Source organism: Papio anubis, chromosome 20, assembly GCF_008728515.1.
Source record: "Papio anubis isolate 15944 chromosome 20, Panubis1.0, whole genome shotgun sequence".
NCBI lineage: Eukaryota > Metazoa > Chordata > Mammalia > Primates > Cercopithecidae > Papio > Papio anubis.
The window spans coordinates 24,331,672-24,403,760 of record NC_044995.1 but is presented as its reverse complement, the minus strand read 5'-3'; the positions used below and the strand labels follow the sequence as shown (position 1 = coordinate 24,403,760).

The window sequence follows — 72,089 nt, the reverse complement described above, 5'->3', positions numbered from 1 at the left end:
ATGCCAACACATGTAAAGTGGGAGTTCTAGAACTTGAGAAGAGAGAGAAGGGTATATAAATTGAATATTCAAAGGAATAGTAGCCAAAACTTCCCAAACTGGATGAAAACAATTTACAGATACAAGAAGCTCAAACCAAATGTAGGATAAATATAGTATAATCAGCCTGCTGAGAGCTAACAAAAACAATCAGAAAATCTTGCAAGTAGCAAGAGTAAAACAACTCATTGTGTAGAGGGGAGTAACAACAATGATTAACAGCAGACTCTGCATCAGAAACAATGGAGTCCAGAAGGCATAGAATAACATACTCAATGTGCTGGGGGTGTGGTGGGTATAAAACTGTTAACCAAGAATTCTGTATCAAAAAAATGTATTCAAAAATGAAGGGAAAGATGCTCCTAGGTAAACACTGAGAAAGTCTGTTAGTAGCCAACCAATCTTACAAGAAATGCTTTAGGACATTTTTCAAGTTGAAAGGAAATGTCACCAGATAGTAACTTGAATCAACAGGAAGAAATGAAAAGCTTAAAATGATAAATAAATGATTAAATATAAAACAATGATTAAATATATATTCTGCTTTATTTTTTTCAAAAATACAAGATTTCAAAGAGGAATTAGAACACTGTATTTTTTAGCTTCTAACACACATAGCTAAAATATATAAGACAATAATGCCACAAAAGAGAGGAAAAAAATAGAGCTATATTATAGCAAAGTGGCCTATTTTGCTAGAATTAGGTCAGTACTAACCTGAAGTATATTGTGATACCTCAACAGATATATTTTAAACCTACAGAGCAAAAAGTATTTGAAAAAATTTTAAAAATACATCATTAGAAAAACAGAGGAATTAAAATGGTACATTAAAAATGTTTGTTTAATGCAGACAAGGACAAAAAAAAGAGGGAGAGACGAACTAAAAAAAAGTGAGACATATTGAAAACAAATAGCAAAATGGCAGATGTAACCATATCAATAATTACATTAAGTACTGAAGAACTAACCTCTCTAAACAAAAGGCAAAGATTATCTGAAGGATAAAAAAGCAAAATCCAATTCTATTTTATCAATAAGAGACACATTGTAGACTCAAAGACAAATAAATAGAAGTGAAAGGGCAAAACTAGACATAACATACAGGTATTAACAATAAGATAACTAGAGTGGCTACATAAAAATCAAGCAAAGTTGATTTTGAGACAAGAAATTTTTCTTGATATAAAGAGAAATATTTCATAATAATCAAGCTTTAATACATCAAGATGGAATGAGTGTGGTCAATGTGTATTATGAATCTAATAATATGTATAATAATACATGTATTATGAATTTAATAATAGACCTCAAAATTCAATAAGCAAAATCTGGCAGAATTAAAAGAGAAATAGGTAAGTCAATTATTATAGTTGAAGATTTCAATAAGCCACTGTAAACAACAGATAAAATTAGTAAAAATATAAATATATAAACTTTACACATATAAAGATATTAGTAAAGATATAAATATGTAGACCACTATCAACCCTACTGACCTAACTGACATGTATAGCATAGAACACTCCAACAGAGGAATATAGTGTTCTCAAGTGTATGAAGAGCCTTCTCCAGAATGAATGATATCTAGGCCATGAAAAACTCTTGATGAATTTAAAATGACCTGAATCCTTTAAAGTATATTCTCTGTCTCCAGTGGAATTAAATTAGAAATTAAAAACAAAGAATTTTGAAAATTTGGAAATTTGAAAGCAAACTTCTAAACAACCAATGGCGAAAAAAAGGAAATTACAAAAGTAATTAGAAAATATTTTGAACAGAATGAGAATGACAACAAAACATACGAATTATTAGTGCATCAGGGCAGGATTGCAGACGATTACATAGGGCACAAGGAAACCTTTGGAGAAGACAGATATGTATATTATTTTCATTGTAATTTCTTGCACATTACAATGTGCATATGTCAAAATCTATTAAATATTAATTTGTACATTTTAAATATGTGCAGCTTATTATATGACAATTATGCTTCAATAAAGTTAGTAAAATGTGCACCTTGTGGTAAATTTATAGCATTAAAAGCTCACATTAGAAATGAACAAAAATCTCAAGACTCTAAGCTTCCACCTTAAAAAAAAAAAAAAAGCTGAAAAGATGAGCAAATTAAACCCAAAACAAGTAGAAGAAAAAAGAGATATCAGAACAGAAATCAATGAATTTGAAAATAGGAAAACAATAGAGAAAATAAATAAAATTTAGTTTTTTGAAAAGATTAGCAAAATTGATAAACTTTTAGCTAGATGAGTGAGCCTAAAAAGAAAAAATATAAAAATTACCAAAATTAGGAATGAAGAAGGTGTCATCACTACCAAACCTACACAAATTAAAAAGATCATAAAGAGAGACTATAATTAACTTTAGGCCAACAAAGTTAGATGACTTAGATAAAATTAAAGACACAAATCACCAAAACTGACACAAAGAAATAGAAACATTAATAAAACTACAAGTAAATAAATATATTTAATAGTTAAAAATCTTCTCACAAGAAAAGCCCAGGCCCAGATGGCTACATTAATGAATTCTATCAATATTAAGAAAATAATATTAAGCCTACACAAACTCTTTCAGAAAAGAGAGGAGAAGGAAACATTTCCCAAGTCGTTCTATAAGGCCTGTATTACCCTGATGTCAAAGCCAGAAAAAGGCATCACAACAAAGGAAAACTAAAGATCAATATTCCTAATGAAGATAGAAAAAAAATTATTCTTAACAAAATATTTAAAAATTGAACACAGCTACAGTTTTTTTAAAGATTATTATACAACATGACAAGTGATATCTATCTCAGGAACACAGATTGGTTTCACATCTAAAAATCAATTTATGTAATACATAGTATTAATAAATAAAGGACCAAAAGCTCACATGATTTTCTCAATTTTCAAAAACCACACCTATTTAAAATAATAACTTTCTGCAAACCAGGACTAGAAGGGAACTTCCCCAATTTGATAAAGTTGGGGAAGCCTATGAAAAGCCTACAGCTATCAACATGACTGATTTTAAAGACTGTGTTATTTCCCCTTAAGATCAGGAAAAAGGCAAGGATATCTGCTCGTACCTTTTCCATTCACCATTGCAGTACAGGACCAAGCCAGTGCAATAAAGCAAGAAAAAAACAATCAAAGGCATACATAGTTGACCCTTGAACAACACAAGCTTGAACTGCGTAAGTCTACTTAATACATGTGTTTTCTTCCACATCTGCTACGCCTGAGAGGATCAACCTCTCCTCTTCCTTCTCCTCTTCTACCCACTCAGTGTGAAGACAACAAGAATAAAAACCTTCATGATGAATCTACTGCCATTTAATGAACAGTAAATATATTTTCTCTTTCTTATGATTTTCTCAATAACATTTTATTTTCTCTAGCTTATTTTCTTGTAAGAATGCAGTAAATAATACATATATAAAATATCTATTCATCAACTGTTTTTGTTATTGGTAAAGTTTCCAGTCAACAGTAGGGTATTAGTGTTAAGTTTTGGGGCAACCAAAAGTTCTATGGTATTTTCAACTATGCAAGGAAGTCAGTGCCCCTGATTCCCACATTGTTCAAGGGTCATACGCATATTGAAAAAGAAGTAAATTTCTATTCATTTCTATAGATCATGAAAAGGTACTACTACTGGGAGAATTCACCAAAGTCACAGATCAAAAGATCAATATGCAAAAACCAATTATATGTCTATAAACAACAAAATTAAGAAAAAAATTCACCTTAGTATCAAAACAAATACTTAGGAATAAACAAAAGATTTATATGCTGAAACTTCAAAATTACAACTAAAAACTTGTGTGCTGAAAACTATAAATCATTACATGGAATTACACAGATGAACCTCAACACATTATGCTAAGTGAAATAAAACTAGACACAAAAGATCACAGATTGTATGATTCCATTTACATGGACTTTCTAGAAAATGCCCATCTATACCAATAGATAGCAGATCAGTGGTTACCTGGGACTAAGTGCTGAGAATGGAAACCAACTACAAGTCATGAAGAAACCTTTAGGAGTGATGGAAATATTCTGAACTTTGATTGTGGCTCCTGTTGCATGACTCTATACATTTATACATAAAACTAAAACTCATTGAACTGTACACTTATAATCATTGAATGCTTTGGCTTATACATTATGTAAATTATATCTCCATAAAATGGCTAAAAAATTATTGTAGTACTTCCACTTTTGGTAAGGGTATGATAGATTATTTGAACTGTCATTTCCCCATGATAACTAGAAAAATTAGATAACACATTAAAAATAAAAAAAAATACTTTAAGGAAATACAGAACTAACAAAATATAGAAGAATTAACAATCCATGACCAATGGGAAATGGAGGCCCAGGAGGCCTAGAATTTGAGGTTACCTTTTTCACTTGGGGATATATACCAATTCCAGTTAGGAAGACTGAGAAGTGCTTTTAATAGACTCACCCAAAAAATGTATTGAAGATTGCTGCCCAAGTTTCAACAAGGTATGGTAGAGGAACTGGATCTCAATGATAAAATATTGGAATATTGCTTTTGAAATTAAGAATTAAGTCAAAAAATAAACAAAAGAGGATTTGGAAGTGAAGTAACAAGTTGTAGATATTTGTTTAAAAAAGAAAGTACAAATTAGTATAATAAGTGGGTTTAGCATGGTTGCTGGATATAAGAGCAATATATTTAAAATATGTATTTTTATATACCATCTACAAATATAATTAAAACCATTACAACAAACATCAAATAAAATTCTATATCAAAAGCCTAGTAATAGACCAAACAAAAAAGTGGAAGATCTCCACATCCAAGATTATAATACATCATTGAGAAAAATATAAAAGAATATAAACAGAGCGATATTTTATGTTCATGAACTGGAAGCTTGATTTTGTAAAATACTGTGTGTTCCCCAATATGATCTATTCAATACAATCACAATAGAAATTCCAACAGTATTTTTTTAGAAGTTGACAAGCTTATTGTATCAACGTTCTATTGCCACGAAACAGATTATCACAATATCAGTGGCTTTAGAAAACACACATTCCTTATCTTACATTTTCTGTGCGTCAAGAGTCTACGTGTGGCTTAGCTGGGTCTTTGCTCAGAGTCTCACAAGGTGGCACTCAAGGTGTTGGTCAAGCTGCGTTCTCATCTGGAGATCGGGGTCATCTTCCAAGCCCAGGTGGTTGTTGGTAGATTTTAGTCCCTTTGCAGTTGTAGGATTGAGACCTCAGCTCCTAGAGGCTGCACCCAATTCCCTGCCACGTGACCTTCTCCATAGTCAGTTTACATCATAGCAGCTTGCTTCTTCAAAGCCAGTAGAACTGAATGATAACAAGACTGAGTTTATATATATGTATGTACATATGTGTGTGTGTATATATATGTACATGTATATATGCATTTGCTCTACAGGAGAAAAATCATACTTGAGAGTTAGAAGGAAAGGACAATGGGACAACTAGATATCTATCAGGAAATAAAACTGACCCTACCTTACACAATACTCAACAATCAATACCTAGGGGATTTTAGACCTGAATATAAAAGGCAAATTAATAAAGCCACTGAAAAGTAATATACGGGAGTGTATTCATGACCTTAGGGTAGATTTTACTACATTAAAACTTCTGTTCATCAAAACACTCCAACAGAAGAGACAGATCATGGGAACGCATCTGTGACACATGAAACTAACAAAGGCTTTTCACCAAAACCACAAAGCTATTGGAAGAAAGACAGGTGAGCCAGAATAGACAGATGGCAAAAAGACATGAGCAGGCACTTACGAGCCAGGATCTCCAAATGGCAAATAAACAGACCAGAAGTGTTCCACCTCATTAGTCACTTAGGAAATGCTGGTTAAAGCCACAGTGAGATACCACAATCCACACACCTGAATGGTTGGAATTTAAAAATAAAAATAAAATAAAAAGCTAACAGCACTACGTTTTGGCAAGGATGTAGACCAACAGGAACAGTCAGACACTCCACGTGGGGTGTAAATTGTACAAGTACTTTGGAAAAATGTTTGTCAGTGTATGCCAAAGCTGAACTTATACACACTTTAACACAATTTTAGTCACATATGCAAAAGAAATACACATGTATGTGAACCAAGAGACACATACAAGAATATTCACGGCTGCGTTATCAATTGCCCCCAAAACTGAAATTACTTAAATGTCCATCAACAGAATAATGGAAAAATACATTGTGCTGTAGTCATACGATGGAAGACTGCAGGAATGAACTGCAAGAATGGCAAGGAAGGAACTACAGCTACAGGCAACAAACACATAAGAACACAGTGCATGTTCCCATTTATATAAAGTTCAGAAAATTAGTAAAACGATGCTATAGTATTTAGGGATGCATGCTTACATGGTAAACTATAAAGCAAAGCAAGGAATTGCATACCATGAAAGTCAGCAAGCTCTTTTGGTTTGGCATGGATGTTGCTGGGGACGAGAGAATAGTGATTGTGAAGTACAAGGAGATTTTGGATTGCTGGCTTGGATGGTAGTTACATGGGTGTTCAGAACATGATTATTATTGAGCTATATGCTTTTGTTTTGTGCACTTTTCTCTACATGGTATCTTTCATGAAAAAAGGTTTTAATACCATTAACTAAAAATTTATTGCAACATATATGATAAACATTTTGTATTTTTAATATGTAGTCAGCTTTTCCAAATCAAATGGGCAAACAAGTGTGAGATAGAAAAACAGAAAATTCAAAAACTACAAATACAAGTGCCCAATAAACACTTTTAAGTAGGCAATCTCAGCAATCAAAGAAAGGCAGTCTAATTATACAATAGAAACATACAACAATAAGGGAATTTCTACGCAATAGACAATGATTAGCCATGAAAAGTAATGCTATAAATAATATTGATGATATGAAATCATAGTCATTATATTATAAGTGAATAATATGGGTTATCAAACTATTGAATATGGAGGAGAGAGAACCTTGCTTACTATTTTTAAAAAGTCCATGTTGTAAAACTGAATATAATTGTGACCTATTTTTTAAAATTAATATATACGTAGATATGTATTCATGTATATATATAGGAAAAAACAGGATGATGTTGTTGTTGTTGTTGTTGTTGTTTTGAGAAGGAGTCTTGCTCTGTCACCCAGGCTGCAGTGCAATGGTACAATGTCTGCTCACGGCAACCTCTGCCTCCCAGGCTCAAGCAATTCTCATGCCTCAGCCTCCCAAGTAGCTGGGATTACAACACCTGCCACCATGCCCAGCTAATTTTTGTATTTTTAGTAAAGATGGGATTTTACCATGTTGGCCAGGCTGGTCTCAAACTCCTGACTTCAATGATCCGCCCGCCTCCTCCCAAAGTGCTGGGATTATAGGCATGAGTCACCACGCCCGGCCAGGATGATGTATTTCAAAAGGTTCAGTGACCATCTCTGAGTGCTGAGGTTACAGATTATTTTCATTTTATAATTTTCTTTATGCATGTTCTAAATTTTTCTCAGTGAGCGTATATTAGTTATGAATATGGAAAAAAGATTGTTCTTTTTTCATGATAAGCCGAGAATCATAGAATGTCATCAGCACAGGGAAGCTGTGGGGACGTGAAGGTGGAGAGAGAGTGGGTATTTTCTCCTGTCCCCCATCATCCACCACCCATTTGCCCTAAATGTCAGTAGGAAAGATTTTTTAAAAATAAAGAAAACAGATTAAGACCTAACTTGTCTGGCAGCAGAGAGACTATTCTTTGTCCAAATCAATGCCCAGGTAAATGGTAAACAGGAGAATCTCAGATGGAGCCATCATTAAAGCCAATCCGCAGGAAAGTGAAGATTTCCAAATAAAAAATACGGCAGCTAAGACTCAATAACAAAGATGGTGTGGAGGCACCTCATTTCAGAGATACGAAGTCTCCAGGTATTTCTTCGTCTTGTCGCTTTTTTGCCATTGATCAGATTTTTTTTTAATTTTAACTCTGTCACTATGAACACCAGGATGTGAATGAGGACTGTGCTTGAAGCCACCTAAAAGGTAGAAGAACACATCTAAAACCCCCAGCAAATGAGCACACCTCTCAGGTGTGGATAATAGCAGCTTTGCACACCCACCTGACCCTACCCTGTCTTGCAGGGTTAATAAAGGCACTTACTTAATTCCTTCACAAAGCCACGGTGCTCTTGTAGAGGGGCGCCTTGGTAATTATTACACCCATAAGGTGAGTCAAGATTACAGTTTATGTGCAGCTAATAACCACCTATCAGCAATTTTCTCACTCTCTCTTCCTCAGTCTCTTCCCTGATGGCAATATGAGCTACCCACCTGCACCCTGGGAGTCACTGAAAACAGAAGCCAGGAGTAAGAGAGAAGAGCAGGAGGGATGGGGGTGCTGTGAGTCTCGCCCAGTATCAGATTCATCCCAGAGAAGGCTGAGCCCCAGAAAGATGATCTGAAAGACTACAGGGCTCCCTGGTGCCCTCTGCAATAGTGCATAATTTAAAATCATAATAGTAGGCCAGGCGTGGTGGCTCACGCCTGTTATCCCAACACTTTGGGAGGCCAAGGTGGGTGGATCACTTGAGGTCAGGAGTTCTAGACCAGCCTGGCCAACATGGTGAAACCCTATCTCTACTAAAAATACAAAAATTAGCCTGGCGTGGTGGTGCATGCCTTTGATTCCAACTGCTCAGGAGGCGGAGGCAGAAAAATCGGTTGAACCCAGGAGGTGGAGGTTGCAGTGAGTCGAGATCGTGCCATTGCACCCCAACCTGGGCAACAGAGTGAGACCCTGTCTCAAAAACAACAACAACAACAACAACAAAACCCTAAAATCTTAATAGTAACCTAAGTGAAGTTCAAGAAAGTCCAAGATGTCTTGATTTATGCCCATGATGGCCACTCAGATTTGTTTTTTTTCTACGGTGCCCTGCTTTGCAGTGTCTTAGGCCCACTGCCCGTTACTGACACTGGGATGGTTTGATCTCCCACTACCTCCTTGGGACAACCTCTAGGTTGTGCTTTTCATCAAATTGCATTGATCATGCCCAAAACTCATTGCAAATTGCAGGCCAATTCCAAAACATCCTGGGTAGGGGAGCCCAGGCACCCACAGCCATGACCTTGTATCCCCATAGCATTCCCATTTCAAGCACGCTCAAGCAGGTGAATTCCCCTGCTGGAAGAATGCAAAGGACAGAAATCAAATTTTTTTTTTTGGCTGTTACTGTTTTCTCTTTGTTCTACACTTAGATCCCATACTTTTTGTTAAAAATGGAAAAGAGTTTTGGACCACTGGGCTTTTTCCAGAGTAAATGTTAGACTAGATGATTATGAAGCTTGTTTGGTCAGAATACATGACTTTTAAAGACAAAGGGGATCAAGACTCAGGGACAGCTGAGCCTCTGCAGAGGGAGAAGGTTCAGGACAATCACCCAGCCATTAATGAGACATCTGACCAAGATCACCGCATCAGCAGCCAGCTCTTTCTTACAAAACCAAAGGCCTGTCAATCTGAGGCATAGAGAAGCCCCGCCTGCAGCGTATTTCATCCAGTGTAGACACAGCCCTATGTCAGATAGTTATCCTTTTAATTCGACTGCAGTGAAGTGCTCTTGTGGCCCTGACAGTATTCTCTTGTGCACCAAAGGAAGTGAATAATAATTAAAGAGTCCTTTGGACAATATCCTTCTATCTGAGGAATCATATACTCAAATAATTTAATTTGTAAAACCTCTTCACCACCTTACTGCCTGGCTTTCATTTTCTTTTGCATATATTTTCACCACTCAACTAATGATGGATAGAGGGAATTAAGACATGGTTGATTGCATCTCATAAAGGCACTTGGACGCATTTAAGATCACTAGCCTCTTTTTCCTTCCCAGCACCTTCTAATGTAATGTGTTCTCTGAACACATGTGTAAGACACACACTGATATTAAAAGCTGTATTCTATACTGCCTAATAAAGAGGATGCCACATCAAAAGGCGGAGTTAACATCAAACATGCACGAGAATCATTTAAGAGATTAGAATAAAGGAGCTGGCGGAAGGTTGATGCCACTAAACTACCTTCACTCACTATCTCTATCCACAAGGGCAAAGTTAAACAGCCACAGAAAGATGGTGGGACCACAGTGCCCACAGCCCATCCAACAGCACATTACACTTTGTCACCACGTGCCCCTAGCTGTTTCCAAAAGTATGAACAAATGCGTGCAAGGATGAAGAGTCCTCAGTATATTTTGTGTGTCCTCTAGAAACAAAGGAAGAATGCTTCTGTTGGGAGCAAGTCATCTATTTTTTTCCTAAGTCAAGCATTCAGCCTCTGACTTGAGCCAGTTCAACAGAACTTCGAGTTGTTACTTATTAATGTAAAAAACAAGCAATTCTGAGGCTGAAAAAAACTGGTGGCCATGTGCTTGGTTCCTATTGCAGACTTACGGGGACTAAACCCCGGTTCTGCCACACCCTTGGTCTGTGACCTTGGGCAAGGTACTGAGTCTCTCCACATGCTACTTTCCTCACTGTGACATGGGGTCTCAATAATGGCCCCTGTGGCCAGGTACGGTGGCTCATGCCTGTAATCCCAACATTTTGGGAGGCCAAAGTCAAGAGCTCAAGACCAGCCTGGCCAACATGGCAAAACCCCATCTCTACTAAAAATACAAAAATTAGCCAGGCATGGTGGTGCACACCTGTAATTCCTACTCAGGAGGAATGTAATGCCTACTCAGGAGGTTGAGGCAGGAGAATCGCTTGAACCCAGGAGGCGGGGGTTGCAGTGAGCCAAGATCGCACCACTGCACTCCAGCCTGGGCAACAGAGCAAACCTCTGTCTCAAAAAAAATAAAATGAAAAATAATAATGGCCCCTGCTTCCTAGGATTTCTTTTGTGAGGACTGAAGGAGCTAGTTTACACAAATCAGCACATTGTCTCTTCAAAAGTAAATGATAAACAGATATTAACTATCATTGTTAAGGCAAAGAACAAATTCTATGTGAACTTAAAGTATCATTTTCCAAAGTCTGTTCCATAGAACAATCAAGATGTTAGTATTAATAAATGCTCCACAGAAGGAAGAAAAATTAACCAGGCCTTGGTCGAATGTGGTGGTGCCCACCCGTAGTTCCAGCACTTTGGGAGGCCAAGGCAGGAGGATCACTTGAGCCCAGGAGTTCAAGGCTGAAGTGAACAGTGATTACACCATTACATCCCAGCCCGGGTGACAGAGTAAGACCCTGTCTCAAAAAATAGAAAGTTTACTGAGTAGTTAAGTGACCAGTTAACTGACCCTTAACTAGTCAGTTAAGGAGGGATGTCATCGGTCCTTGGTTGACCTGATCTTTAGTTCTCTGTAACTTTAACATGTTAAAGAGTTTATGAATATCTCATGGCTGAACTACACTTGGAAATGATGAGCTAAACACAACTGCAAAATTTCTTTTTATGAGTTTTTTTCTTTCTTTCTTTCTTTTTTTTTTTTTTTTTTTTTTGAGACGGAGTCTTGCTCTGTCTCCCAGACTGGAGTGCAGTGGTGCCATCTCGGCTCACTGCAAGCTCCACCTCCCAGGTTCACGCCATTCTCCTGCCTCAGCCTCCCGAGTAGCTGGGACTACAGGCGCCCACCACCATGCCCTGCTAATTTTTTGTATTTTCAGTAGAGATGGGGTTTCACCGTGTTCGCCAGGATGGTCTCAATCTCCTGACCTCATGATCCGCCCACCTCAGCCTCCCAAAGTGCTGGGATTACCTGCGTGAGCCACCGCGCTGGCCTTTTTTTTTTTTTTTTAAAAGAGACAGAGTCTCACTCTGTCACCCAGGCTGGAGTATAGTGGTAAAATAGGTTCACTGCAACCTCAAACTCCTGGGCTCAAGCACTCCTTCTGCCACAGCCTCCCAAGTAGCTGAGAATACAGGTGCTCACCACTGTGCCTGGCTAATTTTTTTATTTTATTTTATTTTATTTTTGTAGAAACAGAGTCTCATTATGTTGCCCAGGCTGGTGTCAAACTCCTGGCCTCAAGTGATCCTCCCACTTCAGCCTCTCAAAGCACTGAGATTGCAGGCATGAGCCACTGAGTCCAGCTATTTCTTTTTAAATTATATTGGAAAGTGGGCCAGGTGTGGTGGCTCCTGCCTGTAATCCCAGCACTTTGGGAGGCCAAGGCAGGCAGATTACCTGAGGTCAGGAGTTCAAGATCAGTCTGGCCAAAATGGCAAAATCCTATCTCTACTAAAAATATGAAAATCAGCCAGATGTGGTGGCTCATGCCTGTAATCCCAGCTACTCGGGAGACAGAAGCAGGAGAATCACTTGAACCTGGGAGGCGGAGTTTGCAATAAGCGGAGATCAGGTCACTGCACTCCAGCCTGGGTGACAGAGCAAGACCGTGTCTCAAGAAGTAAAAATAATTAAGATAAATTAAATTGGAAAGCAAAAGTAGATATAGGAAAGCATCCTTCCTGTCTGAGTGATCCTGGTGCATTTTCTATGAGCTCCCCAAACCCACCTAAGTCAGAGTCAAAGACACAACTGGAATGCACTCCACAGTGAAGCCCTTAATGCTCCGTGAACTAAGATAATTGTTCAACACCTGAGATTTCAATGATGAGAAGGGCAAATCCTGATGAGTGGAAACGGTGACACCCCAACTTCCCCTGCTTCCCCAGACAAAGCCAATATGATTCTAAGGAGGCCTTTTCTTTACAAAGAAACGCGCCCTCCTAAAAAAGGAACCATGTCGCCGATTAAGACATTTCCCAAGCATTTGCTAACCTACTTACAGGCATCATTGCTCCCTTGGGCCTGGGGACCCCTCCACCTTCCTGAACGGAGTAGCTGAATAGGTAAATGGGTTATATCAGGCCAGGAAATCAATGTGTATACTGTGTTCTCAGCCACAGATGAGCATGTCGAAGCCATTCTATTATAGCTCTAGGAGCCGTATTGATCCAGCTGTAACTACTCGGAGGTGGCCCGCAATCCAATGAGAACACATCCATCTGTCCATCCAGCCGCCTCTCTCCCCCAGCAGTGCTTAGAGGGTAAGTGTTTGCAGATTGGATTAATTTAATGTTTGCTTAATCAAAACTGACTACCCTGGAACTTAAATGCTATTAATTACTAAGAGAATCCAGAACTAATTCTCTAGCACTGTGAGGCCGGGGAAGAACAGCCGGTCTGCAGAGAAAGGGAGTTTCTGTTTGTCTCTCTTTCCAGATGTTCGTTTTGTGGCCTGCCTCACTCCCATCACCACTCACCCACCTGCTTTCCCTCACAGACTTCTAAAAAGAAAAAAAGCAGGCCGGGCGCGGTGGCTCACGCCTGTAATCCCAGCACTTTGGGAGGCCGAGACGGGCGGATCACGAGGTCAGGAGATCGAGACCATCCTGGCGAACACGGTGAAACCCCGTCTCTACTAAAAAATACAAAAAACTAGCCGGGCGCGGTGGCGGGTGCCTGTAGTCCCAGCTACTCGGGAGGCTGAGGCAGGAGAATGGCGTAAACCCGGGAGGCGGAGCTTGCAGTGAGCTGAGATCCGGCCACTGCACTCCAGCCTGGGCGACAGAGCGAGACTCCGTCTCAAAAAAAAAAAAAAAAAAGAAAGAAAGAAAAAAAGCACTTGCTGCTTTGGTGTTTGCTCTTGTAGCACGCATGCCGCATGCACGGGAGCCTGCTGGTGGGATACACAGAGCCTCCACCTCAGATGTTCCGGCAGCATGCATTGCATCCCTGGCTTTCCCATTGCGCTCTGGTGAAATAGCACCCTGCCTTTCATCTACTTCGTGGTGTCCATGGTTCTTTCCCAGAGCCCCGAGAGCTCCCCAAAGATAGGAGCTATGACTTACTAATCTGTGGTGCCCCAGCACCGAGCACTGTGCCTGTCGCATACTGGCGTTAGCAAGTGTTTGCGGAACTGAATTGGGGAAGGAAAGGATGGCCCCTTCCAAGGGCTCTATGTTTACAAAGCCCTCTGCAGCACCGACATCTCTCCAGGGAGTGTCTCAGAGGCTTCAGTTCAACAGCACCTGCATCCAGTCCTCCATCTTCCCTATCCTTGAAAAGACAGGAGACTGTTCTTAGAACCAGGACCCAACGCCTATCTTGCTTATGAATTAAACGCCATCACAAGAGGAGCGTGAAAGGGCATATCTGCCTCCAAATCTATTCCACGGCTTTGCGAAAGGATAACCAAGGACCACAAAATGCCATGCAGTTCAGCCAGAGGGCTAGCAGGAGCCAAGAGGGGCACTGCTACACCCTGAAACATGTCTTTAGCCCCAGCAATACCAGAGGCTTTTGGTAAAACAACTGCATCTGTGCGTCTGTAGTTTGGCCATGAGCACACACCACATCTCATGAACATCTCGCTATTTGTGGTGAGTGGTGAGTGGTTCCACTACCCACTATGTCTGTGTATTGTACAGAAAAAGTCCACTGCTCTCCAAAGGGAATTCCTCTGCTGAGCCCCTGGCCCCTGGGGTGGCCACTCCTTAAAGCAGAGGTTCTTCTGCAAGGGCATGGTTCTCACCCCCAGCTACCACTGGGGAACTTGCAGCTATTATTACAGGCATTGCAGACTTCAATCCCTACAAGGACACAGCAGGCAGAGTAAATGACCAAAGCTAGTAAGGCGTATGTCCCTATGCAGTGGAGAGGAGCAGAGCAAACTGGGGAGCCTGTCCCTCTCCAGGAGGGGCTGCTGTGACTCAGTGCTCACTGCTGTTCCCCTGCAGAACACAGGCTCAGTATGAATAAATCTTCTTTCTTCCGCATGACCTCACCCTACAACCAACTCAATTTTTAAAACATTCACATGTCATTCAAATAAGGTCTATAGTTCAGTCAATAATATTGTACCAATGCCAGTTTCCTGGTTTTGATAATGTGCTATGGTCACGTAAGATGTTACCATTGGGGGAAGGTGGGGAAGGAATACGCAAGAATTCTTCTCTTGGTGCTATTCTTGCAACTTTGTGTGCAGCTTAAATTATTTAAAAATGGAAAGTTAAACACACACATGCACACACACACACACACACACACACAGTGCAGGCCAAGCTGCATAGCTCAACAAGCCATAAGTTTTCTAAGCTTGTTGACATCCCCTGGTCACATCCAAGTGGGCTAGTGCCTCACAGACAAAATGGGAGACGGACCCGAAACCCTGACCTGGCAGCTTCCACACACGGCCAACCTCAACTGTTGACCCTTTTATGGAACCAGTGCCCTGGAGGTGACACTGCAGACTTAGCTCACTGAACTCCTGCCTTTGCCAGATTTCTGAAATCAAATCACCACTGCACCACACAACACCCACTAATTCAAATGCATTTTGCACAAATAATTCTTGTTTGATGAATAGAGCACCAGACTTACAATTCAGCCGTGGTGTGGTAAATTACACTGGCCAGATTAACTGTACAAAGAACACGTCTCAAAACAATGATTTCACTTCGAGCTAAGGAGGAACAAGTGCCCTTTCTTTCATTTCTAAATTACATTTTCAATCATAAATATTGAAAATTACATTTCTGATCACCGCTGTCACCTTGTGAATAGTGGCACACGAGCCCCACAGACACACGGGTTTTTACAGAAGGAAAGTGAGAGCCATTAGAACACCCCAACCACTTTGAGTTTTAAAGGGCCTGTTCTACCAGCCCACAAGATTACAAAACGATGGCACCCTTTGGAGCTTGCAGAGGCAAGGAGCAGCAGTCTCATTGGCACATTGGTTATTAAACATATGGAATTATTACTCTGGGTGTATTTTACCACTTACTATACATGGGCTGTTCCAAGTATTTATAGGTAGGTATGGTGTAGCCATTACTCCAGAGAGGCAGACATGAAAACAGATCATACTTCTGCCTGGTAGACGTCTGAAACATCTGAGCTTCTGGCTATGAGCAAAATGATTTTGTTAAGGTAAATGGGGGGTAGCACACTCATCTTCCTCTCCAATAATAACAAAAGTCAAGATCGTAAGGATGGGCTGGGCGCAGTGGCTGACGCCTGTAATCTCAATACTTTGGGAGGCTGAGGCAGGAGGACTGCTTGAAGCCAGGGGTTCGAGACCAGCCTGGGCAACAGAGGAAGACCCTGTCTCAGAAACAACAACAAAATTAGCCAGACATGGTGGTGTATGCCTGTAGTCCCAGCTATTTGGGAGGCTGAGGCAGGAGGATCACTTGAGCATGGGAGTTTGAGGCTGCAGTGAGCTGTGATGGTGTCACTGTACTCCACCCCAGGCAACAGAATGAGACCCTGTCTCAAAAAAATAATAAAATAAAATAAGACCAAAATAATCTTGAAAAAAAATAAAATAAAAATGAATGCTGCATGTAGAAACTTGGAAAAATAAAATTAAAAAGACTGTAAGGATGGAGAGGCTCTTCAAAGGAAAGACGAATGGGGTGTTAAGATTACTTGGCTGAGGAAATAGCAGGAAAGAGGCAGAGCTGCCCCCGTGGTCCCGGCTGGGAGAAGGGAAAGGCGGAAGAGACTCTGATAGAAATACATGGCTAGAAACAGAGTCCGTCTGAAAGACTTAGATGGCGAGTTAGTTTAACTGCAGGTATTCTGACATTAAGATGAAAATAAAGGGCTTGCCCACAATGAAGAAACCAAACACCCACCTCAACCAATGAATTGTATCCTTCAAGACATATACCCCTGGTGCCTTTAGATATAACCAGCACTAGGTTCAACTCTTCTTTGGATCCAGATAATAAATAAACTGTAGCAATTGGACCATTGCTACAGTTGGACCATTGGACCATTGCTACAGTCCAATAAACTGGACCATTAATAAACTGTAGCAATCTCTCCAACCACTGGCTCACATCAGGGATATACCGACAACTCTACTTATGTTGGACCACACCAAACCCAGGCAACACTAAGCCATGCAAAGTCATACATAGAATACCCCATATCCTAAAGACAAAGCCCATAATATATTCTTGCAACCCTGCATTCCAGAGCCCCCTTCCCCCAAATGTACAGTATGCTTAGAGTAGTCCCTTAAGCATAACGTTGTACAGACTCTAACATGGTAGTATTTGTACATCACCTCTGTGCCCTGCACTAGCACTCAGATTTCTAGCACAGGCATCAAAGGCGTCTGCTGCAAGCATGCACCAGAGGGCTAATGCCCCAGGACAGCCCTCCACTCCACCAGTAGCAGATAGGAGTTGATAGATTCATACCCAGCCATTTCCTCCCTTACTTGGAACAACTCAGGATTTGTTTACATTCCCAGAACTCCTGGCTGCCAGGCAAAGCAACCTGCTCATTCAATGCATTCTGTATCAGTCCTCTTCCCTTCCCTTCTCCTCTCGGGTTAGATGGAATTAGGGCCTAAAGACCACCTATGTTAGCCAGAGTTCTCCAGAGAAACAGAGTCAATGGGATGTGTATACACACACTGCATAACAACATTTTGGTCAACAACAGACCACATCTACCATGGTGCTCGTATAAGATAACAATGTAGCTGAAAATTTTCTATCACTCAGTGATGTATTAGCCATCATGACTGTCAATGACATCTGATATGATTTGGCTGTGTCCCCACCCAAATCTAGAATTGTAGCTCCTATAATTCACTGTGTCATTGGAGGGACCCAGTGGGAGGTAATTGAATCATGAGGGCAGGTCTTTCCCATGCTGTTCTCACGATAGTGAATAAGTCTCACGAGATCTAACGGTTTCATAAAAGGGATGTTCCGCTGCACATCTTCTCTCTTGCCTACGACCATGTAAGACATTTCTTTCACCTTCTCCTATGATTGTGAGGCCTCCTCAGTCATGTGGAACTGTGAGTCCATTAAACCTCTTTTTCTTTATAAATTACCTAGTCTCGGGTATGTCTTTATCAGCAGCACAAAAACAGATTAATACAACATCATAGCAGAATGCACTGTGTTTAAATTTGTTTAGATAACACAAGTACTTCCCACTGTGTTACAGTTGCCTGTAGTATTCAGTACAGTAACATGCTCACAGCTTTGTAGCCTAACAGCAACAGGCTATACCATATAGTGTAGGTGTGTAGTAGGACATACCATGTAGGTTTGTGTATGTACGCTACAAGGTTCACACAGTGACGACATCACCTAAGGATGCGTTTCTCAGAAAGTATCCCCATGCTTAAGCAATGCATGATTGTATATGGAGAGCCAAACTCACTTGAAGGAGTTGGTTCATGTGATTTTGGAGGCTGGCAAGTCCAAAATCTGCCGGTTAGGCCTGCAGGATGGAGACCCACCCAAGGAAGGGCCAATGTTGCCGTTCTAGTTGGAAAGCTGTCTGCTGCAGAATTCTCTCTTGCTTAGGGGAGGTCAGTCTTTTGTTCTATTCAGACTTTCAAATAACTAGATGCCCACTTTATGGAGGGCAATTAGCTTTACTCAAAGTCTACCGATATAAATGTTACTTTCATCCAAAACCATCCAAAACAATTTTGACTAAATATCTGGGTAACATGGCCCAGTCAAGTTGACACATAAAATTAACCATCACACCTCCATTCCCCATCCCCTACCAGTGTGTCCTGCAACCACCACTGAAAGAAACAACTTGCACTCTAATTCTTATAACAGTGTCTGCTTCTGGGGGAACCTAACTTAAAGACATCGTATTTTTAGTATACTGTGACTTGGAAAATAAATGAAAGCATAGAAATGCTTAGTCCTCTTTCAAAAACCTAGTGACCCATGAAAGCACTTGGCCCACAGTTTGGGAACCACTGCATCACAGGTGCTGGAGTTTAATGCCTAGAAAGGCCCACACAATTTCTGAGGGCATGTAAACACAGATGTTTCTAAAGTCGTTGATCATGATTTTGGAAAGACTGCAGCATTCCTAACAGTGACACAGATATTAGGATGGTGCTGTCAAAGAAGTCCCTCTCTATTCCATTGCATGCCCGACCTTCTAGACAGTTCACAACGTTCTGAGAGGGGAAAGACTCTTGTCTGAAACCCATCATGTCACCAAAGCAGCAAAGACTTCATTTAAAAACAACACCTCTATCCAAGGGCTCAGAATCTGTTCACAAAAGAAAATACATCTTTTGACATGCCTAAAAATACGTGATTATATCCTTTGTGGCAAGACGAGACCAAGTGACTCATTGAAGTCATAAAGGCTGCAAATTGCAGTATTGTTGTCTTTGAATGAAAATTGCCAGAGGACTTGTGTTTCGTTGTCTCGAGAAACCTAGGCAGTCATTTGCCGCATCACGAGATCCAAATCATCTGAAGTTGGAGATCATCTCCTCCTTTTTGTATTTCATTAGCCGAGATCAGGTTAATAAAAAGTTTAAAAGTTGACTGCCTTCCCCAAGAGATTTATTTAGACCTCCTCTGCAGGGATGAGCTGGGAATGGCAGCCGACACTCTCATTTCTCTAGAGCTCACTCTGTCATCTCCCTCTGTGGTCCCTGAAGTCTGCCAATTAAAGACCTCCTCGATGACATTCTGCTGCTGAAGTTATGCACACATAAATCACTGTAATAAGAGAAGATTGTTATGTTAACCTCCGCCATGCAACCCTTTTCCTTTTGTGAGAAATGTGAAAAACATTCATTTGTCTGGCACAAAGGAAGCTATTTCCCAACAGATGCCTGGAAGCCTCGCCTGGATGATGCCCCTTCCTGTGGTTACGTAGGTGGTGCCTCCTGCACCAGCAGGCATTACTCAACCCGAAACGCAGAGCAACGAGGCCATAAACCAGGCAACATTACGTCAGAGACAGGGTGCTCTGAAATAAATGGGGAGCTGGTTCTATCTAGAGGAACATTTTTCCATGTTTAACCAAGCAAAACTGGAGACATTACTGAACACACAGTCTCAAAGGTCAATTCTTAAGGAGGAGACCAGTGCTGGGGAGGGAAGACACACACTTTCTACAGCGATGGAGGAACCCTCGAGGTGACTGGAGTTTCACTGTTAGAACAAGGGGCTGGTGTGCAGCAACTGTGAATTCTACTTTGATGTGAAAGACGGCATCTTCTAGTTGAGCCCCTGGGAGCAGCAACCATAGCAGCCATGGGGCTGAAGCTGGAAGCAGTTACCACTGCGTGCTCCCTCACCTGCACTGCAAATCTTCTTGGGCTCAAATTCCCCAGAGATTCAGTTTTCAAAAGAGAGACAGAGAGAGAGAGAGAGAGAGAGAGAATGTTTTATCAACAACAGAATACTTATTCATGATGCATTAATGACTTATATCTACATGTTAACTTTAGAAGACAATATTAATTGAAAGACCTGAAAAGGAAAAGTCTGGCCACGAACTGAGCTGTTTCTCCTATATTCAGTTGCCCCCAGTTAGCTGACTCGAGGCTGGGGTGCCCCCAGGGGATGGCAAGGGGGAACCTGCTATGTAGATGTAGCCCCTCATCCAGAAACTGACTTGCTTTGGATGCCCAAGTGGGGACACCAACCTTGATCCAAAGACTCCTTTGCCCATCCCTAAAGACCTGACTTTCAGAGCTGCTATCAAAGGGCATGCACCTTGTAGGGCAAACCCACAGCTAGAAAGAAAGAGAGAAGAAAGAAAGAAAGAGGAAAGAAAAGAAAAGAAAGAAAGAAAGAAAGAAAGAAAGAAAGAAAGAAAGAAAGAAAGAAAGAAAAGAAAGAAAGAAAGAAAAGAAAGAAAAAGAAAGAAAGAAAGAAAAAGAAAGAAAGAAAGAAAGAGAAAGAGAAAGAAAGAGAGAGAGAGAAAGAAAGAGAGAGAGAAAGAACAAATGAACAGTGGCTCACGCCTATAATTCTAGCACCTTGGGAGGCTGAGGTAGAAGGATTACTTGAGCCCAGGAGTTCCAGACCAGCCTGAGCAACATAGTGAGACCCTGTCTCTACAAAAAAAAAAAAAATTAGCATGGTGTGGTAGTGCACACCTGTGGTCCCAGGTATTCGAGAGGCTAAGTGGGGAGGATCACTTGAACCCAGGAGTTAGAGGCTGCAATGAGCTATAGTCATGACACTGCACTCCAGCCTGGGAGACAGAGCAAGACCCTGTCTCTTAAAAAAATAAATAAATAAAACTCTAGTTAGAGGAGTTGGTAGGGAGGCGACAGGACACAATTTCTCTTATTACTTATTTCACGATCAAAATGAAATTTCATTCTAGTTCACACTACAGCAATTTACTTGCTGTTGGAATTTTGATATATTCTGTAAAGAGTGTCCAAAAATAACCAGTTGTACCTGATTCTGTTGAACTCTCTGCACCTGTCCATGTGTTTTTAACTCTCATTTTCTTATTTCCTGTTTTTTCTGCCCCTTCAAACTTAAAAGTGTAAGATGTTTTGCTTTTCTTTTTCTTTCTTTTTTTTTCTGAGACAGGCTCTCACTCTGTCACCCAGCCTGGAGTGCAGTGGCATGATCTCAGCTCACTGTAACCTCCTCCTCCTGGGTTCAAGTGATCCTCTTGCCTCAGCTTCCCAAGTAGCTGGAATTACAGGTGTGCACCACCATGCCCAGCTAATTTTTGTATTTCTAGTAGAGATGGGGTTTTACCATGTTGGCCAGGCTGATCTCGAACTCCTGACCTTAGGTGATCTGCCCACCTCGGCCTCCAAAAGTGCTGGGAATACAGGCATAAGCCACCGTGCCCGGCCAGATGCTTTTCTCTTTAACCTAGAGTGACCAGCCATCCTGGTTTTCCTGGGACTGAGGGGTTTCCCAGGACAGAGGGCTTTCAGTGCTAAAACCAGTCCTTTGCAAGCCATAGAGTCATTTGCCTTCTTTAAGTAAACACATAAATCTTAGTTTGAGCCTACCAAACCATGGTCAATTAAACACAGTATATTGGTCCTTTCTCACACTGCTATAAAGATACTATCTGAGACTGGGTGACATAAACAAAAGAGTTGACTCACAGTTCTGCATGGCTGGAGAGACCTCAGGAAACTTACAATGATGGTGGAAGACGAAGGGGAAGCTTGCACGTCTTACAAGGCAGCAGGAAGAGAGAAAGAAGGAGAATGAGGAAGTGCTACACTTTAAAACCATCAGCTCTCTTGGGAACTCACTCAGTATCATGAGAACAGCATGGGGGAACCCACCCTCAAGATCCAATCACCTCTCATCAAGTCCCTCCCTCCACATGTGGGGATTATAATTAGAGATGAGATTTGGGTGGGGACAAAGAACTAACCCATATCATACAGTTTCATGGTTTTGTAGTAGCAGATATACAAGTACATTTACCAGGCTGTGGGAAACTGGCCCCATGGGGCTTCTGAGCAGAAGTGAGACCATGTCAATCATTGCTGAAAACGATTTCCACCTCATACTGCAGAAAGAAGACTGAAGGCTTTCAGAGGCTATTGCACAATTTGAAGCATAAAACAATAAGGGCTTAGTGAGAGGAATGGAAAACAAGGGGTAGAGTAAGCAGACCCTTCTCCACCGAGGTCTTGCAAATCGTTCCAATCCAGTCATTTATACAATCTTCGCCAGTTACCCCCAGACCCCATCAAAAGCATGATTTCACCTGAGGATCCAACACGGGGTGCCACCTCCTCCCTAGCACGTGTGGCCAGAGCATCAACTCACTGTAGTCCTTTTATTTTGAATTAAAATATAGAGGAACAATTAAAAAAGGATGGAACCAATGCATCTCAACATTCTCTTTATTGGCAAATAAATAAATAAATAAATAAATAAATAAATAAATAAATAAAATCCAAATTAGGTTTTTATTACCCTGACGGCACCGAGAATCATCTGGCTTGTGAGCTTTTAAATACTCAGCTTATAATGAACATCTCCAGCCAGATCCCGTGGGCATCACTTGTGGAGACTGGTCACAGGGTGGGCCCACATGTCCCTTGCCTCCTGCTAGGCTTTCAAAGGGAGCCTGTGATGCCTACATATGAATTGCACTGAATTGTTCTTGATTAAATCACTGTAATTTTTTGTTACTCTATGCTTTACATTAATATGAGTCGAATAACCGAGGTGTTTTTTTTTTCACTAATCCCAGGTCCAAATTAGACTTCTCATCGAGAAGTGTTAGGAAGAAGGAAAATAAAAATAACGAGTATGAGGAAGAAGAAGAGAAATCACTGATAGTGAGTGGTTTTGCTAAGCACATGGCATTTTGCTGAGTGCTTCTCGTGTTACATTGTGCCCTGTGAAACTGCCATTTTTATGGGTCCCACATTTATATTGTTTGACTCACTACGTTGTCTCCTATCATCCTCACAGCAAGTGAACCGATGCTGTCATTGTCCTCTTTTTATATGTGGATACACGGAGGCTGGAGAAGAGTGTGGTCCAAGCATGTGGTCAAGCCCAGCTTGTCCCAGCTCTGACTCCAGGGACTGTGCTGCTAGTTGATACCCTTGAGTGCCCTGCCCTGACCTAGTTCCCCAGTCTTTTTTCTTTTCCCTTCTTCCCCAGCCTCTACTCTGAGCTGCATGCTGCTGATGAGAAAAGACAAACAAACAAGATGGACAAGATGGTACCAAATGCAGAGTCATGTGGACAACGGGACTGCTTGGATTGAGTGGCTGGGGCAGTTGTACCTTCATGCTGCTGGAATGGGAAGCCAGAGCTTATTGAAGGCAAGTGCATGTGGACATTCCCAGCAGAGGAGAGGCAGAGCTCCCAGGGAACCACGGAAGCACCCACGTGGAGCGGCTGAGGATGCGGCCTGGGAAGGATGCCATGTGACCACGTTTCCTCTCTGTTTTCCAGGCCACCATGGCTGACCACCCAAGCATCCAAGTCAATAAGTCTTTCACTGAGAGAGATCTGATGCCCCGCACAATCTCGCCCCAACTGGGAGGGTCAGCACAGGCTTTGTCTTCTCCTTGCACTTACTGAAGTTTATTTAACAGTTTGGACCTTGCCTGTTGAATCTTGAAAATATCGCAACTATGCATATACTGTGTTCTGAAGAGCTTACCCAAACACTATTTATTAGTCACTTTGATCTAATTCATCACATGCAAAAATCTCAAACAAGCACTAAGTGTCCTTTCAGGGGGACGTGTTAAGGTAGTTAAAAGTACGCCTAAGCCCATGTTTCCCACGGCTCGGGCCACGGGTGCCATGGGTTCAAAAATGCAATTAAAAGAAGACTGTCAACTTCATCATTGTCAAAACGCCACATCACCCCCTAAAAGAGAGGCGCCCCCTTCGTCAATTTCTCCATCCATGCCAAAGTTTTGGAGAGACTCTTCACTTTATAAATCAACTCACAGCTTAGAACATCCTGGCAGCCCCTTCAAGGAACCGATCGGAATGACAGGGAAAGAGAGGATAACCATCATAGCTTGACTGGATACAGGTGTTTGCGTTTACAGACGAACCACAAACGCCTGGATCTTTGACAGGCGTTGATGCTATCAGTGAATCGCAGCTATTATTGGCTCCGGTCACCAAGGGCTCGGGGGCCTTTCCCTTAGCAACATCTCTGAGGCTGATAACATTTGGCTGAACTTTTCAGATCTTAACCTCCCTTCTGACTTTCTGCAGTCAAACCCGCCTAAACTGATCAGAAGAAGAGACACGCAGTGGGAAGACAAGTAAAATATTATTGACTGGACTGTTTCATGTCTATTAGGAAGAAAGAGCAGAGAGGGGAGGGAGAACCTCACAGTCTGACAGGCGTCAAGATAATCAGGGGAGGAATCGGGGCTGCGCAGTAACCCTCGATGAGGTTGGAAAGCTCTGGCTTACAAGAGGTCATTGTTCTGCGCGGGGAACAAACAGGGCGCCGGGCAAACAAGGGCACGATTGCATTCCTCTACGGGACCCGTTCCTTGTCAGCAGGCCCTGCTCCTGCAGCAAAGCATAGGATGGGAAACAAAAACAGGAAGTAGCGTGGCTCGAGGAAGAAGCAGGGGCTCCCCAACCTCATCCAAAGGCTTCAGTTTCTGGAAGCAGCAGTATGTGCTGACCCTCCATGCACCCTGGTGTGTGGGGCCTTTGTGCCGGGCAGAGATGGGACCCAGAGGGACAGGCGATGTTGCTCTGGGAGAATTTGGTTTTGGCAATTGGTATTTTCTTTTGTGTGTGTGTGTGTGTGTGTGTGCATGATTTATTTTTTAATTTTAGATTCAGAGGTTCCTGTGCCTGTTTATTACATAAGTATATTGCATACTGGTGAGAATTGGGCTTCTAGTGTATCCATTAACCGAACAGTGAACATTATCCCTGATGGGAAATTTTTCAACACCTGCCTCACTCGCACTCTACTCCCTTTTGAAGTCCCCAGTGTCTATTATCTCCATTTTATGTCCGTGTGTTCCCACTGATTAGCTCCCACTTATAAGTGAGAACACATGGTGTATACTTCTCTGTTCCTGCGTTAATCCACATAGGATAATGGCCTCCAGCAGCATCCATGTTGCTGCAAAAGGCATAACTTCATTCTTTTTTATGGCTGTGTAATATTCCATGGTGTGTATGTACCGCATTTTCTTTATCCAGTAAACTGTTGATGGGCACTAAGGCTGGTTCCACAACTTTTGTTATTGTGAATAGTGCTGTAATGAATATATTATATAATATATATAGTGCTGTAATGAATGTAAGTATACATTATAATGATTAATATATACTTGATGAATACTATAATGATTTCTTTGCCTTTGGGTAGATATCCAGTACTGAGATTGCAGGTTAAATGGTAGTCCTGTCATGATTTCTCTGAGGAATCTCCATACTGTTTTCCATAGAGGTTGAACTAATTTACATCCCCACCAACAATATATAAGTGTTCCCTTTTTTTTCACATCCATGCCAACATATGTTATTTTTTGACTTTTTAGTGATAGCCAGTCTGACTGGCGTCGGATGATATCTCATTGAGGCAACCGGTATTTTCAACTTGCATTTCACTTCCCTGCTCCTTGTCCTGCTGTTCCAGACGGATCTCCTTGCTTCTTCGAGTTCATGTCCCAAGCATCCTGGCTGTGCATGCCCAGGCTCGAGTGTGCATGTTAGGAAGCAGCTAGAAGGGCTCCACCTCCTCTCAGTGACCTTAAGTCCAGTTGCCAAGACCTCCTGGGACTCCACAAATGGGTCGATGATACAAGACATGCTTCCCTCTGCCCCCAGACCTACTGGAGAGGACAAAAAACCCCACCTGCTAACCAATTTGAAAGATCGAGTTTGCCGTCTGAAGCAGAGGTCAACGTCTTCAACACCGATACAGAAAGCTGGAACAGTGAGGCCATGCCCTGCACTGCCTCTCCTTCCCTCCCCAGACCCACATCCATTTTTACTCACCCCTTGGTTTTATCAGGTAAGACCAACCACAGACACTGCTCAAGGAGGTCCCACAAAACCTATGGGACATTCCCCACCATCCTATGGGTACAATTCACCTTGGAGCCATCTCTCTTCGAGAACTGGGCTTATTTCCCCCAAACATGTTTCCACTCTGTATTCCAGCAGCCCTGATCTGTGCAAATGGTTTGCTCACAGCCATCAAAGAAGCACCATCCTTTTGTTAGGGGAAGCACCTGGTGGCCATGGAACTATGTGACTTCGTCCACTTGAGCTTCTCGCCACTCAGGGTGAGAGGGTGGGGTGGCATTTCAGAAAAACATCAGGAAAGGGAGACTTGGAATCAGAGAATGGCAGTACAGAAAGGAACTAAAACATCACCTTCTCCAATTCTTTATGCCACACGTGGGGAAACTGAGGCACGGGGCAAAGAAGAAAGCAGCACTTGGGTTTACACATGGTAAACTCCCCTGCGGCCCATCCCTGCCTCACCACATGGCCCTGCCTTACAGTACATTCAGGCATGCGGGTCCATCCATGCTCCAGACACACCCAGAGCAGGCCCCACCTGCAGGGGCACTCACCATCTCCCTCACAGCTGACCAGGCTCTACCACAGACCCTCGGCTGGGCCTATATCAGAAACCTGGAGGTGAACAAGCTCCCATCTCCATAACACACACAGTCAGGGGGCCTGCAATGCTTCCTCCCCATACCCGGCCCCTAAACTTAGTCTTATTTCCATCTCTTACTGTGGCCCTGCGTGTCCTCTTTCCTAGTTCTTCCCCTGTTAATTACCGTCCTACTCCCTGCCACGGAGCCTTCTAGAACCCTGGTTCTATGACGTCATGATGATGATGACGATGACGACGATAGTGGTAATCATTTATTAAGCCCTGCCCTGGCCTAAGGCACCACATGGGTCGTTTCTTCCAGGTTCCGACTTGCTTCTGCTTTGCCACATGGTAACACAATCCTATCACGGAAGCACCATCATTATCGCCATCGCAGGGGAAGCCCAAAGAGGTGACGTATCTCGCTCAATCTCACGCAGAAAAGCCAGGATTCAAGCCTGCGAGCTCTTCCACTTCAGTCACCCTCGCTCAGCAGTGTCCCAGAATAGTGTCGTCACCACAGGGTGGGAGGGACGGGTCTCAAAACTCTAACATCCCCATGTCCTCCCCTCGACCACAGCCGCCTTTGCTCCCAGTCTTCAGATGCCGGGTTTTCTTCCCAGAGACCTGCAGGAAAGTGACGCCAGCCCCCTGCCCCTTGCATCAGTCCCTCCTGGCAGCTCCTCCCTCCCACACAGCCCAGAACCCACACTGCTTCATAAGAACACACTGGTCTCAGCTGGGCACTCAGTTATTCTACATTTCTTCCTTGTCCTTAAACCTACAGAGATTGTACCCTGCTCGCCCCTCCTCCTCCCACGTGACTGAGAGCTAATGGCAAGAATTTCTCCACTGTGTAGCACTGCATGTGGGCCCCCATCTCCGCTGCGCCCTGGGTCCCTCCAACAGGGCTCTCCGCCTCTGTTTTCAGCTTCCTCTTTCATTCTTCCCAGTGCTCTTATGACTTCATCCTTCCACCTACAAATTTAGCGACATTCATGGAGACACCTTCCTGCCTGTCTCACCAACCACTGAAGACCAACCTTCCCTCCTTGCTCTTCCCTGTCACCCACGGTCCTCTGTCTCCTCCACTCTGTTCTCCCCATCACCACCAGCTAAAGCACTCCTACCATAAACCAACAAACTAACCACCCTTAACGTGATGAGCTCCTCCCTCTCACTCAGTCCATCATCAGTGACCTTCCCATAGGCAGAGCTCATGGACACCCACTCCTCAGTCCTTGTGTGGCTGAACACAGCTGCTGTGTTCATCACCACTGAACACTCCTGTCATCTTGAAACTATCTACCCGCTTGGCCTCGGGTTTTCTTCCTTCCTCCATGACCACTCCAGCTCAGCTCCACCCATGACTTCCTCATTCTTGACCTGTCCCTGGTTGGTGGTGGTCCCCAGGCTTCCACTGACAATTGCCCTGTTTCCCCTGCCATAGCTTTACCTGTCACTCCAGGTGCTAACCCAAGCTCTTCCCACAGATCTCAGGCTTAGCTCCAAACTGGCTGGACATCTCCAGTTGTCTTCAGCAAAAGAATAGGCTCATGACAATGGCCCACAATCTTGCTTCCCAGGGTGATTTGATAGTGTGGTTTCGGATTACAGCCTGGCTTCCTGGGGTGATCCATCACAAGAATAAAGTGTTGATAATGCCAATGGGTACATTTCCAGGTCAGGGCGGTTGTGTTTCTCTCAGCAAATGAATGGGTCGTTTCCCCAGCACCTGAAGGTGGTGAGAGTTGGTCTCAGCTCTGATAACCCAGGCTCTGCCAAAGGTGTGACCTTGGGCTTTGGGGGAATGAACAGAGTCAGTGATACAGTGTAGTGGTGTCCATCTGTCCTTGCTCAAAGCCGATCTCTACCTGCACCTGTTCTGAACCTGAGTTGTGCATTAAGAGAGCAGTTGAGTGTTGATGTATGGACAGAGCCAGCCCCCAGCTCTTCTGGACTCACTATTTGCAGGCAACTTATGGGCATGCTTGAGCCATAGGATCACTGCACCCCGGTGCACAGGGCAGGGTCCCCATCCATATTCACCCCGCTAGACATGAGGCAGCCCTTACAGTGTGCAGTGTCACAACCTGGGGGAGTGGTGGTAGGGAGCCACTGGGAAGAAGCACCCTCTTCAAGCAGGTTTGATGTTGCTTCAACTCTCAAATCCTTCTCAAGGTTTAATGTTGCTTCAACTCTCAAAACTGCTGCCCATGGTTTACAAGGTCCTGAATGGGAAATGACACACAGCACATGCGTCTTATGGCAGCACCTCCTGGATACTGCATCTGGACTTGAAAATGCAGAAGGAACAGTAGGAGGAAGTCTAACCAGGAAGCTGTCGTTCAGATGCCCCCTCTGTCACTCACTCACTGCGTGACCTTGGGACAGTGACCAGTTCTTCTGAACCTCAGGATGCTTATCTATTGGACATTTACCACAATCCCACCCTGCCTCCTCACCGGTTTGACTCAATGCTCTGCTGTGGTTACCCTCAGAGCTGTCATGAGTGAGCCCAGAGAATGACAGAGCCAGCAGGGGTGGTGTCTTCGCAATCCTCACGCTGGCCGTCCCGACGTGGTCCCCTCTGCTGCTCCCCACTTCCACGGCCGGCTCCTTCTCATTCAACAGGCTTCAGCCCAGGAGAGTGGACTTCCTGCCACTCACCCCAGTGTAGCCGCCAACTCGAGGCACTTTCTAAATGATATCTCTGCTCTGTTTTTTGAAGAAAGTCTCAAACTTACCTTCCAGGGAAACTGACCAAACCAAGGAGTCCTGACCCTAAGTCCCTCCTGGAGCCAAGATCAGGGAATTCCTACACAAATCAGATGACGTGGCCTCTTCTTTGAGCCTCTCTCCAATGCTAGTCTTCTAGTTATCACCAACTAGAAGTTTTTTAATTTATGTATTATACTTCTTACTTGCTATCTGGTGGTCTGCAAGGTATAGGTGTATCTTAGTCACTGAAGTAGAACCTGCCTGGCTCACAGTAGGTCCTCAATAGACATTGACTGAATAGCTAATGAGGGCATGATTGAGTGGACATCCCTGCCCGAGGCTGGGACACCCGGGCTTGATAGATCCTGGTTCCCAGGTCTCAGTGCATCTGCCTCTTGTCGCCTCCTTTGCCAGTCACTTCCTCAATGATGGAAAGAGTCGAAGTTCTCCTGCTGGATGCATTCTCCCCGAATTTGGGGAACCCAAGACAGTGTCAAGCCTACAGTGAGCTCTGAGCCCCTTCAGGAGAGCCAACTCTGGATACAGCCCCCCAGGTACCCCTATGAATTTTCCCCTATAAAAAATGAGAAATCTGTAGCTGGGTGCAGTGGCTCATGTCTGTAATCCCAGCACTTTGGGAGGCCGAAGTGGATGGATCACTTGAGGTCACGAGTTCAAGACTAGCCTAGCAAACATGGCAAAACCCCATCTCTACTAAAAATACAAAAATTAGCCAGCTATGGTGGCACATGCCTATAATCCCAGCTACTCAGGAGGCTGAGGCACAAGAATCGCTTGAACCTGGGAGGCAGAGGTTGCAGTGAGCTGAGATCGCACCCCTGCAGCTGCTACACTCCAGCCTGGGTGACAGAGCAAAACTCTGTCTCAAAAAAAGGAGGAATCTTCCATTGTAAACATGACCAGACCTTACCCATGAAAGAAGTTCCTTTTGATGCCTTCTTAGAGCAGTGTGCTCAACCACCAAACAGAGCTGGGACTTCTGTCCTTCCAAAGCCACTCCTGTAGAGCAGAAACAGGCACCCATCTCTGCATAAGCCCTTCTTTCTCTGTAGTATTTTCCCAAAACAGATGAGGAAACAGGGATCTGTCCTGTTATTTGACCTGTGTGATGACTCCTATCCGTGTCTGGTATCGTCACTCCCATCTCCGAACATTCCACGGCAGTGACTGCTGCCCAGACCTCCGGCTAGATGGGAGCCCTGACCGTCTGTTCTCTGTGCACCTGGTCAGCCGCTCTTCACTTGGATTGCAGCCTCTTGAGGGACTCAGCTTGCAACACCTCACATCAAGTAGACCAACAAGCCACCTTGTTTGGCTGAAATATAAGTTCGTTCTGCAATTTGGCCATCGGAGGAGGGTAAGAAAGAAGACAGGCAGAAAAACAGACGAAATGGAAGGAAAAAGACACGCACCCAGAAGCAGAGAAAAGACACAGGAAAAAGAAAAAAAAAAAACTAGTTTAAGGGAGAGGAGAAAATGAATCATACATAGGGAGAGGGGGAAATGAAGCAAAAGAAGATTAAGGGGAGAAATTCTCTAAGATCTTTCAAAAACTAACTGCTGTCGATAAAGGAGTGACGGGACATGAGGTGAGGATTATACGGTGCTGTCCACTTGGCACAAAGGGTGCAAAGTCTTAACATCCCCCTGCCACCTGCACCTCCCACTGTGCCATGCTGTGAGCTGCAAGAGGCTCCATTCCAGCGCAAACGATGCTGCAAGCTCAGAAGTAGAAAACTTGTCCTCAGATGCAACAACAGTTGTCAGAGCAATGTTACCCTGGGTCGTGAAGAACCCAGGTCTGCATGGAAGAAACCTGGGCTGCCCCAGTCCCTGGCCAAAGGTTTGCCAAGCACCCTCAGAAGACCTGCAATTGTCAGGGAAAGTGAACTTGGTCCCCCGCCCCCCAAATCCCTGCCTGTTCTCATTGCTTCATAGTCCAGTGCAGTCCCCGACCCAGACCCAGGCCTCCTGAGAAGCCAGTGAGGTGAAGTCATTAGAGGGAGCCTCATCCCTGATGGGTGGGCACAGGCCCTGTCTGACTTGCCCAACTCATATCACTCAGAAATCGGAGGAGGTGGTACTTGGGGGGCAGTAGAATGAGGCTCCAAGAAGTCACTGTCGTCTCCGTGGGCCACACCAGAGTTCAAGACCAGATCATCACTCCCATGGCCGAGGGATCTCTGGAAGGTCCCCTTTGCCACCAAGAGCCTGCCCTTTTCTGCATGTTTTGAAAGGAGTTTTCCTAAACACAGCCTTCTCCATCAGGAAGTTTGAATGTATAAACAGCGACTCTTATTCAGAAAAGCAGCGACGAGCAGTTTTATATAAAAGTTACATCTCCATTTAAGAAAGAATATATAATTCCACATTCCACTGTCCCTCGAACTTTATTCCCGTTTATGTAGATCTTAATACAGTTATATAGTCGCGGGGCTAATGTCCCCTCCGGATGGTAATGAGGTCCTCTCGAACCCGTTAGCTGCTATAAAGTATGCAGAAGTTAAATGCACAGATGGAAAAAAATTTGTCTCAATTTTATACTTCTGCAAAATGGTAATTTTGTACTTAAAATGTACAAGATGGATGTTCAGAAATATAGGCTGATAGCCTAAATTATATTTGGTCATAATTTATGTAGTACAGTCCCAAAGAGATACAAAAAGGCAGAGCATAATTTATCTGCTGGAATCAGCGATAGCTTTGCTAAAACTCCCATTTATTCCATCCCCCATAGTTTTAAGCAGGCTTCGTCCTCAGGGCTCACTCTATTTAAGTTTTCCATACTGCTGTTTGATCACATATTGTACTCTATAATTTGCCTATCATCTGAAGCAAATTTAGGTCTCAGAAGTTATGATCTCTACATAGCAACCACTTTATTTGGTAAATGCAAAATATTTATAGCAATATAAAAACCAGATGAAAATAAAATTCCTATAATCATTGGAACGTACACACTTTATCATTGGGGCTCGTAAGACCATTAGAGTAAGACTAGTATGTTGCCTAATACAATTACCTTTGGACGCTCACTCGAATTTGCTGATGCTTGGGAACTGGAAAAACTTTTTCTCCAGCATCCTTTCCATCTTGCCAATGGTGGAAAAAAAAACAAAAAAACAAAAAAAAACATCTGGGCACGGGCTCCAGAGAGAATTACCCCAGAGGAAATGAGTTGAAAAGCGAGAGTCAGATGAGTCATCACTGTGCCTCAGATGTGGAAAGGAATTTCCAAGTAAAAACACACTGCTTGGCAACGGCACTGCCCTGGATGGGTTCACCCCTTACCTTCCAGGGAAACTGACCAAACGAAGCAACGCCGACCCTAAGTCCCTCCTGGAGACAAGATCAGTGAATTCTTACACGAATCAGATGACGTGGCCTCTTCTTTGAGCCTCTCTCCAATGCTAGTCTTCTCACACCTCTAACTTCTTTGTATATGTGCGTGTGCTTCCAAAATTGTTACTTGGAGATGTTCAGGCTGGAACCTACAACATAACACAGTCCATCAACAGCTCCTTCGAAAAGCAATGAGCTCTTCAAAACAGAGTGGAGAGAGAAAACAGCGAAGGGCCAGGCCCCAATCTGAAATGTGCACTCGAAAACCCGAGGGAATAACGTTACTATGCACATTCACATACACTTGTTGAGTGTCTTTTCTCTGCAAGCACTGTCTAGGGCAGAATGTTATTGGGACAGAATGCTGTTCAAATATGTGTTCAGGTGACTTCCACTTATGCATAGGACCCTGCCCTAGGTTCCCTCCAGTCCTCAAAAAAAAAAAAAAAAAAAAAAACCTGCACAGTAGGGCTTATACATTACCAGTATTCAAAAGACGAAATTGGCCAGGAGCGGTGGCTCACACCTGCAATCCCAACACTTTGGAAAGCCAAGGCAGGCGGATCACCTGAGGTCAGGAGTTCGAGACCAGCCTGGCCAACATGGTGAAACTCTGTCTCTACTAAAAATACAAAAATTAGCCAGGCATCATGGCACATGCCTGTAATCCCAGCTACTGGAGAGGTTGAGGCAGGAGGATAGCTTGAACCCGGGAGGCTGAGGTTGCAGTGAGCTGAGATCACACCACTGCACTCCAGCCTGAGCAACAGAGGGAGACCTCATCTCAAAAAAAAAAAAAAAAAAAAAAACAAAGGAGGAAACTGAGGCTGGGAGAGGTCAATGGTAGAGGAGAGAGTGACACCCAGGACTGATACGATTCAAGCCAGCAGTATCTGACACCAAACAAGCCCCCTGTTGTACTTTTCTGTATGCCAACACAGAACGCCAAGCTTCCCGAGGTGCCTATGCTGGGATATTGCTTCTCTATCCTCAGACCTCTCTCCGCCCACCTCAACCCCCTTCCATCCAGCCCTCAAGGTTGCCTTCAGCTGAGTGAAGATGAAATAAAACCCCAGCTGCATCTCTCTGATAAAAACTTCAACTGAAGCCTCATATATTTTGTAGATACTAAAGATCTCATGGCTCTTTGAAGACGAGTGTTGTATTAATCATTGTGGTTGCTCAGATTATTTCCTCGTTTTTAACATTGCTCAAGCCCTCTACCACAGAGCCACCATTTCTGTATCCAGGGTAGTGAGACCCTCAGAGATATCCTAGATTCCTCTGGATAGCCACTTCCTCCTTCCTTGCAACTTACCTCCAGCTCCAGCTCCAGCTCCCTAAGTCTAAGGGAATCTCCCCATTTTTAACTTTTTTACCCAAAACATGCTTAAGCAGAAATCACCTGAACACATATTTGAATAGCATTCTGTTCTAATCCAAATATTATTCTACAAGGTCCATTTTAAAGTCTGTTTTTTCATATATCACACTGGAGGGAGAGAGAGAGAGAGAGGGAGAGAGAGAGAATATAACTCAAACTGAATCTGTAAAAAAAAAAAAAAAAAATCATAGGGCAAAGAAAATACCTTGGTCTAATTTTTCTCCTGATTCTATAATTATTTCAAAGCCAAATACAGGTTCCTAAAGTATCAGAGTGGAAAGCAGCCCTAATGCACCAGAACGGCTCATTTCACAATTGGGGAAACTGAGGCTCATAAGAGAAGTCATACATACACCGGTAAGGAGAACAGTTAGGTCTCTATTTGGGTCTTGCTTGGTAATATGTGAACAATGTGTCTGTTCTCAAAACGCAGTAACTATTGCAATCAGTTAGGAACTCAAGAATAGCTGACATATGGGACCGTCCATGACTTGTCACCAGTCCCCTTCTAGCCTGTGGGCAGGGAGATAGGTTTCGTTTGCCTGTTGTCTGCTCATCAGCACTCCTCCCCATGCAGAGGTAGAGGAAGCAAGAGGGTATGTTGACTTTTATCAAGAGCCTGCACGCTGGGCATTTAGTTTGAGCTTTCTCCCTCTACCTTCAGGCAATTGTATGCATGGCTCCAATGTGCAGGTGAGGCTCAGTCAAGGGCACTCATTTTCCTAAGGACACACACAACAGAACCCAATAATTGATAATACTACTGTAGAGGTTACTTCAGAGGAAGGAACTATTAATGTTACCTTGGGGAGTAGGAAACAACATTCTAGTTGAATCTTCTAGGACGGGATGGTATTTGCATGCAGAGGACAATTTGTGGGCAGAGGTGCTAAGGTCCCAGTAAATATTTAGGATGGTATTTGTGCACAGAGGACAATTTGTGTGCAGAGCTCCTAAGACCCCAGTAAATATTTGCTCCATGTTCACAGTCCAGGGAGGGAGAAAATGTGCAAAGGCCCCGAGGAGAGAAGCTTTAAAACCCCACAGGAAGCTCTTTCCAAGTATTTTGCAAAGGGGATGGTTGTTCATCCCCTTCTTAGGAAATCATTCAACCTAGCCCGGCCTGCCAGCCACCCTGCAGCCAGGAGCTCTGATGTGTGCTATTATATAGAGTGCAGGAATGTGAAAGGCACCACATAAAATCAAATTCTCTTCTATTTTAAGTTGAGTGGTGCACCAGTTCAGCTTTAAAACCTAATTTCTTAAAAGTTTCAAAGGGGAAAAAAATGTTCCTTTGCAATTGGAATCGAGTCCACATAAATTAGCAGGCGAGCTCTGCGTATCCATCTTTCCGAACTTTCCTGGATTGTTCATTTTAATCAAGCGGCCCACATTCTTGACTTTTCATCCTTCACTGCCCAGAATGATGCACTGCGGCTACTGATGACACGCAAATGTTAATTTTGTTCAAGTTCAAACATCATCCAAAAAGGGCCTATTTTAAAGACTGCTTTGCAAACACCAGCTGAAAATGAGGATGAACGGAATCAAACACCGCCAAGAAATTCAGAGGAGGAAAAGCTGTGGTCTTACGGAAACTCACAAGTTTTTTTGTCTCTAGATCCTCAACCTCTCCAAGGCCGAGAGTAGAATCCTTGATGTCTAGAGCTGGAAGGGAAATCAGATTTCACCCCAGCCCTGCCCAAGGTCATTCAGTGTGGTAGGGAAGGGACGAGATAATTCAACTCTCCTCCTGGGTAAAGGAGCCTTCATAAAATGTGAAACCAGTGAAACCATGCATTTCAAGTCTTTCTGTCATTTAGTCGGTTTTGGGAACAGCAGGATACATCACACACACACACACACACACACACACACACACACAGGCACACAACAGGCTTATTTTAGAGCTCTGGCTCACCCCTTAACCAACTACCCTTCCCTCTGTCCCGTCTCCTCCAGTACCGGATGTCACTATTGCCCAGTGAGGGCACAAGAGTGACAGTTGTTCAGAGGTGCGTCAACAGGAATTGTGTACTTAAATAAGGAGAAATCAGCCAAGTTCCTATTTCTTCATAGCTGAGATTGTCTGAGACTTGGCAGCCGCTTGTTTGCCTTTGCACCCAATGAAGCTGCACAAGAAAAGGACATCATCTATATGAGTCACTACTGCATCCCCCTGGAGCCTAAAACAGGGCCTTGGTGCCTCGTGAGCACCCAGTGAATATTTCTGAACAAATGAAGAAATGAAATCATTCTGGTCTATTTTTCACCAGGATCCTTCAAAGCAGGACTGTACTATGGAAGGTCTCAGCATAGAGGTTAGAGATCGGAGGGTCCCTAAGACATTGAGTGCCATCTCACAGCAACATGGCCCTAGAGAATAAATCCATCTGAAAGCCGTGGTCCCAGGGATCTCAATGGCCTTGCCTCTAGAACACCAGCCACATGTAAACAAGCCATCAGCAGTGACAAGGACCAGTTTCCGTGGCCCATCGGACTAAACTGTTCACAGTGGCGGCCCATCTTCTGAAAGAACAGAAGAGACACTTCCACTGCAACATCAAGAAAAAAATGACTGTCGCTATTCCCTGAGCGACAACAGCCGCTCTTGAAATGCAGGACATGTTTCATTTGGCTTATAATAATTGTGTACTGTCTTTTAACCCTCAAAGTGTTAAGTATTGTCATATCCTCTGGGGATGAAAAAGATCTGGGGTTAACAACTTTCTCTTTTAAAAATTCATAAAGGTGCAAATAAACAGCATTGCATCCAGTGGCTATGCATTGCAAGAAGCCAAGGGAGAAAGAGGGAAAAAAAAGACGACAACAACAACATTACCCCCCACAGGATACTTGGCAATTAACTGCAGCTATGTCAGCAATTTTTTGAAAAATTTCCTAAACATGGAGAAGACTCATCCTCACCATGTGAAAAACAAAGCTACTGCAGTGACTCTCCCATGCATTACAATGTGTGTGTCTTACTTCTTAACCAAGCCGCTAATCACGCAAATTATTGCAACTAATTACATTTGAAGGTCTAATTAATTCTTTCAGTACCACATCATTTAGTACGCATTCACAACACAGCACCTGTTTTGAAAATCCTTGCAGTTAATTTGTTTATAAACAAACACTATTTGCATAAAATGTTTAATGAATGGTTTAACAGTTAGTACAATACTCCAGTTTTGTCTTCGCAGATCTGAGGTCATCAAAGGCCACGATAAATTAATTTTAAACTATACAAATTAATTTAAATAGAATGTGTGAATTTCTCATTAATAAAGAAAACATTTTCAACATGTTAATTAATATCTCTGTAACAGGCTAATTACTTCCTGCACAACAAGTACATCTTACAAGCAAACCTGAAAGATTTGGGGGGCAAAGGGGTGGGGACTGTTTTAAAACTGCAAAACAAAAAGTGCAATTCAGAAAAAAGCACACGCAGCCCGATTATACTGGAGAATTCACCACTTAGGACAGGCAAACCAAGAAAAGAAGCTATTGCCTTATGTTACAGATACAACACGTTTTAGTCATCGAGAATGGGACGGTTGAAAACCGTTTCTATCACAGGTGCAGTTACGCTGCAAAGATGGTTAGATGATGTCTGCCTTCTGGTAGAAAGACACGATTAATGAAAATATTAGTTCTCAGAGTGAAGATCTCTCCTTTGAATGTAGGGCATATTAGCTGTGTTTGTAACCCAATGGTAAATACGGATTTCATGAAACAAATCTGCATCTTCACACCAGTGTCTGAGGCTCAGCCATCATCATTCTCCCCGTGGCAAACCATGGAAAGACACTTCATGTAGAAACTAAAGAGGAACAACATTATAGCCCAACATCAAGCACAGCCCTTGCAAAGGCCGTCACCGAGATATGTTCACCCTTAAGTTTGTTTCTGATTTGCAAGCATTTTCACATTTGATAAGCACCTGTTGTAAATTTACATCCACGCAGGAAGTATTCTTATGCTAGGGAGCGGAGAATTGTAAAGCATGTTTATACTCTTACCCTCGTGTGGTGTTGCCCCTTAATGCACAGGCTGATAAAATGACTAGCTACACAGGACCCAGAGGGATGTGCCGCTCCACCTGGTTCCCGCCGCATCTGCCCCCAAGGAGCCACTAGTCCCTTCCTCCTGGAACAGGTTTTGTCAGCGCTGATCAACAAACACTTGGTTTTTGTTTTAAGTTTGTTAATTTGGAGAGGACATGGAGAGACAGGGGAACAAGGAGGGGAGAGAGAGAGAGAAGGGAGAGAGAGAGAGAGAGAGTGTGTGTGTGTGTGTGTGTGTGTGTTCAGGGTGTGGCGGTAGAACGACAGAAAGACAAAAGGAAGCACAAATACAGACTTCCCAACACTTCTCTGGGACCTGCCAATGTATTTCCAAGAAAACAATGGAAAAATAGTAGGAGTTCCATCCTGATAGCACCAGGGGAAAAGAAGAATTTGCCCAACCTCTGATTGGACCCAGATTTCCAGGGTGGTGCTGCTACTCGTTACAAAACACTTGGCCACCTGGCCCCTTGGTCCTGCTATTTCCTTGGAGGTGTATATAGAATAAGATTATCCCAAGCACCCTGCCCCCAAACTACCCCGGTGAACCCAGTACCGTGTGAAAATCCCTTTGCTTTACTCTTTTGCCAGATAAATGCCAGCCAGCATCCCTGTCTCTGGGGCCCTGGAGAGGCCTTCAACACACCTGGTCTCACTGCCCTGTGGCTTCAACAAAGAGGCTGAGCATCTCCTATAACCCTCGAGGTCCATGAATGACGTAGCGGAGTGATGGATTTCAGAAAAGGCAGGTGCTTCCCACTCTTTACATTTTTTTTTAATTCTTTTCAAGTTTCCCATCAATAGCCCTGCAGTAAAAATCCAGGGCTTCAGAGACAAACATTTCACGAGTACAGACTGTGATGAGGAAAAGCAAGCCTTCCCTCTCTACCTATCAAGACCCTGGTGCTTTGCTCTTAAAATGAAAAAAAAAAAAAAAAACAGTGACAACGGTTGGCACAGGACTCAGGACTACAGGCCGTTTCCATGTTGACCTCTTTTGGCAAAGATACCCAGGACAGCCCTGTGAGGAGTTACTCCGGGTTTCGGCCCATAGCCAGCTAGGAGAAATGAGGTTCAAGGGGCAGAGGGTAAACTCCTCAGCAGAGACAGAACGGGGCAGGAGGAGGGCAGGAGGCGGGTGACTGTCAGAGAAAATGCCTCCATCCCAGAACAAGCAGAAACAGGCACACCCCTCTGAAATAGAAAAGTCAGAAAGCCTTGCAACATAGATGCAACTCAGGGACTTCCCCTTGCAGCCAGCAGCCAAGGCAGCTTCTAGGCACAGCGTGGCTGTATTTAAGCCCAACTTGGTCCCTAACTTCTCTCCAAAGCGGGTCAAGGTGCCCCACCCGAAGCATCCAGATGACAGGCTCCTGCCTCCCCTCTTGCACGAAATCATTCCCGGATGTAGAGCCTGGCTTCTTCTCTCTCCCCATTAAAAATCACCAGCGTTTCGCAAATAAAGGCGATCACCATGTGAAAAATTATCTTTTAAAATGGAGTTTAATTTGCATATAAGGAACGAGAGATTTATGACAAGCAACATCGTCCAGTACTGCATCTGCCTAGTATCAGTCGTAATTTAGATTGTTTGTGACTGATCTTAAATTCTAAAGCTTGGAGAAGATGAAGTACTCTGTTGCTGTATTATTGTCAGGAGTCTAAGACTTACCAGAGATTTATTAGTAATCTTATCACAAACATGTCTCAAGTTTTTGCTTTTAATATGTGCCAAGCTCCTCTGAGGAATTTTCCTCACTGCAATTATATTCCTCAATGCCTGCATTCTGAAGCTGAGTTGATTTCCTTCCCAAAATAAAGCGACCTATCATTACACCACAGCCGCTCTTGTACATTTTTCCTCTGCTACTTAATAATCAATGTATTCATCATTAAAATCTGAGCCCTGAAGCAATGGTTTTTAGCATATTCTAATGACTAGCGACTTGCAAATTACAATGACCTTTCATGTACATTCTGAAAGCACCTTGTTCTAATGTGTACTGTATTTATAGTTTGCCAATACAAACTAGCCAAAGATTGGATAATTACTGTAATCTATTAGCTCGATTGCTTTCCCTGCTCATTTATAGCATGTGCCACGCAGGCCATTTTCAAAAACTGGCCTATCTTTCATCTCCCGCAAGCTCAGAAAGTAAGGGATACTTCATCTTCACAATATACACACTTACTAATGTCTGAAGAGCAGCCCATCTCAGCTCAAGGAGGTTTCAAAAATAAAGAACCTTCTTTCCTATTAGTGTCATAATGCTATTTGTGACTGACAAAAAACACCGCTCCGAGAGTGTAAACTTTCGTTGAAGAATGTCAAGGCCAGTCCCATTTTCTGCCCATTACTCTGACCTCCCAATAGCATTTAATAAGATCTGCTTTGAAAGTAAAAGATAAAGGCACTTCCCTTAAACAAGAAACAATTTTTTTGTTATAAATAAATGTTTCAAGTGAAGAATTAAACTTTTTCTTTTCTTTTTTTTCTTTTTCTTTTTTTTCTTTTTCTTTTTTTTTTTTTTTTTTTTTTTTTTAAAGCACACTGCTGTTACAACTCCAGAACCGATAAGGAAGCTGCGTGTGGAAGTATGAGCTCGGGTCGCCTTCTGACCCTCTGTGACGGTCTATTTCAGGCAGTTATGGATAGATAACATTACAGACACTGGTAATTAAAACAACACTAATTTTGTCTCTGTGGCCACGCTTTGTTGTTAGAAGCCATCTATCATGGCCTTCACGCATCACACAATGAGAAGACATTTGTCTACGTACATTGTGCTTGGTCAACGGTTTTACGGATCTCCCCGCGTACCTGGACACCCAGGCACTTTTAAAGACGTACTGCCTTCATTTCTACTCTATTACTCTGATTAATAAAACATTTTGCATGCTTCGTCAAAACACCCTGCAAGCTTTTCACCACATATATTCATGGGGGGAAAGCAATGTTAATTTCTTTCCCTTTCAGAAGGAAACTAACAACAACAACAACAAAAGAAATTCTCTTTTGGATTGGAAGAGAGAAAGAAAAATTCAAATATGGAAATACTTGTCTTCCCTGTACAACAGAGTCCAGCCTAATGAAAAGCATAATATTAAAACACACACACAATGCCGAGCATCTCCTTTAAGGCTACACGTATTTTTGACTATATGTATCATTAGTTCTTTTCTGTACATTCATTTGCTTGATTTATGGACACTCAATTTCACTTCACCTTTTATTACAAGATCTACAGTTACATTAAGAGTAATAGCAAGTCAAATGTTTTTATATTTGGGCAATTAAAAAAAGAAAAGAAAAGAAAAGATCTATTCCATAGGCCCTTATAGGAAATTAGAGGTAGCCAAAATGCAAGATGACTCGCTTAGTTCTGTTACAATCAACTAAAAAGAAACTATAATGGTGCATTTCAAGGCATCTTTAACAAGTGACACAAACAAGAGAAGAAACAGACAGGACCATTTAACTTCAAACTCCACGGAAGAGAGCCGAATTGTAAGCTTCCTATAGCAAGCCCGGCTGGCGGCTATGTGGCAGTCTTCATTTCTCAGCGGAAAAGCCACTCCCTTGAGACTCTCCAGGCACCCCCAACTGCATTTTTTATCAAGTGTCTAAAAGGTAGGAGTTGTTAGAATTCTTTTCTCTATTCACAGATGATCACAGTCCTTTTTTCCCCTTTAGCTTGCAGACGCACATGTAGTTTCAAATATTAGCTAGAACTCCAGCCCTCACCAGCCCCTAATTGCTCTCTCAGGGAAGGTATCATAAACGCAGGTATGGCTGACACAGATGTAGCTTCAACTTTATGCAGGCAGGAATGCTACATCAAAGCTATTTGCAAAGTGACATAACTAGTTATTTAAAAGAACATTTTTATTATATTCCTTGGAATTTGCATTCTTCTAGAAACCAAGTGTATTTTTTAATGCAGCCACAGAAATGTTGGGGCAATTGACCATTCATGATGTCTGCAAAGGAAAGGCATCTAAATATTTTTCAAGCCACTTTAATAAATTTGAGTGCGTCTGTCTGTCGCTACATGTAACCTGATTATTTAAATAAGTTAATATTAGCACGTCTCTTTTGCCAGCTGCTGTAAGCAGTCGGCTGCTGTCATTAAGCAAAAAGGCCGAGACAATGTGAGTTTATCTGGTCCTACCTGCATTTCTACTCGTCGCTCGACTGAAACAAATGGGAAAGAAAAACTTACTGACTTTTGGCGAACTACAAAGGTTAACTCTATTCATCATGGAGAAACTGATGCTAAGTGCTTTCTGTCTGTCCATATATTTTAAAGATTTAGAAGGAACCTGGTAGTGTTCGTAGAAGACAGAAGACAGGAGTGTTCATCTTCGCCATATGCAGAGTGTCTCTTGCAGTTTTCTCTTTACCTCACTGGCACTGCTGAAATCCTCCTTAGACCATAGAGTTTTGGAAACAAGGTTATTTGTCAATGAGTTAAAAAGCCAAAGCTTTTCTTTCTTAGGATCTTTAACTCTTTTAAGGTAAGTGGCAGGGTTTGAAGGAGTTAACCCTTTGAGGGGAAGGAGCTCAATAGCTTGCAATGATAAGAAGAGAATTCTCATCACCCAGGTTGCAATAAAACGTACCTCTCCCGACACCAGTAAAGCCCACCCTGGAGATTTCTAGAGACTGCTGGAAGGCAGTGGAAGGTAAACCCAGAGGAAACACAAGATAAAGGCAACCAGGTGGCCTGGTTCTTAAATCTTAAAGCAACAGTTCTAAAGTTGAGAGCCCGCGTTGCAATCTATTGCACAGCCTGACAGGAGAAGGGACGAGGAAGTTCAGAACCTGGCGATTGGAGTGTTTCCCAGCGCCGGGTCCCACCGTGCATCGCACCGAACAAGAAATCTTTTTCACTTTCTATAACTCATTTGCATGAATTTACTTTTTTGCCTTAAGAGGTTGTTGTAATGTGTGTTAAAACACACAGTGCAATTTTATCTCCATAATATCACAAAAGAAATATTATGTTAGTATAAAGTTAAAAAAAATGCTGCGAGAGCTTGCAGCACGGCGAGCGGCAAAGCGTTGCTCAAAAGCGCCACCCAAAGGCAGGAGGGGTGTAACGGCATTCAGGGAGGGATCGTTTTTGTTAATTTCAGCAATCCGAATGTAAAAAATGACAGCGCCACGCAAGTTGACGGAGGCTTTTGATTGAATTGACTGATTGCCTCAGCTGCACCTGCGGAAAATTGATGACAATGCTGTCTAAACCATTCATTAGGATTTGAAACTTCACGCAGATGAATGCTGGATTCATAAATTTGCTAGACATGTGTTGTAGATAATATGACAAAGCACTGTTTTCAAATGAACATTTCTTTGACCTAATTTTATCAAAATCATGCAAAGGAATGAAAGAACATTTGTACCCGAAATCTTTGGAACAGCTGCAACTTAGGTCTGTCTCTCCATCTCTCCCTCTCTCTCTCTCTCTTTACCTTGTCTTTCAAATAAATTTAAATGAACTATATTGTTTGAAATATATCTTCTAGTTTATTTACATTATTTGTTAGAATGGCAAAACATTTATTTTTACTTATTATGAACAATGTTACTCTCTGCCAGATGAAGGAAAATCATTTTGAGATTTTTTTTCAAGCTCCAAATTTGCTAAATTGAACACAAGTGGTAAGTAGATTTTTTTCAAATAATATTAATAACGCGATCTCCACAGACATGTTGGGGGGAACCGTTTCAGTACCAACTGGACATGCATTCTGTGAGAATTGGATTTCTTGCAGGCTTTGAAGGGAAAAGAAATCCCTGTAAAATATTGACGCTTTTGGTCAAAAATGGCGAAACCAGGAAAAACTGACATCTGTGTACATTGTATATAAGATTTCTGACTTGCTCTCGATTTTAATGTATCAAAACACTATCAATATTGAATGAAGCTTTCTCTGTGTGTCCAAGAAAGAAAAACAAGATGTCTGAGAAGGGGAAGGGAGCACCGTTTTCATACCTGGCTTGGCTTAGCTGCACGAGAGAAGAAAAGGCCGTGGCTGAATCCATCTCCAGGAGCAGCTGTCCCCCTGCACCGTTTGAATTGCGAGGAAAGAGTTACATTTTTAGAAAAGAATACCTGGTATTTAAGAATTCGAATTTCTCAAATTTCTCACTGTGGAAATAGATCTCACTTCTACAACAAGGACCCTCTGCTTAGTACTTGGACTCCCCCCCAAAAAAACAAAATGAATATTTATTAACGTAAGAAGAACCTGGCGCAGGTCGGTCCATGCATCCCAATCTGCCAAAACGCTTCCCAAATCTCTTCCCTGGCATTTAAAAGAAATCTATTTTTATACATTCTCATGAATTTGGGTTTTACTACCAGTAAGGTAATTTCTGATTAGGCATCTTGGGTTTCTCTCTCTCTCTCTCTTTTTATCTCTTTTCCTAAAGAATCCCGGAAAATATACCCGAGGTGCTTGCATTAACCCCACACCTGGATAGAGAGAAACTGCAGGTGTGAACGGCAAGGCTAATAGACTTGAGTTTTGCCACGCAATTTTTTTTTTTTTTTTTTTTTTTACCATTCTAACAGTTACTTTGAACTGGAAAACATTATTCCAACAATCCAAACAAGGCTCTTTAAGGCTGCTATGCCCAAGCTGCTACAGATACAAAATTATCAAGTAGATATGTGAAAACCCCTAAATGCAGAACAATCTGGGTTGGCTTCTAATTGCTATGTTTCATTTTCTAATGGGGAAAATGTGTAAAACAAATAACTGGGTATTGGGAGCTCTGAGCAGTAAAAGCAGAACATTCTTGTATTTCAGTAAATCATACAACTCTACAGATGGGTTTGGAAAGCCTGAAACCCCAACCACCTTTCCGACTATTTGGATCCAGCGTTTGCTTCGAATTCCGCGCAATATGCTTAAAACAAGTTCCCTGTTTGTCTTGGATGGCCTTTGCAATGAGAACCCCAGGCCTGCAAGACCTCGGAGATTCATTGACCTCACCAGCCCACCCACAAAGAAAGATACGTGGATACTCCCTGTATTGCCCAGCCCTGGCTACAATGGCAGGGAGGAGCAGGGAAACAGCCTCCCATCAAAGATGTTACAATCTGGTCAATGTACACTGGGGTAGGACATGCAGGGAGTCAAATATACATCAATTTCTGGCAACGCACAGCAAGAGGGACATCAACTCAAGGTTAATTCTTAGCTCTTACAGAACGGGGGGGACTTGGACATAGTTAAGCAGCAAAAGCTTTGGGGGAGGAGGTGGCAGAGGGTGCGTAGGGCAGAGATGTGTATATATGTGAGCCTCCAGGGATGCACACTGTGCCTGGCTCTTCCTCCCTTGGTTACTACCCTTTCTGTTCTTCTGGTAGGGTTCAGCCAGGAATACACAAGCGTGGGCCAAGAAGCACCCAGCCTTCCTGTGCTCACCCACGCATATGTCCTGCCTGACCTGGGCAGTCACCTGAGTTTGTAGCCCTTGGAGATGCACCTGCCACCCTCTATTCTGACACCTTTGTAGGAACAAGCCTTTAGTCTCAACACTGAGAAAAAGAAAAAAAAGCCTTTCTTCCAAGAGCTTCAGCTAAGAATCATTTCATTCATCCTAGGCATTCTGGTAATTTCCTTTTTCCAGTTCCGTGTTCTCAGAAACGCTGCATTATAGGCATATTTAAGGAAACTACCGTTCTCTCACCCTAACCTCTTAGGCCAGAGGGGCTTTTGTTCCCTTATCCTGTGTATCCCCTCAAAACTCACTCAAAATCTTCTTCTTGTGTGGTCAGAATGGAGATCCTTTTGAGCTTGTTATGAGACAGGCTCTGTCCTCACTGGGGTCTCAAATGCTAAATTAATTTTTATTTCTCTTTAGACACAATGAACAGAAACCAGAGCTTTTGAATACAGATTTCCAGTAAAACCAAAACCAGTCTGGGTCAAATGCACCTTTCCAGTGACCACTATCTCAGCAACAACCTGCCAGCTGTCAATCGAAGTTCAACTTCCGGGAACGTCAGCCCCCGCTTCTGAGAGGGGCAAAGTCCTGGCACTAACAGCACCTGCAGCGGGGTCCAGGTATGGCTGCTTCATGGAGAAGGCAGGAAAAGAAGAGTGTGCACACAGTCTCAGGATGGCAAGTCTTATTGATAACGAAGGCATTGTGGCCTTCTGACAGGCACTGCTGCCCACTGACAGGTAGGTGACAGTACCTCCAGCTCAAACCACGGTTAGGTCTCAGAGACCCTTAAGAAAATGGTGTTCCAGGCCAGGCGTGGTGGCTCATGCCTGTAATCCCAGCACTTTGGGGGACTGAGGGGGGCGGATTACTTGTCGGGAGTTCGAGACCAGCCTGGTCAACACGGCGAAACTGCATCTCTACTAAAAATACAAAAATTAGCCAGGCATGATGGCGAGAGCCTGTAGTCCCAGCTACTCAGGTGGCTGAGGCGAGAGAATCACATGAACCCAGGAGGTGGAGGTTGCAATGAGCCAAGATCATGCCACTGCACTCCAGCCTGGGTAATAGAGTGAGACTCCATCCCAAAAAAACAAAAAATGGTGTTCCAATCAATCAATGAATAAGTAACACTGTGTTCCAGGGTCAGATCTGGCAGTTGTGTTGGACAGACAACACAGGTAGAGGAGACAGAAAAGAAAGAAAGAGGTTCAGGCCAGGCGTGGTGCCTCATGCCTGTAATCCCAGTGCTTTGGGAGGCTGAGGTGGGAGGATTGCTTGAGGCCAAGAGTGTGAGACCAGCCTGGCATAGTGAGAATCTGTGTTCAAAAATAAAAAAATGAAAATAGTCTGAAGATGAATGTAGTCCCAGTACTTGGATGAGAACACACTGAAACCAGGCTGGAGGTAAATGGATATGGACAAATGGTCTGAAATGGATGAGGGAGACCCTATAGAAAGAAAGAAAAGAGAGGAGAGGAAAGGGAGGAAAGAAAGAGAGGAAAGAAGGAAGGAGGGAGGGAAGGAAGGGAAGGGAAGGGGAAGGGAAGGAAGGAGGGAAGGGAAGGAAGGGGAAGGGAAGGGAGGAGGAGAAGAAAAAGAAGAGGAGGAGGAGGAGGAGAGGAAGAGGAAGAGGAAGAGAAAGGAAGGACGGGCACAGTGGCCCACGCCTGTAATCCCAGCACTTTGGGGAGCCGAGACAGGCAGATCATGAGGTCAAGAGATCAAGACCACCCTGGCCAACATGGTGAAACCCCGCCTCTACTAAAAATACAAAAACTAGCTAGGCGCAGTGGCAGGTGCCTGTAGTCCCAGCTACTTGGGAGGCTGAGGCAGGAGAATCGCTTGAACCCTGGAGGTGGGGGTTACAGTGAGCCGAGATCACACCACTCCACTCCAGACTGGTGACAGAGCGAGACTCCGTCTCAAAAAGAGAGAGACAGAGAGAAGAAATGAAAAGAAAACAAAAGAAAAGGAAAGAAAGAAGTTAAACAGGCAGAGTATCCTTAAAAATCTCACCCAGCCCCTCCTTCATTTAGGTAAGAAAATGGCTGAGAAGTGGCAGAGTCAAAGTTCCAATGCAGGCCCATGGGCCCTCTTGGTTCACCTCCTCCAGCCCAGGCTTCTAAAACTACCTCCCATACCTGCTGTATTGCAGCAGCCATGCTAATTTAGCAACTTCCCATCCCAGATACATAGAGAAGACGGAAGCAGTTCACCATGAATCTATCCACCCAGGCATTTAGACACAAAGATGAAAATGAGACAGGCTCTGTCCTCAAGAAACTCCTAGTCCAACAGAGGAAGGGGGAGGGTGGGTAAACAGGGCTATTGAGCTCTGTCCCAGCAGTGGGGACAGCCTTGCACGGCGCCACCCTCACTCCTGCAGCAACTTCCCTTGTGCCAGACAAGAAGAGAGTGAATGGAGACCCCCACCTTAGTTTTCTTGGCCTGGGGCTCCATCCCGCTGTGCCTAGCAAGAACACAAAACACAGACACATACCAATAGATACACCTATCTTACCACTACTGGGGGAGAAAGAAAAGAAAAACTAACTCACTGGGAACTGCAGCAGGGTGAGAGCCCAGACCTCGGCAAGTCCCGGTTTTGGAGGCGACAGCATCTTAAATGGCACAGGAATGTGCTCCTAGCTGAGGCAGGTGCGTGGATTCAACACTCAACCCCAGCTGTCGCAGAGTGCGAGGAAGCTGCACAGTAAGCCCCTTACACATCAACCTCTGAGGACTGGTTCTTCTGCACCTGGTGGTCCTTCTAGACGTCTAGGAGGATCGTGCTCTCAGGAGAGGACTTGCATGTATGCTGAAGAGCACTGCCCCAGCGGGTCGCGTGCAAGATTCCACCTTCGAGCGACGTAGCTGACACTCTGCAGCCCACTTGTCACTTGTAACAAACCTCAGTGGGTCACACAGTGAGGGGAGCCAAGGCTGCATAAAGCAGTGGCTGAACTATCCCAGAAAACAAGGATCACAGGCCCCCAGTGACACCAATGTTGCAGAAGCACCTGCAGTGGCAAGTCAGATGTCCACCAGGGCCAGGCAGATAACTAGGAGTTGGGGGTCTGCAGAGGCCTGGGGAGTGTCTGCACCATCCAGAGAAATCAATTGTTCTGCACAGTGGTAAGGACCCAGCGTTCCCAGCACTTCCAAACATTTGAAGGAAGCCAGAATTCCAGATAATTATGTGAAATCTCCAATTACTAAACACTGGCGACAAATTCAAATTTTTTTCAAATAATCTGAGAACCAAGCAAAATACATCTGTGGGTAGATTGGGCCCCCCAGATATTCATTGTGTGAACGACCCTGGGAAAAGCCCTTCCTCCAAGGACCCTGGACACTCACACAAACCATTAAATTCCTCTCCTTCCTCCCAAGCCAAGCATCACACCATTCAACAGACAGGACTAGCAAGCTCAGGCCAAGGTCACTGTGTCCCGAGCAGGGTGGGCTAGGGGACCTTTTGCACGATGTTTTCCCTTGGGCTGTGGGACCAGGTCATCCGGCCAGAGAGTAAAGTCTTTACTAGTAGAAGTGACCCTCTGAGCTTGTGACATTGAGTCCCCTGCCTCCAGGCAGAGTCCCCCAGGCATCCGTGCGGGGCTGCCCGAGAAGCTGGACCAGCTCTGACTCAGCCAGCGGGAAGTTCCACAACCTCCCAGGTCAGAAGGGCTTGCAGGAGATTCGCTTAAACGCGACGGATTTCTGCTGGCTGGTTCTCCGTGGAAGGGGGAAGAATTACCCCCTGGTCATTAGGGAATCAGCCTTTCACAGCAGCACAGCGTGTGTGACCTGGGTGATTTACATTTCAGTTTTTGTCAACATGTGCTTTCATCAGACTATTCTTTTTATACATTGCATACATATATATTTATAAACAGATACTAAATAGACATAGATATATATTTAGGCATGTGCATTTATTTTTATGTTTTTTTATCTCATAGCTCCTTGCTAATGCATATAGACTGAGTCCAATATGATAGTTAAAATGTCACATTCCTGCAAATGGATTTCCGGATATTGAAATGTGATCACTGAGGCTCAGTGGGAATCCCTTTGCTCTCAAATTCCCTGATTCAATGCCTTCTGATTTCAACAGAAAAGCAAGAGGCTCCAGGCACCCCCCATTCAGGGGCTGCCACGAAAGCACCCGCAAATCCTTCATGAAAGGGGAGACATGGACATATTCTTTTTTTATTCTCTGACAGGTACCTGTTTGCGTGCACATCCTTCAGTGCTTGCATCTCGTGTATTCGAAAATCCTGTTTAAGAATGCAAAGGTCCATATAGTGTCATTAAAACAAATGAGTATAACCCTTTGGTCATCTAGGTGAAAGCATTTTGTTGTGGTTTTTTTTTTTTTTCCAAATTGCTATTGCTATATATAAATGTAACGTATAGCAATAACCGTAGAAAGATACTGTGCCCTTGTGTATGGATAATTAAAATAGGAACATCTCTGGACTAAATTAAAATGTGTAAAAACCAAATCCTTATAGCATCCATGAAATTACAGAAGCTACAAGTGAATCACTAGCCCAGGGACGAAGCATTTCTCTCATTACTTCATGAACCTCTTCCATGATCACAGTTTTACATTTTCACAAATCTACATGGTTCTTTTTATGTCACTAAATATCTCAGCTCACTTTTACTGCCCTCCTTATAGATATGCGAGTTGGTAACAGCATGCAAACAGTCTCCAATCATTTAAGAGAAACCAACACTTTCAGTGCTTTTGATGACACTTATTACTACAAATTATGAACTAAAAAACTGAGCAGGATATAAGGAGATAAATTACATCTTTAGAACATAAAGGGGGGAAAAGGCATATTTTTCAGTATCAGAAAATCAAAACCCACGGGTCCTAATCTATGAATTAAGAAGACCTGAATACCTGAGAACGTGTACACAGATTTTTGCCCTAACCCATGACCTGCTCAACTGTGTAACTCCCCTCGACAGAAAGATCCTGATTTGCCCTTTTCTCCTCTGTACTTTGAACATAAGAGGTGTTATTACCCATAACTTTTTACTTAAAGGAATTGTGCAGCTGGGAAAATGAATGAATTTAATTATCAATGCAGTGTGAAAAAAATCATTAGAGCAAGGGCCTGGAACGCCACATATTAAAAATAAACAAAGGCTATTAAAAAACAGTTCCAAAAAGGAACGTCAGTTTTTCTTCAATTCTTAAAATGTAAATACCAAAAAGAAAACCATATGTAAACATCTATAGTTATAGAAGAAATTACTCTTTAAGAAAATGTTAAATGACTGACTGGATCATTTAACTTTAAATCTATACTTTATGTGGCAGTATAGGAAGGTCATTTGATTGCCATGCATAGAAAAATGAGAATTCTAATAGGTTCTCAAAGTTTCACCTTCATAAGACAAAATTTTCATTATGAAATTGTATTTAATGGTGAGCACATAGAACTTCTTCCTCAATTGCATGGGATGACACTTCTGTCAGAGGCGTGTGAACCAGAGCGACTCCATCTTGAATGGGGGCTGGGTAAAATGAGGCTGAGAACTACCGGGCTGCATTCCCAGATTGTTAAGGCATTCTAAGTCACAGGATGAGAGGTCGGCACAAGACACGGGTCGTAAAGAACTTGCTGATAAAAACAGGTTGCAGTAAAGAAGTCTGCTAAAACCCACCAAAACCGAGGTGGCCACCGCCATGACCTCTGGTCGTCCTCACTGCGACTCTCCCACCGGTGCCACAACAGTTTACAAAAGCCATGGTAATGTCAGGAAGTTATCCTATATGGTCTAAAAAGGGAATATGTGAATAATCCACACCTTGTTTAGCAAATCATCAAGAAATAACCATAAAAATGGGCAACTAGCTGTGCTTGGGGCTGTTCTGTCTATGCCATAGCCATTCTTTTATTTCTTTACTTTCTTAATAAACTTGCTTTCACTTTACTCGATGGACTTGCCCTGAATTCTTTCTTGCGTGAGATCCAAGAACCCTCTCTTGGAGTCTGGATCGGGACCCCTTTTCTGTAACATCTTTCCAGCGACCACAGAAGGGACTACAGTGAGGAAACCCCCAACCCAAAGGTTAACGTTGGGTAAGTGTTGGTATCCTGTAACACTTCCATAACCAAAGGAAGCTTGTCTTTACCTTTCTGAAAGACAGCAGAATTCTATCTTTTAACTAAATTTTTAAAAGCAACTCTAGATTAATATTCCCTCCATGACTGGAGAGTGAAAGCACCGATTTAGCTGAGTATTAGGGGAAAATACTAAGCACAGGTGCCTCGGAAAGATCTTTCTAGTGGGCAAAGACTATGGAGAAACATGTTTTCTAGGCAAACAGGAATGTTGAACTGCTTATTTGAGGTTCAGAATTTTCTGCTTGGGACCAAATTTGACCTGTAGCTGCAGACTTCCCATGGGGTATTTACTGCAGGGCCATTTACAAATTGGACTATGGAAGCGTCCAGGAAAGATGAATGGAGGCTCAATTGTTTCCATCTGAAAGTGAATGGGGCATCTGAAGTTGAATGGGGCCCTGGGTCCTGTAAACATATGAGATCTTAGCCTCTGATAGCCAAGTTTGGAAAATCAATGAAAGCAATAGACTTTCTCCCTTGCCCAACGCACACACAAAATAATAATAATAATAATAATAATAATAATGCCACGTTGCTTACACTTTCAAGAGGTTTATGGACCACCTCAAAGCTCATGCATGCACCCATTTCCCCAGCCCCGAGAGAGAAGACACAGGATGACAGATCCACCCAGGACAGAGTGTGACCCAATGGTGGTCTCTCTCCAGCTAAAAAGCAGGAGCAAATCCCACAGGAGCAAACAAAGGGAAGACAAAATAATTCCACCTGGGAGGGGAAGAGCAGGGGGTCTTTTCTTCCATCAGCTCGAGGAAGCCTACTTTCTGACCGTAGCCACAGGAGTTAGACACTGAAGAGCAGAAGAGTGTGTGGGAGATGCCCAGTGCCACAGAAACGAGACGCTTTTTGAACAGTGAGTCCAGTCTCCAGCCAGAGGGAGGAGGGCCCAGGAGCTGCCACATGTCCTCAGCTATAGCCTCTCCCTCTGGTGGACCAGAGCCGCTATGTTGATGCTGGAAGAGAGAGGTGCAGGCTGAAACCCACATCAAACGATTGTCACTAACCAATATCACGCGGTTGTTTTTACTTTTGCCAAAAGCTTTGGTGTATGTGTGGTTCCTGATTTACTTATGTCCACGTCTCTCCTCTCCCCTGGGTTTCCCAATGCCTCTCTGGGAGGTCAGATTCTAAGACAGAGTCCAGTTGGTTCTTCCCAAACTCTCTGGGCCTGGATCCCTGCCTGGATCAGCCTTCGGGGATCGCCATCAGAATGGCACACAGCACCTGCCAGTCGCCTCTCTGAGCCTCGGTGGCCCCATCTCTAAAACCAGGACACTGAACAAAAGCATCTGAAGGTGAATGGGGCCCTGGCTCCTGTAAATATATGAGAGCTTAGCCTCTGATAGCTAAGAGCCTTTTGGAAATTCAATGAAAGTGATGGACTTTCTCTCCACCACAAAAAGATAATAATGCAATGTTGCTTACAATGTCAATTTCATGGACCACCCCAAAGCTCATGCATGCACTCCAAGCTAAGAGCCCCTGACCTGGCTCAAAACCACCATCCTCACCACCATAAGTTTTACTGTGAAGGAAACTGAGCCCCAGAGAAGAGGATAGAGTGTCCCAAAACCACGCAGAAGGAAAATGACCAAACTGGAGAGAGAACCCATTTCCTACCTCCCAGGCAATATCCTTTTCCTGGGCTCTTCTGCCCTCTTCACTCCTTCATTCTCATCAGTGCCTTTCTGATTACCCCAGGTGTTGCCACCTTTTTGGCTCCCCAGGCAGGAATTTGATATCTGGGCCTCACAGGTCACCCCCACTCCAGAGTTCACCTCCCAGCAATGGCAGGGACGTGGGGAAGGAATGACGAAGGTGGAACACGGGAGCCAGAAGGGGCACTATGGGTCCCAAAATGCCACGGCCATCAGGTAAGCACTGGATGACCCTGGCTGAGAGAGGGGACAATGGATACAGAAAGGGGCCACCTGTCCCTTCCACGCAGAATAGGTGGCCCTAAGCTGTTGTTTCAAAAGGCACATTTGCTGTCTTCAAAAAAATATATATGTGGAGGAGGAGGAGGAGGAAGAGGAAAAAAAAAAAAGATGCTCAGGCTAGATAAATTCAGAATGATTTGAATACATTACTGTAGTTAAGTTTAGTACATAAAGTACTGAGGATGGCTCTGCCGTGCATTTCAATGAAGCCCAAAATAATGAGGCACTAGCTGGGCTGTTGCGGCTTCGTCAGAGCGATTCTGCCCTAATAAGTGGGAAGGAGGTGGCCATGGCTCCCTGCCTATGAATTGTCCTCATGGGATTTGGCCCGGCCTCTGAGGGGAAGGCAAATGGAAGATGAGAGAAGCCGGGCAATTGGGATGAGAGACTGAACACCTGGAGAGAAGGATGACCCCACGTGGAGCATTTCCAGGCTTGAACCAGCCAAGGCGTCCTTCAAGGTGCAACAAAAATCTGTCCCCTTAGACCTTCCAGATCTTCCCGAGGGAGGCTGTGGGGGGACGTGGAGTTCAAATACCAGGAGGGCAGCCTCCAACCTGCTTCTCCCAGCTCTCTCATCTCCACTTCCTCAGACCCTACAGTCCCATCCAGAGAAAATGGAAAGACATAACTTAGAAACCAAGAGGCCCAGAGGGCACCAGGGATTCCCTCCAGGATCCATCACAGGGAGGAGATTAGGGAGAGGAGGAAGGGAAGGGTGAGAAGGGAAGGAAATGAGGGAGGGAGAAAGAGCAAGGGAAGAGAGGAAGGAAGAAAGAGACAAAACAAAGTCTCCCATCTGTAGCTGCCTCAGCCCCTGAATGGAGAGAGAGATGCTGTGTGTGGCTTTCTCCAGCATTTCCGGGGCCTGAAATGGCTAAATCTGCAAGAGCTAGAGGAGGAGAGACTGACTCCATAACCACTGTGTGAGTCATGTGTTCCAGACAACAGCCTAGGCGCCAACATTCAGGTTGTAGGGACAGAGGAGTGCAGCTGTGGCTCAGAAAAAGAACACTAGAAAACATGATGGCCCTCTCGGAAGACCCTTTGTAAAGCCTGGTCTCTGACTCCATAAGCAGACACGCAGAGGCTGGAGCAGAAAGAGCCGTGAAGGCAGCAGACCTGATCCCTAGGCAGTGACAAAAGAGGTTTTCCTTTCCCTTCAGTCTCCAGCCAGAGAAGCTGGGAGTTCTCTCAGGTGAGCCCAGCAGATGTTACGAGCTTGCAAATAAAGGGTGAAAGTGACCAGCCTCCGTCTAAAGGGAAACCCAAGCCTGTGGCCAGCCTCTCACTGAGAAAATATAAATAGTTAAATCCGTAGAATCAGCCTCCTTTTCTGTTCTCTGGATATAACTTGCTCCTGGACGTCTGTGAGTAGTTAGCTGAAAAGCTGTTGGGGTGGACATCTGTTGTTTTTGCCTGCCCAGCCGCTTTTCTCCTTTTACTGGAAATAGCATCCCGATTTTCCTTGAGGAATCACTCCTCCCCCATGCTCGATCCATGTGGTCTTAGGTGGAGCTGAACCCACCCCCAGCTCCAGGGACAGGCAAGTGACCCAGACCAGGACAATGAGGGCATCATATCCCATGGGCCACCATGATTGGCTCACGGGTTGGGATAGAAACTAATACCGAACAGCCCGACTCAATAACAGGTCTTTGTGTAAAAAGAGAATCTTTTCACTGAAGTTCCAGAGAAGATAGATGAATGTCTGGTACTGCTCACAGCCATCTTGCCACCACAAAGAGAGACTCCAAGCTGCCTGAAAATGGAGTTAAGGCAGAGAACACCAGAGCTGAAGCCTGCTGACAGCATTCTTGCCCCTGGATCCAGCTATACCTGAAGCTCTACCCCCTGGGAATTTTAGTTACAGGAGCCAAGTTCATCTGTGGTTTCACAAGCCCATCTGACATGGGCTTCTTGCAAAAGATAAGATAAACTCACTTATAGAGTCTTTTTTTTTTTTTTTTTTTTTTTTTTTTGAGACCTTTGGAGACTCTATAAGGGAGTCTTAGTCAAGGTTTATGGAATCTATCATAAGTTCTCGAACTGACTGATAAACATATAAGGTATCTTCACCCATTTGTGCTACTATAATGATACCTGAGACTGGGTAATTCATAAAAAACAGAAATTTATTTTCTCACCTTTCTGGAGGTTGGGAAGTCCAAGATCAAGGTGCCAGCAGGTTCAGTTTTCTGGTGAAGGTGCTGTCTATCTCCAAGATGGTGCCTGGCTGCTCCATCCTCTGGAGGGAAGAACCATGTCCTCGTGTGGCAGAAGGTAGAAGGGTGAGCCGGTAGAATACTGCATAAAGCCTTTTTCATAAAGGCCTTAATCCTACTCACAAGAAAGGAGTAGCCAGGCTCAGTGGCTCATGCCTGTAATCTCAGCACTTTCAGAGTCCAAGGCAGGAGATCGCTTGAGCCCAGGAGTTTGAGACCAGGCTGAGCAATATAGTGAGACCCCATCTCTGCAAAAAATTCAAAAATTAGCCCGTTATAGTGGTATGCACCTGTAGGCCCGTCTACTTCGGAGCCCAGGGTAGGAAGATCACTTGAGCCTAGGAGTTTGAGACTACAGTGAGCTATGACCACACCTTTGCACTCCAGCCTGGGCAGCAGAGAAAGACCCTGTTTCTGAAAACAGAAGAGAGAGAGAGAGTTGCCCTCATGGCCTAATCACCTCTTAAAAGCTCCACCTGTTAGTAATATCACATTGGCCAAAACACCTGAATTTTAGAGGACCACAGCATAATGGCTCCTCTGAAATCACAAGGCTGATGGGAGGCAGAAGAGCCTCCTCTCCCGGTACCATGATGCCTACCGGGTTCCCAGGGTCTCCAAAAAAAGTTGCACTTCAGGCTGCACTGTGAGTGAAGGACTCCTTCCCCAGGAATACATCAAGCTGTGAAGTATTCACAGTTTTTAAATTACTCATCAAGAGCTGGATTTTTTTTTTCTCCTCTGCTACCTTAGTTACTGATTATTTCCAGATCCAGCAGATATACAAACTCTTGTTTTTAAAATGCAATCAGCACACCCACGCACCCATCTATAGATAGTAAAGAATAGGTGCCGAAGCTCCTGGAATGTATGCTGTTATGCAGGATGAAAGGGACAGCATCACAAATGTACACTCAGCAGGAAAATACGGTCTACCTGGTAAATCAAGCTGGGGATGGATAATCAGTTCATTTCAAATAATGACCCAAGAAAGCACTGCCATTTGGAAAACCTGGGGTCCATGCTTGTCTGTGGGATATTGGTGTGGCTGTGTCATTCTTATGCGGAAGGGTCACCGCCTCTTCCAGAGGACACAGGACACCGTCTCCAGTGGGTCAGACACAGCTGATGAGAGACCACCCAGGCAGACTCCCCAGGCTCCAGTTTCTCATCTGGCTCCAGTGGTTTCGGAGCCCACAGAGAGGTCTGTCATTTCTCCAAACGCTGGCTCTGTGGAGGGCAGATGGTGCACAGTTCTGTCCCTGCTCTCGGGACAGGTTTAAAAGCCCTGTTTGTTGATTTCCTCTCTTGTCCTCTGTGCATTCAGTCCCATCACTGAGCTGCTCACGGCTGGGAGCCACAAGATCCTTGTAGTGGGGGATCCTTTCAATTTACCCTGACATGGCTCCAGAAAATGCTCAGGTGGGTTATGGACAATGCACTCTTACGACTCCAGACCAGCTACTAGAGTGTAGACCAGGGCAGCATCAACGCAGGAAAATATCTCAGGAAAACAAATTCACACAGAACCCATTATAGCTGATTTTGACCTATTTTGAAGAAATTGCACCGTTTGTAGGTGTGGGGATGATCTGTTGCAGGTGGCCTACACTGTGACCTCTCTTGTAGGCATGGAGATGAACATACTTGGTGTCAGCCACTCTCCTGCCCTGCTGGCTCAATCACCAGCCTTTTCAGGCACGGGGTCTGCAACCGCTCTCATGGTTTGTGCAAACTCTTGAGCCAGGAGCCACAGACCTCACCCGGGACTTACGGCCTGCCAGACTAAGGAGTCTGAAAAATCCACACAGTCTGAGTTGTCATGCTGGGCAAAAGCCATGCCCATCCACAAGTCAGTTCTCGGCCTCCACTGGAAGCTTTGGAACTTTATTCCCATGAAACACTGACCTAATCCTTGCACTGAGACTGCTATTTACATTAAAATTGGTCACATAATAAAAAAAAAAAAAAGGTAGTTCATTAATATGCTAAGAAGTGCTAATTTGAACATTGCCGAAAAGCAATTGCAAATTCCATTTTGCAACTTGCAAATGTGATGCAGTGCAAATTAGGGCTGATGGACCCATCTTCAGACATTCAAACTTCATCTGGGTGTTTCTGAGTTCCCCAGGCCTTGGCGGCGGAGATTGGCTGCAAGACCAATGGGGGTGATTTCTCCTTCGTTGGAGATGAAAGACTATGCCTCCAGTAGTGGGTGGACAACCATGAGTCCTTCTACACAGACATCAGGTGAGTCTGAGGAAGGCTATCTCCCGGGGCTTGCTGAAATGACCCAAAACAGAAGAATAGGAATGACCCCAAATGCACACACCCCATGTCTTCAGTGAGCTGGAGCTGTATAAGATGAGCACCCTGCACCCAGTGCAGCCCCCATCCCCCAGCCTCAACTCCATCTTCCACTGGGTGGCCTTCGATGCTCTGCTGACCCAACTGGGTTGAGAGGTAGCCTGAGGCCCCCTCTTTCAGCAGAAGCCAGTGGGAATCAAAGCCAGCTTCGGCAAGGGTTGGCCATTTTCCTCCCAGAGGTGCTCTAGGGGAAGCTCTCTCCATGGAAAATAAAGCCCCAGGGACTGTGCCAGGCTCAGTTGCCCCTTCCATCTTCCTGCCATCCTTTTCCTGTCTACACAGGCAGTGGAGTAAGAACTTACATGACGGAGCTTCCAAAGTCAGAAGACACCCAGAAATAGATGTGAGATGAAAAATACACTTGCAAGTCCCTTAAGACAGTGTAGCATCAGAGACCAACATACCTACCCCTTGGTAAGTGGATGCTGTCAACTTTACCTCCATCTTTGGCTGTCATTCCTTCTTTCAATGGGTTCTAGATAAAGTGGGTGGCCTGCCTTTGGCAACACGCTGTTTCCTTTTTTTTTAATTTTTAAGTGTGTACCTTTAAACATGTAACAATCCATTACACACAGCAAGATGTTCCAGCTCTAAGAGACACCGGCCATGGTCCCTGGTATCCATTGCCATGGTCTGCCAGCCAAAGGGCCAGCACAGGCAACAGCTCCCCCTGGGTCTTCACACTACTCTAAGCTACCTTCCCGGAAGTGGAAGACCAGAACTTCTTCCGGGATCTAACTCCAGAAGTGTCTCACTCGTGAATAAATTCTCAGGTGCAACTTCCTTCCTTTCCTTCTTTCCTTCCTTCTCCCTTTCTTTCCTTCCTTCCTTTCCTTCCTTCCCTCTTTTTTTTTTTTTTTTTTGAGACGGAGTCTCACTCTGTCTCCCAGGCTGGAGTGCAGTGGTGGATCTCAGCTCACTGCAAGCTCCGCCTCCCGGGTTTACGCCATTCTCCTGCCTCCGCCTCCCGAGTAGCTGGGACTACAGGCGCCCGCCACCTCGCCCGGCTAGTTTTTGTATTTTTTTTTTTTTAGTAGAGACGGGGTTTCACTGTGTTAGCCAGGATGGTCTCGATCTCCTGACCTCATGATCCGCCCGTCTCGGCCTCCCAAAGTGCTGGGATTACAGGCTTGAGCCACCGCGCCCAGCCCCTTCTTTCCCTCTTTCTTTCCTTCCTTCCTTCTTCCTCTCCTTCCTTCTTTCCTCCCCTTCTTCCCTCCTTCCCTCCTTTCTTTCTTCTGCCCTTCTCTTCCTTCCTTCTTTCCTTCCTTCCACCCTTCTCTTCTTTCCTTCCTTCATCCCCTCCTTCTTTCCTTCTGCCCTTCCTTCCTTCCTCCCTTTTCTTCCTTCCTTCCTTCCCTCCTTCCTTCCTTCTGCCCTTCTCTCCCTTCCTTCGTTCGTTCCTTCCTTCCTTCCTTCCTTTCTTTCCTCCTCAGCTACTTCTCAAAAGGACACAAAAGGGTGAAGTGAAGAGATGGAGGAACATGGCTAATACAAGGAGAGACAAGTCCACCCTGGAACCATAAACAAGGTGCATACATAGCCACGTGGACATGCAGTGCCCACAGGGACACTGAAAACGTGGCCCTGAGCTTTCTGTGGAGCTAAAGCAAAGAGGAAAACAAAACCCAGTGAGGAGCACCTTGTCAGTATAACTGAAAAGGCAGTAATTCTGCTTTTCCTGCAGCTGAGGCCTGAGAGAAATGTCTTGGGTGGGTCCCCCTCAAGGTAATGGACAATTTCCTCACCATAGATTCTATGAGACAGCTCCCCAGCCCGAGCCAGAGCCTGACTTAACTCTCCAAAAGTGTCTGTTTGCTGGGGGATTGTCTAATCAAAGGTGAAAGTGCAAAGCAGGGAAGGCAGGCCCAGACCCAGGCATCACCCACCACAGCTTCCCAGACCCCATATGTCTTCAGCATTGCTCATGCCACCCTCGGGCCACCCATGGGGCTTTGGCACACAGACACCTTCCTAATCACCCAGGCATCTTCTCATGTGTCCCCTGCTCAGGGAGGCTTTCTGTGACCACTCTGTCCAAAGTGGATCATTTCAGCCAGGCGAGGTGACTCACGTCTGTAATCCCAGCACTTCGGGAGGCCGAGGAGGGCAGATCATTTGAGGTCAGTTCAAGACCATCCTGGGCAACATGGTGAAACCCTGTTTGTACTAAAAATACAAAAATTAACTGGGTGTGGTGGCCTGTGCCTGTAATCTCAGCTACTTGGGAGGCTGAGGCATGAGAATTGCTTGAACCTGGGAAGCGGAGGTTACAGTGAGCTGAGATCACACCACTGCACTCCAGCCTGGGTGCAGAGGGAGACTCCATCTCAAAACAAACAAAAAGCTAAATGGATTGTTTCTTCACATGCTTATTACAATCTGAAATTACCTGTTTCTTATGGTTCCACATAGAACAGAAACTCCACGTGACCAAGAAATTTTTCTTACTCAAGCTGAATCCCAAGCACTAAGAATTTTACCAAGCATGTGACAGATACTTAATAAATATTTGCAGAATAAATGAATTGGCATGACAAGTCCTTTGATAGCATATTCTACAGGCCACGCACTTCTAAGCACTTTGAAAATATGAACCTTCGTGTTACCTTTAGAGAAGCCCTTGGAAGTAAGTTCCATCACCAACCCATTTCACAGATGAAGACACTGAGGTACAGAGAGGCTCAGTAATTTACCAGGATAACACAGCTAGTGAGTGGTAGGACCAGGGAGTCTGGCTACACAGTCAGAGCCCTTGACCTCCACGGCCGATGTTTGACTGGGGCAGGTTGCCCAATGGAGGATGAGCAAAGTTTAAATCTACTTCCCCACACTCAGAAATCTTCCACACCCATTGCTCCTTTCTCTCTCGTTGTTCCTGAACACACTGTCTAATTTTGGAGATAAGCAGCCTAAGCCATTTAAATTCTCCTTTCTTTAACGTTGTTGATTTTAGCTAAAATGCAAAGTGTAGTGCGGAGGAGCCAGACGGCATCCACTGGAGAGTCTGGGATTAGTTCATTAATAGGTTCGGCTGCAGCCCATGCGGCAGCATAACATTAGGAGCTAACTGCTTCCGACCACGCACCACTTAGAACCCCACATTTGCAAATCAGCTCAAGACGCACGTCACCGTGAGAGATGACAGTGTTAAAGAAATGCATTTTCCATTGATTCTATTAATATTAGTAATACCTCTTATTGAATATGATTGGTGTAGACAATGCAAAAAGTTGTTTTTCTCATTTATTTTCTAAATCAGCCAGCATGCCCCAATACCAGCCTTGCTCTGTGGACAGCTGCTGGCTGTGAGCATTCCATGGAGACAGACGTGCCTGGCCTGGTCTGGCCTCTTTTAGCCCTGCCTATACCCCAACACATGCCCAAGTCCAGAGCAGGAACTATTGGAACCATTTACAGCCCATTAGGAATGCCTGAAGCTGAGCACTGTGGCTCACACCTGTAATCCCAGTACTTTAGGAGGCCGAGGCAGGTAGATGGCTTGAGCCCAGGAGTTTGAGACCAGCCTGGGCAACATGACAAAACTCCATCTCTACAAAAAAATACAAAAGCATTAGCTGGACATGCACACCTTTAGTCCTAGCTTACCCAGGAGGCTGAGGCAGAAGGATCACCTTAGCCAGGGAGATTGAGGGTACTGTGAACCATGATTGTGCCATTGTACCCCGCCCTGGGCAACAGAGGGAAACCCTCTCTCCAAAAAAAAAAAAAAGAATGCCTGGGAACTGAATGGAGATTTCTGGGGAACGAGGTCCCTCTATACCCCAGGGAAGCCTGCAAAGGAGCCCCCTGATCCCTGAGACACATGTTCTAGTGTGATTGTGTTCAATGAAGTCCCAGATGCAGTGCCACTGGCACACTGGCACATGGAGCTCAAAGGAAAGGAGCAGGGGAATGAGTCGGACGTGTGTGTCCTGTGCCAGGCCTGCCACTCTGCACACCGGCCCCAGCCTTACGAGTCTCCCCCACTTGGCAGTCCCACTCCAAATGTTTCCACATTTTCTTTGCCTCCTAGTTTCTGCTTCTCCTAAGTTCCTGCCTTCACACATCATGACCTCCGGTGGCCCATCCACCTTGTGGCAACTTTGCTGCTTTTGGCTTCACATTCAAATGTGGATTACCACATTGAGAGAAAGCAATGCCTAGGAAAATATCCTAAAAAAAAAAAAAAAAAAAAAAAAAAAACCAAGAAACTACACCGCTCTTTGCTTTACTGCCCTGTTTCCTTTCTCTGCCTCTTGTTCAAAGGGGTATCCAGGAAGCGTGAAGTCTCCCAGGATCCAGGGAGGCTGAGGAAACCAGCATAGTTTTCCCTGAGCAAATTTCAGTTTATCAGGCTTGTAGGAAGTCAGAGCCAAAAGAAGAAATCGACATTTTGGCAAGGCCTCGCCTGGATGAATCTCAGTTGAGTCATTTGAGAAGAATGGGCTGGCCCATTTTACCTAGTGGTACAACTACCTGCCCAGGAAGAGGGTAGAAAATGCTGCTGCGGGAAAGTTGCCTGATCTGAGCTTGAGTTGATGCAAGAAGCCCAGTTCCATACTGATATGGTTTTGCTGCGTCCCCACCCAAATCTCATCTTGAATTGCACTTCCCATGATCCCCACGGGTCATAGGAGGGACCCGCTGAGAGGTAGTTGAATCATGAGGGCAGTTACCTCCATGCTGTTCTTGTGAGAGTGAATTCGGGATCTGATGGTTTTATAAGGGGCTTTTCGCTCTTTTGCTCGGCACTTCTCCTTGCTGCTGCCATGTGAAGAAGGATGTGTTTGCTTTCGTCTTCTGCCATGATTATAAGTTTCCTGAGGCCTCTCCAGCCTTGCAGAACTGGGGGTCAATTAAATCTCTTTCCTTTATAAATTACCCACTCTCAGATATGTCTTTATTAGCAGCATGAAAATGGACTAATACACATGCCATTTTCTTTTTCACTGTTAAATTACACATTGGGTTTCTGGGTTTATACATCAGTCTCATGGCCTTGACTAATGTGAGTCCACACCTAAGAGACAGATGCACTCTCAGAATCAGAATAAAATCTTGTTTCTAGATTTGTGAGGTTGAGAATCAAACTACAAGCGGTGATAAGTTTACCACTAACAAATATCAACCTGCAGAGGCAGCCGCCACCACCGCCACCGCCACCCCCACCTCCCTGCCCACCAACAATCCCTAGTAAGCCCCATTCTTGAGAGGAGAAGGCAGGAAAGGGTCCATATGTGCCACCACCTAGGACAATGATTCTCAACCCTGGCTGCACAGTGGAATCACCTGGTCTCAGTGCAGAATTTCTTATTTAACTGGTCTGGGGTGCCACTTGGGCACTGGGGTTTTTTGAAGCTCTCCAGATGGCTCTGCTGTGCAGCCAAGCTTGAGAACCACAGACTAAAGCTTGGAAGCCCCCAATCTGAATAAAGACCAAGAGTGGCTGGGTGTAGTGACTCACACCTGTAATCCCAGCACGTTGGGAAGCTGAGGCAGGAGCCCCCTTGAGCCCAGGAGTTCAAGACCAGCCTGGGCAACACAGTGAGATCCCATCTCAGCAAAAAAAAAAAATTAAATTAAAAATTAGTCAGGCAAGGTGGCACGTGCCTGTAGTCCCAGATTCTCAGGAGGCCAAGAGGAGGATTGCTTGAGCCTGAGAGTTCTAGGCTGCAGTGAGCTGTGAAGAACTCACTGCTGCAGTGAGCTGCAGTGACATTGTGCCATGTCTCTCCAGCCTGGGAGACAGAAGGAGACCCCACCTCTAAAAGAATAAAATATAGTAGAATGATTTATAATCCTTTGAGTGTATACCCAGTTATGGAATGGCTGGGTCAAATGGTATTTCTGGTTCTAGATCCTTGAGGAATCGCCACACTGTCTTCCACAATAGTTGAACTAATTTACATTCCCATCAACGGTGTGAAAGCATTCCTATTTCTCCACAATCATAGACTGAATAAAGAAAATGTGGCACATACATACCATGAAATACCATGCAACCATAAAAAAGAATGAGTTAAAATTAGCTGGGCGTGGTGGTGGGCACCTGTAATCCCAGCTACTCAGGAGGCTGAGGCAGAGAATTGCTAGAACCTGAGAGGCGAAATTTGCAGTGAGTGGAGATCATGCCACTGCACTCCAGCCTGGGCGAGACAGCGAGACTCCATCTAAAAAAAAAAAAAAATAGGAATGAGTTCATGGTTCATGTCCTTTGCAGAAACATGGATGAAGCTGGAGACCATCATTCTCAGCAAACTAACACAGGACCAGAAAACCAGACACTGCAATCTCACTCATAAGTGGGAGCTGAACAGTGAGAACACAAGGACACAGGGAGGGGAACATCACACAGCGGGGCCTGTCAGGGGTTGGGGGCATGGGGAGGGAGAGCATTAGGACAAATGCCTAATGCATGAGGAGCTTAAACCCTAGATGACGAATTGATAGGTGCAGCAAATCACCATGGCACATGTATCCCTATGTAACAAACCTGCACATTCTGCACATGTATCCCAGAACTTAAAGTAAAAAAATTTTTTTTAAAAAGAATAAAATAAAATAAAATATAAAAGACAGAGGGCAGAGAGTAGGAGCAGCCCACAGGAGTGCAGAGCAGTAGCCTCTAGAGACAGGGAAGGACTTCTACCGAGGGAATGCCGTTCATCCTTCTCCATCACTCCTTCACTGAGTTCTGCCAGGAGGGCACCTCGCTGTAAGTCAGGCCTCTGTGTCAGCCGCCAAGAATAACTGCTTGCCCTCACTGAAGTTCATAACTGCCTTCGGAAGCCAGTTAGAGCCTATAATTAGAATTCACTGCAACTCCGGCAACACGCAGCCCATCCACCACCCAGGACTCCGGCGGCATCGGCTGTAGCCCGGTGATTTAAAACCACGGTGGACAGATTCACCACACCTCATGTGCATCTCTTGGTGGGTTGCCCCCTCGAATGTCCACTGGGAAAGAATTGAATTACGGCCTTAGATACAAGACTGAGAAGTTGCAGGAGGAAGTCGCAATTATGCACAGAACTGGATGGCCAATTTGAGGAGAAGGTGACAAGAGAAGCTAAATCTGCCTCCCTTTTGTCCTTCAAGTCTCCTTCCAGAAACCCGTTCCAGCACCCACCCCGCCAGAGACGCGGTCTGCAATGCTGGAAGCAATGTAAGGGGTGGAGGGGTGGGGGTTGAGCTTGCATTTGAACCTCTCTTATAATACCAGAATGGAGACAGTATAATTAGTCTTCACTTTCACAAGTAATAAATACACTCAAATTAAAAATACATTTGTACCACTCATTTTACCCCTGCGTATATCATAACATGTAAATACACATTCTGCTTGTCTTTTGCTAATCATTTGCTTTATATTTTCATGTTGGTCAACAGGATAAATAACCATCTTCCTGTGTATCTCAGTATCATTAATATTCTTTAAAATTTGTGGGTTCTCATTTAAGGCTGAATGAGCGCTCTTGCCTATGGCCGTGGAAACAATTGGGAAATGTGTGAATTACATGACTGGTTTGCTTGCATTTGCCAAGCTAAATGTTTAAGAAAGCCTTCCTGTCATGAACAACCAAAAGTTTTTGGTAAGCGCAATCATTCAGCGAGGAGAACGATGGAAATAATACCAAATTTGGAATTGGAAGGCTGTGGTTGGAGTCCCAGCTCATGCATAAAACTGTTCTGTGACTTTGGCCATCAGCACCCCCCTGGGATCTCGTTTCCTCACCGAGCTGGGAACACCCGTACCTCACCTACCTCCTTTTTTAAATTTAACTCTTATTTTGGGTTCAGGGGTACATGTGCAGGTTTGTTATAAAGGTAAACTTGTGTCATGGGGGGTTGTTGTACAGATTATTCTGTCACCCAGATTATTAAGCTTAGTACTCATTAGTTATTTTTCCTGATCGTCTCCCTCCTCCCACACTTCACCTTCTGACAGGCCCCAGTGTGCGTTGTTCCCCTCTATATGTCCACGTGTTCTCATCATTTAGCTCCCACTTGTAAGTGAGAACATGCAGTATTTGGGTTTCTGTTCCTGCATTAGTTTGCTAAGGATAATGGCCTCCAGCTCCATCCATGTTCCTGAAAAGGACACTATCTCATTCTTTTATATGGCTGCATAGTATTCCATGGTGTATATGTACCATGTTTTCTTTATCCGGTCTACCATCAGTGGGCATTTAGGTTGACTCCCTGTCTTTGCTATTGTAAATAGTGCTGCGATGAATGTATGCATGCATGTGTCTTTATGGTAGAACAATTTATATCCCTTTGCATATACACCCAGTAACGGGATTGCTGGGTCGAATGGTAGTTCTGTTTTTAAGTCTTTGAGGAATTGCCATGCTGTCTTGCGCAATGGTTGAACTAATTTACACTCCCACAAGCAGTGTGTAAGCATTCCCTTTTCTCCACAGCCTCGCCAGCACTTGTTATTTTTTGACTTTTTAGTAGTAGCCATTTACCTTACCTGTCTCTTACTAATAGGAGTATTAGCAGATGCCTGACTAGAGAGAGATCACATGAGGCAGGGAAGTGCAAGAAAGATAATTTATCACAGATGGGGCCAGCGATGGACCAGACAGCATCCAAACGGCCCAGGGATGACACCTATGAGCCGGCCCAGGAACCTCAGAGGAAGGCCTCTGTGACAGGAGCTGAAGCTCTACCAGATACTTGGCCCCAAAGCAGAGAGGGAGCTTGAGACAGCACACCCGCCTTGTTCTCTGATTCCCTTTTGTAGCTTCCCAATGGGCAAATCTAATTGGCACTGGCCAGCATGGGCAGCCTGCAGGACCAGCCTCCTGGGCCAGGAGGAGGGGCAGAGAAGGCTGGTAAATGGGTGATGAGGGGTGGGCAACAGAGGCCTCTCCAGAGTGAAAATCTCCATCCCACCTCAGGAATGAAAAACGTGCTCCTTCCCTTCAAGGAGTTTTCAAGATGCCTTAGAATTCAGCTCCCTTCAGCCAGGGAAGCCCCTGACGCTGAGTGAGAAGGAAAGCACAGCTTTAATCAAAGGAGTGTTGATGAATTAACCCCGCCTTGAGAAAGCTCAGTACCCAAGAAAGCAAAGTTTTTCACATTAGATTAGAAAAGATTGTTTTCCCTTGAAGATTCTCTTAAGTACTCTGCCCAGGGATCTTTTCCCAGGGATGCACCCCCCATCCTCCCGCCTCGCTCCCTGCACCCTGAGGTCAGAGGCTGGCATGGGCTGGAGGAGAGAATGACCAGCAAGCAGATGGGCCAGGTAAGAGAGTGTGCATGCCCACAGGAGGTCAGTCACCCGCCACCGCAACCATCCTGATTCTCAGCACATACCTGTTGGTTTAGTCTCTGGCAGTCCAGTGCCAATGAAGAACTATGACACCGGTGCGGTTTTGCAACACCACAGGCAATCAAGGCGTCCCCAAATGCTCGTGTCACCCTGCATGTCCTCAGGAGATGCCCCAGTCATGTCCTGAAGTTTCATTTTAGGAGAACATCCTGCTCTGGCACCTGGGTAGACCTCAAGGATTAATCCAGTCCAAGCCTCTGTTTGATGGATAAATAAACTGAGACCCAAAGAAAGGATGTGGCTTGCTCAAGACCACACAGCCAGCAAATGGAAGAACTCAGGTTTCCCGGCTTCTAGGCCAGGGTTCCTTACTTATCCCCCAACTCCCCAGCTGAGCAACGTCCATGAGAAAATGCATGGGGATGCAGTCTTTGTCATGATTTAGGGAAGCAGGGAATGCAGGCTCTAAAATTAGACTGCCTGGGTTCAGATTCCTGCTCCACTAACTCTACGAGTTTGGACAAAATATGTAATCTTTTTAAGCCTCAGCCTCTGCATCTGTAAAATGGATACAAAAGAAAAAAAAATCTTATCTATCTCAGGGAGTCATTAAAAGAATGAGATGGGCCAGGTGCGGTGACTCATGCCTGTATTTTCAGCAGGTTGAGAAGCCAACGCAGGTGGATCACCTGAGGTCAGGAGCTCGAGACCAGCCTGGCCAACATGATGAAACCCCGTCTCTATTAAAAATACAAAAATTAGCCGGGCGTGGTAGCACACGCTTGTATTCCAGCTACTCGGGAGGCTGAGGCAGGAGAATCATTTAAGTCTGGGAGCAGGAGGTTGCAGTGAGCCCAGATCAAGCCACTGCACTCCAGCCCGGGTGACAGAGTAAGACTCCATCTCAAAAAACAAAACAAAACAAAAAAGAGTGAGACAGAGCAGATAAAGTGCTTGGTACAGAGTAAGCAATAAAAAAAGGTCTGGTGTTGCCAGTTCACCAGGAGATCACTATTAACGATAATAGCTCTATGTTCTGCATTTCGTCAGCCAGACCTAGCACCCTTTCTTTGCTGGAACTTGGGATCCTACTGGACTAGAGAACTCTGAGTCAACTGAGAGCAAAGCTCCTTCCATCATTTCACGGGGAGTCAAAGCACAGGGTGCTGCCCATCTCCACGGGATAAGGATACGCACGCCTGCCTGCAGAGGCAGGGCAGAGAGAGAAGCATGAAGCGTGAATGGGCTGCCCCAGCTACTTTGCCTGGACTTTGGCAAAACTGGGAATCTGGTATGTCCACATGCTACCAGCCTCCCAGGGGGGCAGAAATGGGGCCATGCTCACTTTAAATACCAAACTATAATGACTCGAGCCCCACTGCCTTGATTCTGGAATTCAGCTGTCTCCTCCTGCCCTCTGCAAAGCACCCACTCAGCAGCCACCATGTTCTTCCCCTGTCTTCTGGCTCCCTTGGCCCTTGTCTGTTTCCATGGAAACCATCTAGCAAAGCCCTGGACCAAGGAGCTGTCTCCAAGCCTCCAGGGGGCACCCCGAACAGGACCTTTGATTGCGCTATAGGACGGAAGACCAGGTCTGGTAACTCTCTGTCACGAGACCTTTCTTGCTTCTCCTTACCCTTCAACAGCTCTCATCCCCACCCCTCCTTCCCCGCACCCCCAGTGGCCCCCTTCAAGTTCTCTGCTATCCAGCTGCACTTTTGGGTCCATTCCTGCAATCAAACAGGGCCCAGCTGCCTGGAACCAATGAGTCCTTATGGAGTCAGGCACCCCGACATCCACTGAGGCCAGAGCGAGGGAGCCCCCATGAGCTGGAGGACGAAAATAAAGCTGGAATAAAAAAAATAAAGAAAAATAATAAAATTGTTATTGCTTCTGGATGAAATATCCTGATAGTCACAGGAAAGGAGAGCTTGAAATCATAATCATAATCATCTTTGGTCTTTGCCTGTGTAGACCTGGCCTAAGGCTTTAATGTAAACCCATGGTGATTCTAAAAGCTACATGAATAGTTCATTTCCCAGCAAAACTGCCATACAGGGAGACAAATAATTTAAGTAGGGACAATGCTTCACCAGTATGCACATACTAGAAGTTTAAAATCACAACCCAGGGAAAGCCAGAGAGAGAAAGAAGGAAAAACAAACTTTTTGTTTCAATTTCTGCTAGCTGGAAAGATGGCTCCATTCTGAAGCTGTCGTGGCCTCCCCAGCACAGCCTCTTTTCCTTCTGAGAGAAGGAGCTGGGAGGGGGTGCCTGCACACAGATGAAACATAGAGACGGGAGCCCTTCCTTGGAGGGGCAGGGGGGGAAATTTAGAGGGAGAGACACCTGGCTGTAAATTCACAACTGGAAATTTACAGAGGATATGTCTCCGTTCTGGAAAAGCAACCAAAGGCTTATTGACATAAGATTCATGTAAATGAGGTCTAATTTCTCACCCCCTGGATGCATATCATCACTTTCCTGGGATGCTGGATTTTCTGAGCTTTTTACCCCACGTTCCACCCAGAATCAATGTATGGGCTATAGATTATTGATCACTGAGGACCCAGGCCCCAGCCTCTCTTTCAGTGTCAGAATAAAAGCTATTGTTCTCCTTCCCAGGCGTTTAACCATGAGTCATCATACATTTTCAGACATAGAGCAATTATTTATTGTCATGTTATCCTACCCAAGCTTGTCAGGAATTTAAACTGGAGAATATGTACACGTGCCTTCCTGAGGCAGTATTCTGGATACATGAGGAAAGTCAGAAAAACGTTACTGGTCCAAGAAAAAAACTCTAAACGTTTGGCTTTTGATTCTCCGTCTAATATATAGCAGTTTCAATGGGACTAATATCACCATTCTGTGAACCTGCCAGCAGATAGAAGTTCCCACATTATTGTGGTCTGTTTCCGAGGACAAATAAAGTATGCTGCTCTCCAGTGTTCTGTAGACGCACGCCACGCTATAGACAGAAGTGTTTCAAGTCAACACAATATGAAAAAATTCAAAATAAAATGAAAAGTGTCTGAAAACAAACCAACATAAATATACAGCAGTCCTGTTAATTATGATTATTTATGATCATAAGAACTGGCATCATTACTGTGGTTTCCTTTCCAAAATCTCACAAACTTGTTACTATACAGCAGTTTCGGAGTTCTATAGGCTTAAAAAGGTGGCGTGCTGGAGGCAAAAGTCATTTTTGGCAGGGATGACGTACGTCCCGAATGTGAGGGCTTGCACCCACACATGCACGTGTGTGATGCTGGCACACAATAGAGTCAGCTCGGACTTTCCAGGGTCTCCCAACATTAAACCACTGGCAATGCATTACAGATGTCTCTGATGAGCACCGCCAATCTATTAAACAAAGTGCTCTCATCGCCTCCGAGGGGCCTGAAGAATGATCTAGAAATCCACCCCCTGGGGGGAAACAGCCTATGAAACATCACCGACAACACTGAATATTTCATCAGGGATGACAGGACTTTTCTCTCTGCAGTCCCCCCCGCTTCCCCACTGTCCTGCCTGCCACTGTCTCCCCCCGCCCTCCCCGATCTTCTTCTCCACTCACTTGACAAGTAGTCATGGCCACATCACTGCCGTCCCGCTGTCCTTGCACGCTGACCTCTGTACTGTGTGGTGCCCAGTGGTCATGCTGTCCTCGTCTCTCGCCAACCACATCTGACAGGAGACGAGGCGCTCGTGGCAGCGGCTCCTGGCACCTGGGACGCCCTGGGACTACACAGGTAAACCAGGGGGGTCCGTGTTGTCTCCGGACTAACAACAGAGGGAAAGACATGACATCTCCGACCAGGAGCCCACGTCCGAATATTCAAAAGGTTCATCATGCGGGAGATGGGGGCGGCCCTCCTGGCTTTCCAGGATGAGGCCTGCAGAAGTCAGGAGGGATGGCGGGAGGAGGAGGGAGGCCTGCACCTGGTCCTAGCCCAATCAGGGGAGAAGAAGAATGCGGGTGTAACAGACCAGCGATGTCAACTTCGGGGTGAGGGTGCAGGGGAGTGTCAGCCCCTGCCCTCTCCAGGGACCCCTCCCAGGCAGGCTCCAGACCCCTAGACACGTGCAGTCACAGAGGCAAGCTGAGAGATCAGCTCTTTCTCGGGGCCACAGTCGCC

General features: G+C 44.5%; 3 long non-coding RNA genes across 3 annotated transcripts; 2 read left to right on the top strand and 1 right to left on the bottom strand.

The window, feature by feature from the left end:
- Window positions 1–19,342: 19,342 nt before the first annotated feature.
- Window positions 19,343–20,708, bottom strand: LOC110741919. The gene is made up of 2 exons (XR_002518950.2): window positions 20,178–20,708; window positions 19,343–19,593 (listed from the first exon to the last, which is right to left on the bottom strand). It is a non-coding gene; the product is annotated as an uncharacterized LOC110741919 (long non-coding RNA).
- Window positions 20,709–27,206: 6,498 nt separating this feature from the next.
- On the top strand, window positions 27,207–39,233 carry LOC108583262. Its single transcript, XR_001897680.3, has 3 exons — window positions 27,207–27,359; window positions 34,662–34,772; window positions 39,080–39,233. It is a non-coding gene; the product is annotated as an uncharacterized LOC108583262 (long non-coding RNA).
- A 1,802-nt stretch (window positions 39,234–41,035) lies between these two features.
- LOC101005012 lies at window positions 41,036–55,994 on the top strand. Its single transcript, XR_002518948.2, has 3 exons — window positions 41,036–42,119; window positions 46,371–46,693; window positions 50,183–55,994. It is a non-coding gene; the product is annotated as an uncharacterized LOC101005012 (long non-coding RNA).
- The last annotated feature ends 16,095 nt before the right edge of the window (window positions 55,995–72,089 follow it).